This window comes from Rhineura floridana, chromosome 6 (assembly GCF_030035675.1).
Source record: "Rhineura floridana isolate rRhiFlo1 chromosome 6, rRhiFlo1.hap2, whole genome shotgun sequence".
Classification (NCBI taxonomy): domain Eukaryota; kingdom Metazoa; phylum Chordata; class Lepidosauria; order Squamata; family Rhineuridae; genus Rhineura; species Rhineura floridana.
The window spans coordinates 132864441-132936529 of NC_084485.1; the positions used below are offsets into that span (position 1 = coordinate 132864441).

Below are 72089 nucleotides of genomic sequence, written 5' to 3' on the forward strand. Positions count from 1 at the left end.
TAAATGAGATGGGTAAATCTGCGCCCCAGCGATCAAAAGGCTGTGAAATTATTTGTTGGGCACTAACTAGCATGCTGCTGCTTAACTTCTCTGATAACATTTGTAGTTTCATTTGTAAAACAGGCACAGGTGTTTAAATGTCTCCAGTTGTTGGATGGGGCAATGGGGTGGAACAAACAAAAAGGAACTTGGCAAAGACTCTCAAGCAAATAGGTCAGGTTAAGTAAGTATGGCACATAGCCTAAAGGTGGTGTTACAAATAGGCGGAAGAGTGGTAGCAGCAATGTATATGCTTCCATGGCAGACACAGAGGCTAAACCATTTGTTGCATGTACCCTTCTCAGAAATGTTTTCATACAGGAATGAGCCATAAGAACACAGGAAGCAGCCTTATACCATCCATCTAGCTCAATAGTGCCTGTACTGAGTGGCAGCGGCTCGCCAGGGTTTCAGGCTGCTGTCTCTCCCAGCCTTATCTGCAGATGCCAAGGATTGAACCTGACATCTTCACACAAAACAGATGCACTACCACTGAGCTGTGGCTCTTTTACAAAGAAAGCACTACTGCAGCTTCAAAACAAAAGCAAATCACACAAAGGGATTCACAGGAAAAGAACAGTCAAGTGCTACTTTTGGACTCCTAATGCCTCTTACATAACCTAATCACTTCAAGGAAAAGCAGCCCTAAAACTATACCTTGTTCTTAAATGGATCCAATTTGTCACACGTTGGGACTTGCATTGTTACAAAAAAAATCTAAAAACCAAACTGCCAACCAATGTGGGCTAGAAATTGTAGTGTTACTTTAACAGGCTAAGACAAAAGAGCTAGTTTGCGCATGCATGTTCATCCAATTATTATTTATTTATTGCATTTATATCCCACCTTTCCTCCAAGCCAGGAGCTCAAGGTGGCGCATATGGTTCTCTTCCATTTTATCCTCACAACAACCCTGTGAGGTAGTCTAGGTTGAGAGGCTGTGACTGGCCCAAGGTATTTTCCCTTCCCTGCCTTAAGTAACTAGAGCCAAACTCTACTAGGCTCATCTCTAGATCCACTGAAACTTGGTTTCCATGAAAAATGCTGGACTCTGGCTCTGAGTAGCCAAATATTCGATTATTATTTTTAAAGAGGCAGTCTAACCTACACCTCCCCTTCCCTTTTTCTGGGTGGGGAATGTGTTAGTCTGTGGCAGCAAATTCAAGGAATTTTTTAAATAAAGCATTGAAACAAAAACCCCTAGTTTAAATAGTTTCATCACTTCTGTGTGTGTCTAACGTGCCTAAAATGTTATATTGGCCTAATACACCTGCATATTTGAAAACAGGGAGGTTGTTCCTTGAGCCAAAATCCTCTTTTTAAAGATGTCCAATCTAGAAGAAGGAAGCGTGGGGGGGGGGAGCTAAAACCTGAAAAATGTGATGACAATTAAAAGCAAGAACGCTAGAGGGCAGCAGCCAAATATTTATGTTCTCAGGGCTGAGATGGATTGAAGACAGACGATGGATATCTGAGCCATCGAGCTGAATTGCAGAAGGGGGACGTCATTTGCTCTCTTTTCACTGATTGGTTACTGTCCGTTCTACTTAAAGCGGTATGTTGGCGAAGGTGAGGCTCGTTAGGGAAACTACAGATAAGGCCATGCAGCGTATTAAGCAACCAAATACGTATGTATACGATTCGCAATGCGTTCTGTGTGATTATTCCTGGCTGTCTTCCCCCTTAGAGAGGTTTAGTTTGTTGAGGAAGGAAGGGTGCATTTAGAAAAATACCAAATAAAAGAAAACTCTTTCTCTCTCTACTGCAAATCCTTTGCAAAGTTCCCTTGACTTCAGTGTGTGAATAGGATTACAGCCTAAACCAGAGAGGATCCCAAACTGTGGTCTGTGGACCACCAGTGCTCCACGAACTTCAGGTGGTCTGTGACATGTGTGCATTAAATATAGATGTCGATTTTTAATTTTACTGCCTTTTTTTTTTACTGTGCTACCATTTGAATTCTATGCACTGCAAATGGTATTACAATAAAATGCAATAAAAGAAATAAATGAAGCAATAAAAATAGTTTGTTTATTAAATTTATATCCCACCCGCCCTCCTAGAAGGAGCCCAGTTAATCATGCAGCATCTAGCACAGCACATTTGCTACAGCAGGCAGAAAAATCATTAAGTGGTGCCCAAAGACCATCAACAGTTTTCAAGTGCTGTGTGAGGAAAAAAAGTTGGGGAAACCACTGGCCTAAATTCTTTAAAATCCAAATTTGTTCTAATAATGGTTTCAAACCATGTTTTAGTAGCACCTACTTTCAAGTACTCATGCCTTAGGATTGCATGTGGATTAGGAGGGTGAGTCCAGAATGTTTTAATTGAGCTCCAGAGCAGCAAGGCTTGATGGTGATGGCTCAGGCAGCTCCACCCACACTTCTCCACCTGCTGCAGGAAAATAAAACTATTTGCAGCTTCTCCCATATTTCCCAGTCAACAGAAACATAAGAGCCAAACTATGTGTGATGTTGATGTGTGCATGACTTTCCCAGCATTTGGAGCAGTGGTGAGGAACCTGTAGCCCTCCAGATGTTGCTGGACTACAGCTCCCATCATTCCTGACCATTGGCCATGCTGCCTGGGACTGATGGGAGTAGGAGTCCAACAGCATTTGGCAGTCCACAGCTTCCCCATCCCTAATCTGGAGGACAGACCTAGATGTTTCCTTTCTGTGTCTTAAGAGGAGCTCCAGGAGGTAGGAAATTGGCACTCCTCCCCCGCCCCATCTAAATCTCTCCTCCAGCAAGGCTGCATTTAGCATAGAGAGAGAGAAGCATTCAAGTATGTCCAATGGAACATTTTTTTAAAATAAGAGTTAGAAATGTTGGCATTCCATTGCAAATTCTGGTCAAGTACTAGAGTGTCTGGGAGCTAAGTGATGTGTGCATGTAATTTCTATATATTTGGACCCTAAGGCAGTCCTAACTTTGTATAATGAGTTTATAGTGGCCATTGCAGCAAGGTGGTATTAGGGAGATAGTAGTCTTTTCCATGGCCGTTTGGGGATGCAGGCTGCCGCTTTGGAGATAAGTCTTGCCTAACACAGTTTTAATCACAATTGACAGTCTTAATAACTACTGTGTCCTTTTTCGCCCCTGTTCATTTCAGTGAGACTAAGGGGGCAATCCAAACCCCTGTCCAGCACTGGAAAGACTTAATGGACAACTCCAAATTTGCACATACCTGTAGTTAAAAACAACAACACACCCCATCCCTTATGTTCTGCTCTGGCTGGCCCAAGCTGGCAGATCTTTGGATTCAGTGGTGGATTCTCCTCCTCCCCGGCACTGGATTTGTTTTGCTTTGCCCAGCAGACTTATAAATAGCCATTTGTCTGGTTGCCTCTGATGAGACAAAATTGCCTTCCGATGAGTGACCAGGAAAGGATTAGCAAATTAGGAAAATTAGGAAAGAGTTGGTTCTTATTTTCTTTCAGGTCTTTGATGTGCTACAAATGATTCATCTGTGTGGATAGACAAGCTTATAGCATTTTTTGTGGGCCAGTAACTTTCCTGGGCTTATTTGCAAGGCTAAAGTTGCATATGACACAAAAAGCCTGCAATGTATTCTCTTCCCCAAAACTGTTCCCACTCTGCATAATTCAGCAAACAGGTCCCACTTTTTCCACGAGAAAGCATTAAAGGCATCCTAATCTTGCAGAAAATTAATTCTTTAACCATGTTGGCTCCCATGTAGAGAGGGCAGAGCAGAGCTCATCAAACAAATAGCGGGTGGTTGTTTTGTCCATATCCAGCCAGGTCTACCACAGTTCCAAGCCTTGATTTCCTTATTGAAATGGGGCTGTGTCAGTTTTGCTCATTCCAGATAGTTGGGTTTCTAGTTATCACTGTGAAATACAGTGACAGCTGGTAGCAACTGTGTCTGGCAAACATGCACATTGTAAACAGGCCCACTCTACAGTGAAAGAGAGTCCAAAAGCAGTTTCTTCTTTCTATCTGCAGAAACAACAGGGAGATTGGTTTGAAATAATAAAGTACAACATGAGATTGATCATCACCCTCATCCAACTAAGGGGCATACATGCACAGGAAGAGGTTCTGTGTGAGCATCTATGGCTGAATGAGAAAAACCACATGCAAAAACAAGTCCTGTGCATATGCTCCCTTTTCCTGATCCGACAGTCAAAACAGTGCATGGAGCCGCCACCCCCCTTTTAAAAGATGACTAGTTGTTTGGAATGGGGAGCTAGTTTCTGTTCTCTCTTTCTTGCCAAACAGCTGATTGTGTTCAGGTTTTGTTTTTTATTTGTCTTTTAAAAGACTACCCTTGCATTCTGTTGGAATGAAGCCTTGGCATTCAGAACTTCAGGTTCCTCCTTTCAATCCCTCTGATTGGCTAAGACATGGATTCAGAGTCAGCGAAGGTCCACCCACCCATTTCAGGGGTTTTCAGAGATCCACCCATCAATCACAAAGGTTCAGTTGAAGATCAAAGCCTTCTCTAGGTCAGGTAGCCCATTTTCCAAGCACTAGCCTAATCAGAAATTGCCTAGCTTCTTCCTGCCTGCCTACTTTTTATCAATTTGAGGATGTGTGAGCACCCTCAGTTTCCTTGCAGTTTTTGCAAGTAGATGTAATAGTTTCATAGCATGGAACATTTCAGAGTGACAATAAAATCTTTGCTCCCGTCTTACCTGATTCCATTCTAAAAGTCACTGTTCCTCGCAGTGTACTATGACTGTTGGCATACAAGTGACTTCTGGTGCATTACATGGAGTGACTCGGCTGCGTTTGGTGAAAAGAACACGCACTTTTTTTTCTGAGGTATTTAAAACAAGTTGCTTTCAAATCTTCAGAGGTGGTATAGGAAAGGGAAAAAATCAGTTACAAGGTTTGTTGGGGAATCTGGAATATTGGATTCTAAGTAGCATGACAGGGGTTGACCTCTTGCTACCACAGAAATTAGAGAACAGTGTTTTTAGAACCGCTTTATAGAAGGTGTATATCATACTAAAATATACAGGGAAGGGCAGGATCACGGGTAGAGTCACTGAAATGAATGAACCTAAGTTAGTCATGGCTATTAACTTTGGTGGGTCTACTCTGAGTAGGATTAGCATTGTATACCACCTACTAGTCCATACTTGTTGGTACGGAGCTGAGATTAGTGAACCTGTGGCCCTGCAGATGCTTCTGGACTCCAACTCCCCTCTGTCTCAACCAGCATGACCTCTGGTCAGGGATGATGGGAGCTGAGATCTAGGAACATTTGGAGGCCCACAGGCTCCTCATACCTGGGCTCCAGATATGATCCTTGCTTCAGGGGAGAGATGTCACAGGTTCAAATCCCAAGGCAACGCTGTTCAGGGTGATAGTATAGCTTTAAACCTTTATAGTTGTGAGGATCAGCTGAAATGGTAGAAGGCTTGCTTAGTATGTGGAGGATAGTAGAGCTTCTGTTGCAAACAGAATGCTAGCGAACTGGACCTTACTCTGACCAAACAAGGCAATGAATATGACTTGGATGTTGCAAAAAAAAAAAAGTACTGACAGATTGGCCTGCCTATCAGTCTTCTACAGATTCGTGCCACAAGTAGAGCGCAGGTGTGCTTGCAGGAGATGTGTGCACAGAGCTTAGAGCTCTTGAATCACCCATGAATCCATAGCTTGGTGTCTCCCCACCCTTATGATTATCTGGCATGAATAACTAGCACATGGTGGAGATGCTGCCATTTTAACATTGCTATTGTGAAGTTATACACCTGCAAACTTTGAAAACCCAGAAGAGGAAGATTTAGGCCCCATGTTATGACTCTACAGTTTGACTCGTGGTGGAAACATAAGATAAAAAGCAGAGTATGTTGTAAAGAATATTTCTGCGAAATAGATTCAGGATCCTAAATGAACACTAAAAGAAAAAAAATCAAGATGTTAAGCAGCATCACAATTTGTCATCTGACTCTTCAGTAGTCACATCTGCCAACTCTCCCAATTTGTTTTGTTGCCAAAGTAGCTAACATATCCTAATGCCAGCTTGTACAGAATTACATCTGGGCTTTCTAACAGCTCCAGTGTTTTAAAAAAATCATAAATTTTAAATCCAGTTTAAATTGGTGCTAACTTGCTGAGGTTTTGCAAAGAGCTCTCATTGGATCTGGCAGCTGAAGTTATGCAAGGCTTTAATTAGTTTGCAGAAGAGTTACTTTGCCAAGTGCATTGTTTTGATGAAGCAAGCTCAGTTTTTGGAAACAAAATTATGCTAATCAGCATTTTTTAGGAAACTTCAGCAAAAGTGAATGCTTAAAACATAAGTTAAATCATTGGATTAGGAACTGGGGGTGGTGGTGAATTGGGGCGGGTGGTGAAATAAGCATTAACATCAACTGCTTGTCAGCAAGAATGCAGGTACGCACATGTGCGTCCCCTCAAGACAGCACAGCTCCTCTCTCTTTCAAGCCTCTAACAATGCCTGAGCTGTATGATGGTTTTATATTTATCATACTTTAATTTGTTAAAATGAGTCACGTTCCTGTGCTGGAAAAACGGTGCCTGAAGCAACATGCAAATCCATTCTCTCTCTGAGGGATCAGAGTAAGGTAATAACATATTTAAAGCTAAAAGCTAAAGTACAAAATCTAAAATAATGATACCTACAGCAGCAAATTCAAGCCAGGTGAAAATCCCATCTCGTGCTTGTCCCCCTTCCTCAGCCAAATTAAGGAGTTTCTTGTTCTGAAGAAACATGAGCAAGTGCATGTTGGTTTTAGAACTGAAATATTGTTTTGCCCTTGTCTGGTCAACAGACCTTCTGTAGTCCTAGCCACTGAGCTCAAGGATGCTGAACGGAGAGCACACTGACCATGCTTAGGTTTGGTATGGCTGTGTGTGACACCGCCTCCCCAAGCCTGATGAAATGTGTCTTTATCACCATGTGTAATTGGAACTGAACACAGAGACTTGCTCTAGACCTTTGAACTTATCCAATATATTGACCGCATTAAAAGCTTGTTAACATTTGCAGTATTGTGGGAAGCCTGCGTTGCATCTTCCCCTTGTTGTCATTGCTTTAAAACAACACACTACAAATAGGGTGGAATGGAAGGTGTGCCATCAGTAAAATGCAATTTGCTGTCCACCAGGAATGCCGAAGGCTATTGAGAAGAACATCGCAGAGTGCCAAAGACAACATGAAGAGCCTGTTGCTGCTTCTTGTAGCAGCCTTTGGTCTTTGCTGGAGCCAATACAAGTCCAGTCCGACACCTGTCAGGACATCTATTGTTCACCTCTTTGAATGGCGCTGGGTTGACGTTGCTCTTGAATGTGAACGTTATTTAGCCCCAAATGGATTTGCAGGTGTTCAGGTTAGTACTCTCTCCAGTTCACTGATGGCAGAGTCTGGTAGATTCTGGGTCAGTTTCCACACTCACCCCACTGGTTCATATGCTTTTCTCTTCACCTTGCTTAAAAGGCAGTGTATGAGCTGGATGGATGGTCCACTGAGAAGTCCATGTTCATCTAGGACCTCAAAAAGGATACAGTAGGGCTGGGAAAAGGCAACCAGAATGATCAAGGTGTTGGAGCAACTGCCTGATGAGGAAAGGTTGCAAAATTTGGGGCTCTATAGTTGAGGGGGAAAAGGCAACTAAAGAGGGACATGATAGAGGTGTATAAAATTATGCATGGTGTGAAGAGAGTGGATAGGCCTCTTTTATAAAACTAGAACTTGGGGCCATCCAAAGAAAACTACAGCTTGCTTCATGACCTGAAGACAGAAGATTCAGGTCAGGCAAAAGAAAGTACTTCTTCATACAACATGTTGTTACAACATGCCTTATCCTCCTTGAATTTGTCTATTGATGGCTACTAGCCACAGTGTCTATATTTCTACCTCCGCTATTAGAAGCAGTCTGCCTCTGAATACCAGTTGTTGGGAATCACAAGTGGAAACAGTGCTGTTGCGCTCAGGTCCTTCTGGTGGACTTCCCATAGGCATTTGGTTGGCCTCTGTGGGAAGAGGATGCTGGGCTAGTTGGGCCACTGGCCTTCCGGCAGGCTCTTCTTAAGCTTATTCTTAGACTTGATTTAATGTAACTCTTCCTCCTTAATGAAGGGGAAAATGGAAATGGACTGCCTTCAAGTCGATTCCGACTTATGGGCGACCATATGAATAAGGTTTTCATGTTAAGCAGCATGCAGAGGTGGTTTACCATTGCCTTCCTCTGAGGCTAAGAGGCAGTGACTGGCCCAAGGTCACCCAGTGAGCTTCATGGCTGTGGGGATTCGAACCCTGGTCTCCCAGGTCTTAGTCCAACATCTTAACCACTATACCACACTGGGAAAGATCATGCAAATCAGGCTTCTCCACACATGTAGATCTAGTCAAGGGCCTGGCTCACATGTGCTTTAATAAGCATTATGGGGAAGTGTGTCCGCTTGCTCCATCCACTGTAGAACAATCATTCCAGGCAAGTGAGAGTGTGAACTGGCCCTCTGTTTACCAGAACAGAATTGACTGAGGATTTGTACTAGGTTAAATATTAATAGAATTTAGAAATAGAACTCTTAGCCATTCTTTAGAGTCAATGAACCTTAGTAGCAGGGCTGTGTATACAGTCTACTAAGATAATAATAAAAAGCTTCCCACTAAAAGTTGGACCTGAATATATTATATAGATGAAAACACTTGATATATATTTAAGAGTCAGTATGTGGGTACCAGTGACGTCCCACTTATCCATAAAGTTCACTGAGGCTGATCTGGGGCCAGTCTGCACTCTTCACCTAACATACCTCATAGGCTTGTTTGAAAGATAATATTGGGGGTGGAGAACCTGAGATGCCAACCTGAGCTCCTTGGAAAAGTGCTAGTATAAAATGGAATGGACATTTTTTAAAAATCATTTTATTATTTACTCTGGTTCCACAGAATAAATGATAAAACAGCCAGACAGGTTACTGAAGCTCCACACCCTAAGAACTGGAAATTCTGCTCAGCAATTCCTTTCCCACCACGACTTCTAAGATATCGCAAGCATCAGCCCCATTTCTTTAAGCCTGTCTTTGCAATCGTAAGAGAGAGACATTCTCTTTTAAAATAAAGTAGTAAAGCTGAGCCTCTTGAGGCCAAAACTGAGCAAACCTTAAGATCCTGGGCCCAGCATCCAGTACTAATTTCTATGCATGTGCAATTGGATTATGGGATGCACCCAGGTCTGCTTACTACCTGACAAGAACCCATTCCCCTACGATATCATGTGAAACATTTTTGTTTCTTTTGTAAGGCCCTTGTTTCACACACACCCCAACTCTCTGAAATGTGACAGGCAGGCACTAGGAAGATGCTAGATGCTGGAAGGTGTGGCCTGGCCCTGTCACTGCCCGCCTTCAGATGTGAAGAAAAGACTGCATTATTATTCCAGCAGATCTTTCAGAATTTGGTGCCTCTATGAATTGCTAACGCTATTTTAATTCTGGTTGTTGTTTGATACTGTTTTTTCTCCCAAATTACTTGAAAGCTGCCTTGAGTGTTTTCGTTTTTGGGGGTGTGGGGGAATGTGTAAAATTTCTTCTTTCCACAAGCCTTTTAAATTGAGACCTATCCCAGTCTACGTCTGGGTTGAAATGGCTTTTTAATATGTTCTTAAACCTTCTTTTTTAAAATGTTTTTAATCTTAGGAGATGTTTTGAAAGCTTTTTTTAAGAAATGTTTTTAAAGATGTTTTGTTTTAATGTGTTTTAAAGTTTGTTTTTATGATGTTTTAAAGTTTTTAGTGGGTTTGTTTGCTGCCCTGACCTCCTGCTGGGAGGAAGGGCGGGATATAAATCAAATAATAAATAAATAAAATGTATTACTAAAATTGATATTTACAATTTCAATTTTTTAATTGATACTTATGCAGAGAAAATCTGTATATCTAGTGCAGCCTTTCCCAACCTTTAGGTCCCCAGATGTTACTGGACTGTTGTTCCCATCATTCCTGATTACTGGCCATGCTGGTTGGGGCTGATGGGAGTTGTTGTTCAGCAACATCTGGGGACCCAAAAGTTGGGAAAGGCTGACCTAGTATAATACTTTCTGTATCTATTTTCCGTTCTCCTACTCTTTCTCTGTGTGCAATATTTATACTTTGTCCAGCAGTAGAGAAACATGTTGATAATGCTGCCTCCTTTGCTAAACTTTCTTCTAACAAGTCTATATAGTATGTTCTGTGGACCTTGTGTATAGATACAGAAAGGCTGGCTATGAATTGCAGCAGGTGTGGGAAGCCTTCAACCCCTCAGAGGTTGCTAAACTACAACTCCCATCAGCCCCAGCAAGCATGGCCAAAGTAGCCAGGGATGATGGGTGTTATAGTTCAGCAACATTTGGAAGGCCGAAGGTTTCCCACACCAGAATTGCAGAACAACAGCGATAATAACGATGGCAATGTTTATGATTATGACAACAGCAGCAGCATCAACCATAACAAGCACAGGAGCCCTGCCCTCCTCTTTGTCTGGGCATCCCAAGCTAAGGCATACTGACTTCAAGGGCAGTTCCACATAACTGCATATAAATGGAGAAGGTTGTACTCAGTAGCAGCTGGCAGGGCAGCGCTGCTCTGCTTACCTGGCATCCCAACCTCGTGTGTTGCTGCCAGTTACGGAGAGGGGGAGGGGCAAGGGGATGTTGGTGCGGCCGCAGCAGCAGGAGTGTTGGATTAGCTCTGCCACTGCATGTGCACCACCCTCCCCGCTGCCTTTCCCCTTTCCCTTTTGGTAACCGGCAGTGACACGTGGCGTTGGAAAGCCATGTGACCAACACTGCCCCACCGGCCACTACTGGCTATGCTATGAATGACTTGAGACCAATTGTGTTAAAAGGAAGAGTTTCATAGGAAGATAGGAAGCTGCCTTATGAGTCAGACAGTTGGTCCATCTAGCTTAGTATTGCCTACGCTGGCAGCAGATCACCAGGGTTTCAGGCAGGGGACCTTCTCGGTCCTACCTGGAGATGCTGGGAACTGAATCTGGGACCTTCTGCATGCAAAGCAGATGCTCTGTCACTGAACCACAGCCCTTCCCCAAAGTTTTGCTTATTCTCCCTTCCCTCCCCAGACATCTGGATGTGTCTCCTCATCACCTGCACAAGAAAGAAAGAAAGAAAAATAATTTGTTCCAGATGGTTGGGGGACAGTTTAGAACAGTGTGGGAGGTGGCATGGAGGACTGCAGAAGCAAGGGAAGTTTTACGGAAATTCCCCCTCCACCGTTCCACTCTAGAAGCCTTGCTCCGACAGCCTTCTGTCAGTATAAGGACCCAAGTGGATACAACCTGTGATACTGTCCTCCTTGATCTATTCTACTTTAATAAAATCTCCTACAGTAAAGGGCTTTATTTCTGTATAGTGTTTCAACTGCCTCCCTTTCCATGTGGCATGGCCCCCACAGGTTCCAGGTTGGAGACCCCTGTCCTACTTGTTCACTTTGTTTTTCACTTATATGGGTTTCTCCTCCAAATGAAAACCTTGTAATTTTGAGTCCCTGGAGGCCATGGTGGGAAAGGTATCAGCCAGTCAGTTACAAGTTATGTTCACGTTCTGGAAATGAAAATGAATTTAGAGACATGGTGACCAGATGCAACAATGTTAGAGTAAGTGGCTTTCCCAATGCCTGACAATAGCCTTGGGTGGAGCAACTGATTTCAGGTCAAAGGTAACCCCTTGATGTACAAGTGCATGCACACATATTTCTTTGACTGCCTCTGATGAGATACTTCGTTTACCCAGTTTTCTGTAGCAAATTATTATTCATCTGCATACTAGTATCATGTCAGCTAGAATTTGTTACTTGTAACATAAGGTTCTAGCTTTTCAGATTTCCTTTCAAAAGCTAAATGAATAGAATGTTTGCTGTGAAAGGAAGGTTGCAGTCAGAGCTTGGAAAAGTTACTTTTTTGAACTACAACTCCCATCAGCCCAATCCAGTGGCCATAGCTGGGGCTGATGGGAGTTGTAGTTCAAAAAAATAACTTTTCCAAGCTCTGATTGCAATTACAGTTCATTCTCAAAACCATGAAATTGGTCCTGTGGAAGTCTTAAGTTGTCTAGGGTTTGGGCTGTCTTAACTCTATCGTTTGCCAATAGAAAAAAAACCCCATGTTTTTCTGCAGATGCTCCACTGAAAGAAACTGAAGTCTGGCTCATATATCTGCACAGTGGCATGGGAGCTACTTTCCAGTGGTTCTTTCCCATGCTGACCCAGTAACCCCATGAACAAGGGAAAATGATATGGTGCTTTTCCATGTAAACAGTCTAGCCACCAAAGGAGGGCAAGGTGCACATGGAAAGAATTCTGTCATTTGGCACCAATGCAGCAGTGTATGAACTGTACCAGTTTTAGTATTTTTGTTTTGTTTCCTGAATATTCTATGGCATTTTGGATTCTTTTGGATTGTCTGATAAATTGTCCTACATTTTTACATATTCTGTAAGTCGCTTTGAGACATTGCGTAAAAAGTGCTGAACAATGCCACTGCCACCACCACCACTAATGATGATAGCCTTTTGCTGTTCTCTCTCTATAACCTCCCTCTTGGTTTTTTGATTTTGTATCTGGGATTTCAGTACCACATTTATGCAGGTGACACTCAGATTTTCTGAAATTTCAAATTTATTCATGCCGATGTGTGGAAAACTGTGATGGACTGCCTCTTAGATGTTTCTTCATGGATGACTGCACATCGTCTGAAATTGAACATGGAAAAAACCCGAGATTCTTGTGTTTCAACTTGATTGTCCTTCTGTTCCTCCTTCCTGTCCTTTGCTGTGTATCCAGGGCTGTATGGTGCCCCCTGTCCCAGCTGATAGGAACCTTGGAGTTGTGCTGGATGGTTGTTTGGCTCTATGCCTCTTTATTGGGGTGACAGTGAAGGCATGCAGTTTTCAACTCTTGAATATCCATAGGATCCGCAGGTTCCCAGAGCCCGTCTGTGCATTTGCTTGTTCGGGCTCTGTTTACCTCACGTCTGGATTATTGTAATAGTTTTTTGGTGGGCTTGCCCTCTTCCTCTCTCTATCCTTTGGTTTTGATCCAGAACAGCTCCATTCAGGTTGTCCTGGACCTTCCCCGCTATGCCCATACCACCTTTTCTTGCAGGGCCCTTCATTGGCTGCCCATTCGGGCTAGGGCCAGGTACAAACTTCTGGTCCTTGCCTTTAGGGCCCTGTGTTCCAGTCTTCCCCAATATCTGGCATCCCAGCTGGCATGGTACATTCCAGCCAGGGATACAAGATCTGTGGACCAGGCATTACTGGTTGTTCTGCCGACGCAAACCGCCCTGTTAAGGTTGCAGACCTTTCAGGATTTGGTTCCTTGTCTGTGGAATGGACTTCCTGTGGCGCTTCGGCTGGAGGATTTTACCTATTTTCGGAAGAGCTGGAGTGGGCAGGGGAGGAGGAAGAAGGAAGAGGGGAGGGGAGGGGAGGAGGAAGGGAGAGGAGAGGGGAAGGAGGGGAAAGGCAGGTCTGATCATTTGCATGCTTATTGAGTTCAGTGGGATTTACTCTAGTGCAATGATGCTTAGGGGAGGTAAAACTGACCTGAGGGAGAGGCAGGGAGGGGAGGGAGGAGGGCAGGAAGTGGAGGGAGTGGGAGGAAGAAGGAGGAGAGGACATTGGATGGGTAGGCACTGGGCAGAGAGAAAGCCCCTTTCATTTCCAATAGGAAAACATTGTGAACAGTATCATTCTTTTTCAGGGTTTCCCTCACCTTTTTATTCTATAGCAGACACATCTAGCCTCCCACCCAAATTTAAACCAGCACTGTTCCTGGCCACATCCACACCAGACCTTTAGTTCCCTTCAGATAGTCATGGCTTCTCCCAAAGAATCCTGGGTAGTGTAGGTAGTGAAGTGCACTGAGAGTCTCTAGGAGAGGCCCAGTTCCCCTCACAGAGCTTCAATCAGAGTGGCTGACTGTTAAACCACTCTGGCCACTGGAGCTCTGTCAGGAGAATAGGAGTCTCCTCTCAGCTCTCTTCACAAACTACAGTTCCCAGCATTCTTTGGGGAAAGCCATGACTGCCTAAAGTGAAATAAAGGTCTGTGGGTGTTGCTCCCTGATTAGGCAAACCAATCAGCTGTGAGTCTGTCTTTTAGAACAGTGACAGTTGGTTCTTATTGTTCTTACTGAGCATGCCCAACATTATCGTTGAGTTCAATGCAAAATTTAAATTGATCTAAAATTGTGTATCAATTTTTATTTTACTTTTTTTAAAAAAATAAATAAATTGGGGACCAGTAGAACCCAAGTGATTTTGTTGTGGTGGGCATGGGGCAGCTACCACAAATGCTTTGAGGATATTTATATTTTGGCAGCTGACTCAGTGACAGTTCTCTCTGTATGTACAGGTTCGCAACTGTCGCCTGTCTGGTCTTGTTGATCTTGCTCAAAGGAGAGATGATGTGCGTTCAAGAATAGCTGAATACATGAACCACCTGGTTGATATTGGTGTTGCAGGGTGCCGGATTGATGCTTCCAAACACATATGGCCTGAGGACATAAATGCTATTTTAAGCAAAGTACATAATTTAAACATGAAATGGTTTGCCAAAGGTTCACGACCTTTCATCTATCAGGAGGTAAATAATAATGATTGTAAACATTTTGCATAGCACCTCCAAGTGTTCACACTGTTTCATGTGTCTTATCTAGGTGTAATTCTTACAACAGCCTTATATAAAAGGTAAGTCAGTATTAATATTCCCCACATTGATGGCAGGTGGGGCAACTGAAGGTGAGATCTCTCTCTGGCTTGCCTAAGGCCGTTGAGTGAGTTTATAGAGATGGGATTCTCAAACTAGGGACTTCCTGATGCACCGCTCATTTTCTTAGCCACCATGCACAACACCAGCCCTTTGGATGTCTTGTCATTCATTAAAGAGGTACAAACCTTCTTGCTGTTGGCCTGGACAGAAGTCTTGCAGTCATCAGTTCAACAAGCCTGTTAAGTAGAGATCTTATCTCAGTCTGCATCTGTGATGGAATTGTTTTTAAGATGTTTTTTAAAGATGTTTCACAGATGTTTTTAGTGTTTTATCATCTGTTGCCACTCTGGGCTCCTTTTGGGAGGGAGGGCAGGATACACATTTAATAAACAAACAAACAAATCAAATCGTATTCCCAGTCATTGTCTTATGCCCCTATCTGTTCACATCAAAGCATTTTTCCTCTTCTTTTCAGAGTAAAATCCTGCTATTTTACTAATGCAGTGTAAGATCATTTCTTCTACTGATTTCTTTCAGTAGAAGTCATTTCAGGAGCTTCATCTGGGGAAACCGGGTACAAATCCTATAAATAAATAAATTCCACAGAAGCTAAATCTTCCAATAGTTTGTGATCCAGAAAACCGGTTTATTCATATCTTCTTTTTTCTCCTGACACTCTGCTTTTTCAAGGACATTTTTCTGGACATTGCAACTAATTTAGTGGAATACAAGTTGGCATACAGATGCAAATGGTACAAATCCATGTTTTTTAAAGAAAAGAATTAAGCAAACAATCCCTGAAATTCATGGTGGAGGACATAACCACCCAAGACCCGTGCTAAATATGCAACAAAATGTATTCAAAATCCCAAACTTTGACATGCTAAAACTCAAAAGTCCAGTAGCATTTGAGTGGAATTAAAAGTCTGAACTTTGGAAATTTTCCAATTTTTGTATTATGAATTCCAAGCTATAAATTCTTAATCAGTGCTTGCTGAAAACCCATGTATTTTCCCAAGTCTGGGCTGGCAGTTAACGGCAAAATGAAGAGGAGTTTAGATGGCAGATGGAATCTCCATGTAAAGAGACAGTTTCATGATTCCCTCTATTTCCAGTGTTCAAGTTGTGAGGGCTGTGGCTTATCTAGGCAAACGGTACCATTCACACACAATGGGGAGGTACCAGCAGGTTTGAGGGAACCCCAAGTTTTGCAAAAGTACTTGAAAAAACTTCAGAAAAAAAATCCTCAATGGAGAGGGGGACACAAGACATATCAGTGAGGACTTGAGTGTGTCAGTGGTCATAGCATGCTGTCTGCTGGTGCAGGAAAATGGAAAGCTGGGATGGGATGGAATGGAGTGTCTGAAATACTGGGCAGGAAGCACCCCAAGCTACAACATTTTGCTGCAAGTTTCACTCGTAGCTCTGAATGGTAGGCACTGGGCATCTGCTAACAGCCGTTGGAAACAGCATGCTAGACTAGATAGACCTTTGGTCTGATTCAGCAAGGCAATTATTTTTCCCAGTCAACCCTAAGGGATTGCTTAAAAGACTGGAAGGAGGAGTGCATTTGTATACAACTGCTGTTTGTGTAAACATCGGGATCAGAAGGGGGGGGCGTACCATTCCAAGCTGAGCCTTTATAGGCTCCATTCATTTTAGTGGTAAAGTGCACTGAGATAAGCGAGACTTAACAGTGCTTCAGGTTAGCTATTTCAGATCCTGAAAAATTTCCATTCTTTGCACCGGTGCGTCACTTCAAAAATGTTAAGACACTAGAGCCCAGAGGAAACCAGTTCCGTAAGATAATGGCCACAAAAGCTGAAGCCGTTTCTCTAGCCATATTGGAGATAAGTCGAAACTGATAAAACTGGATGCAGTACAGGAAGTACTGCAAGATATGTCTTAATTCAGTGCACTGACTATTCCTAGAGTACTCTGCTATCAGCGATGCTGGTTTCTGCAGCAAATGGAAATCAATATTATTACCCTTTCTCTGTTTTCCCCTGGCTTTTTCCAGGTTATTGACTTGGGCGGTGAAGCAGTCCAAAGCTCGGAATACTTTAGAAATGGTCAGGTGATCGAATTTAAATATGGTGCAGAACTTGGGATTGTCCTCCGCAAATGGGATGGAGAGAAGATGGCGAACTTGAAGTAATTGGCTTTGGATCCAGTCCGTTCTTAAGGACCTACATGCCTCTCCTGCATGCAAATGGAACCCAAATACTGCAGATGCCCACTGCTCCTCCCCAACATGAGAAGACCCTTGTGGCCTGCAGCAGGAGTGGGATTTGTATAGAAAACTGCACGACTGTGTTTTTCAGCCCATAATCAGAAAGGTTGGGTTGTTTCCCTCCCTGCTTTGGTTTAAATGGATAAAATCTGCATGATGGTGTCCTGACTGTGGAATGCCTTCCCCCTGGAAACCCAGTGGGCTCCAGCACTTTTGGCTTTTTGGTGCCAGGCAAAGACCTGGCCATTAGGTGACCTCCACTGCGTTTTTTGGTGTTTTGTGACTGAACTTGTAAAGCTGTGTGTTTGCCTGCTCTTGAACTCTGGGTGGTATTCAGCTACATTTCTACACTAGCACAAGGGGATTTCCCCATCTCTTCTTCCCCACACCATTCCCAGATCTGCTCTGGAGGGTTGGTGGGGGGAACCCAGAACAGATTTAGGGGGTGCGTGGGAAGAGGAGAAGGGAAGATTGTTCTGTTGTGCAAGAAAAAATCATTGCACTGACAGAATGATCTGCTTAGGTCTATGTTGAATACTATCTTGTTTTTAGTTTGCTGTTACCTAGTAAATAAATAATAGCGTGCATTGAAGTGCATTGTACAAAGTTTTGATTATTTCTTCACAATTTAGGAGTTGGGGAGAAAATTGGAGTTTGATGCCTTCTGAAAAAGCTATTGCCTTTGTAGATAACCATGACAACCAGAGAGGACATGGTGCAGGTGGGGCCTCCATTCTTACTTTCTGGAACCCCAGGTAAGGAAGCTTTTTTTCTTTCATTAAGCAAAGATGTTATATTTCCTTTGGTCTGAATTTCCAGACATGATGAAATGGACCCTCCCCTGCCCCACCCTAGTCAAGAAAAAAGTGTTCAAAATCTCACCAAGAATAAAGGGGGGAATGTTCATAATTATAAATGGTTTATGTAGCAATCCTCACTCCTCCTCCAAATTGGGACCAACAAAGAAAAAGGGGCCACATTGGTCTTCTGTGTCCATTGTATGCAACTCTAGGAAAGTTGAGATCCAGCATGAAAAGTAGAAGTGCCTGTGATGCCCTTCCCTGGCTCTCCCTGTCAGGTTCCTACCTGCTCGTGGTTACTGCCTGTCACTAGGCACCACCAGGGACTCCACCAGTCCAGACTGTCCTTTTTTATGGTTTCTCTCCCCGCTCTAGCACAGATCTCAACAGATCCCCCTGCTAGGCAGCACCACCAGTCACGTCCTAATACCAGTATTCCCAGAGACTCTGAATACTTGTGGTGTTATTCTCTTCACCGCTGCCACCATTTGTTACAGTTTCCCTTCAGCCTTGGTCATTACCTTACCCTCCCTTCTGGTCTGTGAAACCCCAGCCAAGGATCAGGCCTTCGGTAAACCAAATACAGTTTTTATTAAATATAACAAAGATAACAAAATTTCTTCATAAGGCACATAAGCATATGGTTTTATCTAATACTAATCCGAACTCCACCCCCCTCCTTCTCCACGCTCTCCTGACAAACAACTCTCTCAAACCCACCAAAACAACCCACTCACTTTCATCACACAGATTCCACTGTCATCCTTCCATTTATACCCTCAGCCATTTTAAACACTCAGCCAATCATCCAGCATTCTACTGCCCATTCACTCCCCCTCCTCTTTCACTCCACTTACCATGTATCTTCTATTCAAACAGCACTTACCATATATACACTAATACAGGAACATCACAGTGCCCCCCCCCATTTTTCCCCTACAGATCTGTCAAGGAACAGAGCTTGGGGAGGAATGGAGATAAATGGTAGCGCTTGCATATATGCCTGTACTGCATTTATGATGCAAACACAATAACTGGGTAGGGGAAAGGGCCATAGCTCGGTGTTATTGTCTCTGCTTTCCATGTAGAAGGTCCCAGATTCAATCCCCAGTATCTCCAGGTTGGGCTGGGAGAGACTCATCTGAAACCATGGAGAGCTGTTGCCAGTTGGTGTAGACAGTACTGAACTAGAACCAATGGCTTGATTCAGTGTCAAGCAACTTCTGATGTTTCTAAAGAGGTAGATGGACTTTGGGGACAAGGCAGCATTTTCCTTAGCATCTGCTTTTGCATCCTTGCATATTGAGAACTGTGAGCAGATTGGTTGTTTTCCCACGTGCAAGTGGCATTTGTGCAGATCCCATTGCTGAATTAGAAATTCCAACCTAAGGTTAAATGTGAATGACCATCCAAACACATCCCCATGAGCAGCCAGCATGGCCCTATCTAAAATGCACAGTTTTGATGGGGATGTTCTTTCCCATCTCTTGCGCATCCCATTTGCTGTCGTGGGCCAGTAGTTTGCTGCACTATCTTGTATTGCATAACTACATTTGAAGCAGGACCATGATGCATCTATACTCTGCTTTAATGTCCTTCCTACTGAAGAGCAATTTCTAACTTTGATATCAATAAAAACTTATCTACAAGATTCCTCTAATTTTTGGTGGCATTTTTTTTTTAAATTAGAACATAAAAAATCTACAGAAAATAAGTGACTGGAACACAACGACAAGCAAGCCAAATCAACATTATATTACTAATCCACAAAAGCACTATCACTGATATTTACAGTCATAAAGTCATACATCCATAATTTGTATTCAGTACATATTTTCTGTAAGTATCCATGTACTCCTAAGAATAGTGTCAGTTGTCCTTTATTGCTTCTAAGATAGTAAGGTTTTTTTGCCATTATAGCAAATTCCCAAACCTTCTTTACTATAATAGAAGTCTACCCACTTGCCTCCAGTAGTTCACATAAATTATTCTGGCTGCTGTTACCTTGTAAGATACTAACTCTCTGTACTCTCTTCTTACCAACTCTTTCACATAGTTCAGTAAATTAAAAACTGGATGCAATTTTTGCTGGTATTTACAAGCAAAACCATGTGCAGAAATATTCATAGTTGGGGAAAGTGCCAGACATTTACATTATGGCAGTGCTTGTGTAATAGCAAAGGAATAGTCAACATTATGATCTCCTGATGTTGTTGGATTGCAACTCTCATCATTGCTAACCATTAGCCATGCTGGCTGCAGCTGATGGGAGCTGGACTCCAACAACGCCTGGAGGGCACCATGTTGGCTGCTTCTGCGATAGTATATGAATTATCTACAGTGAATTATTAGAATAGTTTATGCTAGTGCAGAATTCAGGTTTCCTTAAAAATAGACATAGTATGATTCTAACTTCTTAAGAGACACCTAGGAACTGAACTCTTAGGGCAGGAGAGGGGTGGGGAGTTGCTTTAGAAGAGAATTTTCAGAGTACAGTTCCTGTGTCTGTTTTAGCGCAATCTTATACACGTCTATTCAAAAGTATGTCCCTCTAAGTTAAATGGAGCTTCCTTCCAAGTAGGTAGGCATAGGATTACAGCTCTGTACTTGTATAAAACTAATACATGTTTGTACTATAGATGCACTCCATGTTGTCAAAGGAACATTAGGAAACTGTCTTATACTAAATCAGACCATTGGTTCATCTAGCTCTTTATTATCTACAATGACTGATACCAGTTCTCCAGGGTTTCAGACAAGTTTCTCCCAGCCTTACCTAGAGATGTGAGGGGTTGGTAAATAGACCATTGGCACTGAAAGTGGATGATCTGTCACTGAGCTATGGCCCTCATCTCAGCCAGAATATGGCATTAAGTAATATATAATTCTTGTGCCTGCTTGTTTTCTGTACTCTACACATTTGGTAGCCAGATGTCTCTCACGTATTTTGCAGACTCTATAAAATGGCAGTTGGCTTTATGCTTGCTCATCCCTATGGATTTACACGAATAATGTCAAGCTACAGGTGGCAAAGAGTTATCCGGAATGGAAAGGTAACTTTCGTCTTGCTCACAATAGCTATTTGTTGATTCTGTTTATAAGCTATCCTATCTTAAGAGACAGTATCAACACTTGGAAAACAGACTGACTCCAGTGTTGAAATCTATGGTTCAAGTTATTTGTAACTAATTTAACAGTGTAATCACACACATATCTATACCCTGAATTAAGGTTTATGGCTTCAATGGGACTGATTTCCAGGTAAGCATGCATAGGGTTGCAGCCTTTCTCTTGATAAATTTCAGTGACACTTGCAAAGACTCCTTCCCAAACCACAAAGCACTCGTCTACAAAGTCTCATGTTGCTTCCACAAGAAATTCAGGCTGGATCTTTGACCAATTCCAGGAAGGGAAAGAGAGTTCCCTAGGTGTGATCACTTAATAGGGCTGACTCACAGATATAAGACCATCAAAATGTGTGTGCAAGGATGAAGCAGCATGTCTGTGTAGTCCAGTCTCAGAACTTGTGCTTGTTATGAGCCTCATCAATGTAATCAAGTAAATATTTAAACTTTATAGATGTGCCTTAAACCAGACCAGGTATCTCATGGCAGCATGGTAGACTAGATTCTTCTTCAAATGAATAGTCCATTGCCTCCCTTTAGAACAGGGGCAGCTAACCTGTGGCCCAACCACAACTCCCATCATCCCTGACCATTGGCCATACTGGTTGGGGCTGATGAGTGTTGTGTGTGCGTTGTTGCGTGAAACAGCATACGTTACATTGGAGTTAAGTTGAGCAAGAAACATCACAGAGGCATTAGATCAGGTTAAGAGTCTTTACTACAAGACATTATGGCTTAAGGCTTTAAGATTACATGTAGAGTTGCTCCCCCCCCAGGAGAGAAGTTCTCAGTTCAAAGACATGACACAGAAGACTCAGCTCAACACAGATAGCTGCTAGAACTCTCCCAGCCTATCTTGATGCTACCATGGCAACGGCCTTGGCTGTCCGTTCCCAGACATAACTCCTTCTAGCTACAGATTTCCAGACTTGCAGACTTGATGGAAAAATAAACTCAGTGACAGTACAGTTCAATGGTCAACAATTCCCCCTTTTTCCCATCATGTCTGTAATTCATGACAACAATAACAATAATACATTTCTACAATACATCTTGCAATACGGTTTACATTTCAGTACAGTTCAGAACATCTCTGTACATTTAGCTAACACTTTATTCAATCAAACTTTGGCTCATTCCAAGCCTTTTTACCAGTTTTCCAAACTTCTCCTCACACAACGGCTTGGTCATTATGTCAGCCACCATGTTGTTAGTGTCACAGAATGTCAGGTTAAAGAACCCCTGCTGCACATAATCCCTTACATGAAAGTATCTGACACTAATATGTTTTGTTCTTTTGGTATGAGCTTCTGATGTGGCTATCTTGATGCAGGTCTGATTGTCTTCATGTACAGTGATTGGTAGTTGTATCTCCATGCCTAAATCCTGCATGAGCATTGTGAACCATTGCAACTCATTACAGGCCTGGGATAAGGCCACATACTCTGCTTCTGCACTTGATGTTGCAACCATAGTCTGTTTCTTGCTACTCCAATCAATGCAAGATCCGTGCCACATCATAACTATGCCAGAGGTTGACTTACGACTGCTCAGCTCCCCTGCATGATCTGCATCCACAAAACATTCAAGACCTCCTGTCTTTGCTCCTGTCAAAACCAGACTTTTTGTCTTCGTGCCTTTCAGATAATGCACTACCCTTTTAATTCCCTGCCAGTCAGCCTCTGAAGGATGCTCTACCTTCCGGCTTAAAATGCTGACTGCATTACATATGTCTGGGCGAGACACCTTCACAAAATATTGCAATTTCCCTATTATGTGCCTGTACTTCTCAGGTTCTGTACAGGGCGTCTTCTGCACATTCTGTTGGAAAGCCACAACCATTGGAGTCTTCACAACATTGCATTCTGTCATGTTGCATTCTTCTATGATCTGATTTATTTTACTTTCCTGACTCAATGTTGTGCTTCCGTCTTCTGCACGCAGAATATCCGTGCCTAAATAGTGTGTGATGGCCCAAATTCTTTGTGTCCACCTGCCTGCCCAGTTGCTCCCTGAATTCCCTTTCCTCTTGCTGATCATGATACATGTACATGATGTCATCCACATAAACAGCACAGATATTGGTTTGTGTTCCTTTTCTCTGGACATATACACAGGGATCTGCCTTGCACCTTTGAAATCCCATCCCTTGTAACACACTGTCCAATTTCTCATTCCAGCAGCGTGCACTCTGCCGCAATCCATAGATAGACTTATGTAACTTGCACACAAACCCTTCCTGTGACACAGAACCCGGAGGCAGCTCCATGTATATCTCCTCCTTTAAATCACCATGGAGGAATGCTGTTCCTATATCATAATGATTAATGTGCATTTTCTGCATCGCTGCTAGTTTCAGCAGAACACGAATAGACTCAGGTTTCACAACCGGGGCGAAAACAGCATCAAAATCTGTTCCATGTTGCTGGGTGAATCCCTTGGCTACCAAACGTGCCCTGTACCTCTGTACTTCCCCGGAACTTGCTTTCTTCTTCTTAAACACCCATCTGCAACCTATGGCCTTTTTACCCATGGGTAACTTTACTAATGTCCACGTGCCATTCTTTTGCATGGCTTGTAATTCTTCCTGCATGGCCTGCTGCCATTTGTGCTGCTCTGCCTCAGGCATCAGCCTGATTGCTTGAAATGATGATGGCTCTTCTAGTTCTCTGTGAACCTCCTCCATCTGGGCAGTGAATACTGACGGCATGCCTTTTACGGCTGTCTGTTTACAGCCCTGACCGTCATTCCCTTTCCGCCCCATTAAACTCAAGGCATCAGCGCACTTCACACCCATGGACATTTTAAACTGTGAATCATTAAGGCTTCCCTGCAAACACACTTGATCTCCCCTCATTACAAAACATTGGTCTTTGTGAAACAAGACTGAAAAATCACAACTCACCAGTTTTCTTACTGACAATACGTTATGAGCCAATTCTGGTACAAACAAACAATCTGACAGTATTCCAAGTTTATCAAATCTCACCAGTCCTCGGGCTTCCACATTCTTGCGTGATCCATCCGCCAGTAAAACAAAGTCCTGCTCATCTGTAGACGTGTAAAACAAACTCCTGTCTTTAATTAATATATGGCTTGCACCGCTGTCAAGAAGCCAGTCAATAGGTGCTAAAGTTTGTGGCTTCTGTTTACAAACAAAGTTCACACTTCCCTGCTTCAAGCCTCCTTCCCTGGAGTTACGCTTGACTGCACAGTCTCTTTGAAGATGCCCACGAGCCCCACAGGCATAACAAGATTTCAGCCGCTGCTGCTCCAGCTTGTTTTCCTGTCTGCAGCTGCTTTCTTCTTTCAGCTTGGCTCTTTGCTTTTCCTCAGCACTTTTCGCCTCTTGTCTCCGCTGCCATTCCTGGGACAGTTTTTCCTCAATAAACGCAACGTGCAGACCTCCGTCAGGCATGGCTTTGAAAGCCATGACCATATTATTCCAAGTCCCATCGAGTGAAGCCAGGATCAGATAGGTCTTCTGAAGGTCAGAGTGTTCCATGCCTCAATCCTGCAACTCAGCAAATAGGCGCCTGAATTCCGTGAGATGCTCTCATTTCGCACTCACCCGTGAAGCGCATCTGGTACAGCTTCCTTGCCAAACACAATTTAGATCCCGCAGTCTGTTGCACATGTAGGGCCTCCAACACGTCCCACATCTGTTTGGCGTTTGTAACATCTCTCACGTGTAACAGTTGAGAGTCTGATAGAGCCAGAAGTATAAAAGCTTGCGCCTTCTGATCTCTACGCGTCCAGGCCGCGGTCAGTACCACCGGAGGGGGTCCATCTATAATGTCCCATAAATCCTCTGTTATCAGCAAAGCCCGCATCCTCGGCTTCCAGCTGGCATAATTTTTTTCCGTCAATCTTTCCATTGGCAAGCCTCCCCCAGACAGGTTTACTGCAGCCATCCTGCTCACCTCTGTCTGGCACAATCGATCAAGCTGCCCTCTGGAACTCCATCTGCCATTCAGACCAGCAACTTACTCTTGTGTAACGCGCTGTGGATCTGGGCCCATAACCCTGTTGATGTGTGTGCATTGTTGCGTGAAACAGCATACATTACATTGGAGTTAAGTTGAGCAAGAAACATCACAGAGGCATTAGATCAGGTTAAGAGTCTTTACTACAAGACATTATGGCTTAAGGCTTTAAGATTACATGTAGAGTTGCTCCCCCCCCTAGGAGAGAAGTTCTCAGTTCAAAGACATGACACAGAAGACTCAGCTCAACACAGATAGCTGCTAGAACTCTCCCAGCCTATCTTGATGCTACCATGGCAACGGCCTTGGCTGTCCATTCCCAGACATAACTCCTTCTAGCTACAGATTTCCAGACTTGCAGACTTGATGGAAAAATAAACTCAGTGACAGTACAGTTCAATGGTCAACATGTTGTAGTCCAACTTCATCTGGAAGGCCACAGGTCAACCATCTCTGTTGTAAATGGAGGCCATTGGCTATTCACCTGGAGAAGAGTCTAGTCTATTGTGCTGCCATGACTTACGACAGAACTGGTCTGGTTTAAAGCACATCAACAAGGCTTCAACACTTGTGATGCTCATAGCAAGCAAAAACAAGCACATTTTATTCAGCACGTTATAATGTCTTTCTTGTCTAATCACTTAAATGTCATCTTTCTTAACAAGGACTTGAATGACTGGGCAGGACCACCAAGCAACAGTGATGGATCAATTAAACCAGTTACAATTAGCACAAATGGCACTTGTGGCAATGACTGGGTCTGTGAACATCGTTGGGATCAAATAAGGTAACTAATGGAAATTGCCAAAGGCACCGTCTGACATGGGTTGAGCCTTCTTGAAACACACACACAGAGAGAGAGAGAGAGAGAGAGAGCCTGCTCCTCTAGATGTTTAGGATTCAAATAACTGATTCCGTTTCACCTGAAGGTGATCCAATTTTTATTCCTAGGAAGATGGTGACATTCCAAAATGTTGTGTACGGCCAACCTCTTACAAGGTGGTGGGACAACAACAACAATCAGGTGGCATTTGGACGCGATGGCAAAAGGTTTATTGTGTTTAATAATGACAACAGGTATGTTTTTATGTAGGGATGAGGGAGTTCATAAATTAGACGTAGCAAATCATTTGCTAATTTTATATAGCAAATTAATTTTGCTATATATAATTAATTTTGCTGCTTGACTACTGTATGCTTACTAATGCATCCAGGGCAGTAAATGGTCAAGAAGTGCAGAATAGTAACCCAAGAATAAGAATATCATCTCAATACATCAGGTGGCATAAATATGAGAACTATTCATATTGTTTTGTTTTGTACAGGGTCTTGTCAGTAATGCTACCAACTGGTCTTCCCCCTGGCATTTATTGTGATGTCATTTCAGGACAAAAGGAAGGCAACCTCTGCACTGGAATTCAAATCCATGTTGCTGCTAATGGTACTGCTGATTTTCAGATTAATAGCGAGACTGAAGATCCAGTCATTGCAATTCATGTTGAAGCCAAATTATAATCCACATTAAACCTCTTTGTTTTTCACTTAAATTCTCTGTTTACTATAAAGCTAACTTTTAAAAAATGTAAACCCGCGTAATTATCTTCTCAAGAATAAGCACTGCTCAAGTCACTTGTGTCTCAGTCTGTATGTTTCTTTTATTAATAATTTTAAATTTCTTTGTTGTTCATCCTAATAAGAAAAGCCCTGCTGGATCAGGTCAGTATGCCATCGTGATCCAGGATCTTGTTCCCAGCACTTGCCAGTCACGTGCCCATGGGAGGCTCACAAGCAGGATCTGATGACGGCAGCTTTCCCCCACTGTTTGTCCCCAAACATCTGATAGTTACCAATGTGGAGAGAGGATTTGCTTCAGAGGGCCAAACTACATATTACAATAGATACACAGAGTGCAGCTACAACTTCAGATTTTTATTTATTTACAGGCATGGGCTGGGGAGGTCCAGATTCCCCTGGACTGCGGTGTTCTGCATCCCAGATGTGCACGGCACAGCTATGAAGCTTAGAAAGATGTTGCATTTGACACCAATGGGAATCTTTTTTTCCTAAGTCTTGTAGCCATGGGGGCAATTGTTGGCCAGATCCCAGCTGAGGAGGGAAAAGATTAACCTCCCCTCCATGCCTGTGGTAGTCCAAGGAAAATTAGGATGCCCCCCACACCACAATGCCTGTAAATATATATTTTTTAAAAAATAAAGATGTAGCTGTACTTCTGGGAAATAGGCCAGTTTCCTCTAGATGGGGTTGCATTCCCTCTCAAAGAGCAGGTCCCCAGTCAGGGGCTGCTCCTTGACCCATCTTTATTGCTTGAAGCTCAGGTGGCCACGATGTTGAGGAGCACCATTTACCCCACTTCACCGGTTTCTGGACTGAAGTTGTTTAGCCATGGTGGTCCAGGCATTAGTAATCTCATGACTTGATTACTGCCATGTGCTCTGTGTGGGGCTACTCTTAAGTCTGGTCCAGAAGCTGCCACAGAATGCAGCACCCTGGTTGTTGACCAGAGCTGGCTGTCAACAGCATATGACACATTGCTGAAGAATCTGTACTGGCTGCCAATATACTAGCAGGCCAAAGTTAAGGGTATAAAGCCCTGAACAACTTGAATCCAGTCTACCTGGAGGACCACCTTTCCCAAAATCCCTGCTTGTTTCTGCCAGAGAAGCATTGCTAACTGTGTCCCTTATGACATCCATCTGGGGACCCACAAGGAATGGGGCATTTTAGCTCTTGAGAGCCAGTATGGCGTAGTGGTTATGTTGGACTAGGACCTGGGAGACCAGGGTTCAAATCCCTATTTGCCTACAAAGCTCACTTGGGTGACCGTGGGCCAGTCACTGCCTCAGCCTAACCTACTCAGGAGGTGTTGTGGGGATTAATTGGGGAGGGGGAGAACCATGTACACCACCTTGAGCTCCTTAGAGAAAAAGGTGGGATACAAATGCAATAAATAAATAAGCTTAGCAGCACCTCTTTTGTGGAATCCATTGCCTTTGTATATTAAGCAGGTGGCTTCTGTGTTTAGTTGTAGACACCATCAACATTTTTATTTACACAAGCTTACCATGGATGTGACCCAGTTTTATGTACTTCCGATCTTTGCTTTTTTATGGTTTTACTTTTGATTTTGTGTTAATGTGTACACCACTTGGAGAATTTTTTTCCTTGATTTAGCAGTACAGGAATTTATGTATAAATAAATAAAAACCCCAGGATTTGCAGATGTACAAAAAATATTTTAGAAAAAAAGCAGCCCACTAAGCACTGACTATGCTCAGTGGTCAGTCAGAGAATGCTGATGAACTTTGAGGTGGGTAGTAGTGGGATGGAATTGCTATAGCCCTGGACAGCAGCATTCCACGCTGCAACATTTTGTTGCAGGTCCCACTGGTCATATAATAATGCAGTCCATTCCTGGGTGCAACCGTCCATTGGAGGAGTGCCTACAAGAACAAAGGATTGGATCCTGAGTCCTTTGTGCGGAATAACTAGTTTAAGGGTTTGGGTCATCAGACATCATTTGAACTCTTTGTTGTTTTTCACAAAACAAATCTGCTTGTTTGCATTGGTAATTGTGCCTCTGGCTGTTGCCGGGAAATGTTCATAACTACTTAAACATAGACTACCTCTCCCCACCCACCCCAATGATAGGTGAACCATCATGATTAAAGTTGGATGATAGGGTCACACTGAATTCCTGTTGTATTTTGAGGTTTATTTGTGGAACAGTTACAGGTTAAAAATATGATATATAAACAGTTTTATGAAGTTCCAGCTCTGAATGACTCCTGGCGACCACAAGCAGCCTAGGAAGCAGTTGTTATGCTTCACATATTCTGTGAACTTTCATTTTGATTTTTCACCCAAAACTTTGCACCTGTGCAAATATGGGTGCTTGTTTTTCTTTTGTGTATTTCAATAGCCAACCTTGCTTGAGATCATAGTTTGATCAATTAACTTTTCAAAAGCAGCTGTTCCAAGGTCATCTTAATTTTCGACACAGTTATGTTTCAGGGATCTGCAAAACTGATTATATTAAAGGAATCATCCTTTGAGTGTGGATTTCCTTGCTTGGCAATAGTTCTAATCATTTTTGCTGCACCTTGCATGATTTTATGGTGTTGCCTAAACAATAGGTAATGGCGGCACAACTGGTTCTTTACTGAAGAGTTCTCAGACTATTTTAAAAGCTTCAACAATACTGGAACTGTTGTGAAATATTTGTTCCTGATCCATGATACTAATAAAGCTGCCTTTCCCTTCCATTTTCTCATGTTTACACTCTATAGCTGTCAATTATCACTCGTATCCTTCCTTTCCTTAAGGGACCTCAAAGCAGCATTTATGCTAACAAGAACCCTGTGAGATAGGTTAGGTTGAGCTATGATGACTGGCCTAAGGTCACCCAGTGAACTTTGTGGCTGGAGCGAGGATTTGAACCATAGCCTCCCAGGCCCTAGTCTGACACTCTAACCGCTACACCATCATGAGCCAAACCATGAGCAGTAATCTGGACATTTGACACAGAGGGACAGAGGTAGGTAAGTCAGACAGGGTGGTGGCAAACGCTGTGGAGGCACTAGACCTGAGCCCTGGGACACAGCCATGGACTCTCTCCAGGCCGTACACCCTCCCCAGGCTACACCTTTCACTGTGTCATGGCCCCGTCAGAGGACTCATCAGATGAGGACGACTCGGGAGTAACAGCAGCAGACCCAGGAGCAGCAGGAGACACGGAGGAGCCTCCTGAGAATCCAGCTCCTTCTGCCCCTCAGCTGCAGAGCACCCCAGGGACAGCAGAGGCCCTGCAGCCAGACACAGACAGTGAACAGGATACTCCCCCCTCACCTGCAGAACGTAGACAGCAGAAGGTCAGGCAGAAGAGAGGCAGGCCTGTCTCCTTAAGGCCCAAATGCTGAGGGCTCACACCTGCTGTCCATCCTGCTCTTTATAAGGCACACCTTGGCTGCAGCTTGTTGCTGACTGCAACGTCAGGCGTGGCTTTGTGTAGACCTAGTTTCCCTGCAGCATCTCTTTGACTGACCTCCTTGGCAATTGATCCCGGACCTCCATTGACCTCGTTTCTGGACTCCTGACTCGGCAAGTACGCTTCAGACAAGCCTGGCCCTTATCAGCTCCCCTCCTCCTAGACCTGGCAGATTTATGGCCAGACTGCCGGCTAAAGACTTTGCTTCCCTGCCAACCACCCAGGAATTTCAGCCCCCACCGGCACTGCTGACGCAGTGTAGAGCTGACACACTGCACTTGTTTGCTTTATGCCCTCGAGTGTTTTTGCTTGGTTAGAATGCATCCTTATCCTCTGATAATGCCTTTTACTTGTCTGGATGAAGGATAACGAGGGATGTGTGAGTGTGTGTAGAAACTAGCCTACTGCACAAAAGTGAAAATTATATCAAGCAAGGGCCTCCTGCTCCCTTGTGCTCATTCACTAGTGCAAACAATACACTCAACTGGAACTAGCGGAGACAAACAAGTGCTTGGTTCTGGGCCAGAGGACTGCCCCGTAAGCCTTTCTACTCCTTGGAAAGAGTGTAAGTTGGGATGTAAGGTCTCCATTGGAGTTAAAAACCTGTTGGAACAAATCATCTGCTTCATGGCATCTAGCTGGTATACCAACAGACCTGTGTCTCACCATCCTTGTTCTCCATTCCATGGTTCCTGAATTTTCCCCAGCCTGCTTCTTGACTATTCTCACCCTCAAGACACCTTGCAGAATCTGTTTCCTCCCACCCCACCTGTGTGCTTGGTCAAGCCAGGACTGAGTACAAGCCTTTTCCAAGTCAGGTGCGAAAGGTGTATCAAGTGAAATTGCCGTCCTTCAGGGGTTCCTGGGTGACAGGATCTGGAAGATATAGTTCTTCTTTCAAACACAAAGTAATAATTTCCCATAATTCTGTTGATGAAGGTGTCAGAGAAATGAAGAAAAATGGGAGTTGAAATCATTTGGATTCTAGTTGTGTCATTCACTCTGCTTGACACATGCTGTAAGTATAACCTCACACCTAGAGACTCACTGCTGCCCCTTAGCCTACCTTTATTACATTAAATATTTAGCATAATATTTAGGACTTGTCCATCGCATTTTCTGGCATTTCTATTTGAAAGAATTAAGAGAGTAGAACAAAGATTAAAAAGTCCATGCACTAGTGATTAAAGCATCATTTCACTCAGTTTTAAAATTAACTTTGTGATTTGTTGTTTTCTGGACAGTTTGTCAGTAATATTTTATTTCATGATTGGATTGTTGCGTATTATCTCTTAGAAATATTAAGAGTAAAGAAAGGAAGGAACTTGGTTAGGCTAGTATTGTTAATATATTAACAGGACAAGATAATTATGTAGTGAAAATATCTTAGGAGATTCAGAACATTTATATTGAGAGGCACTGGTAGGGAATTCAAACATGATCTAAAGTCAAACATTTTGTTTAGTGGAAACCCATTCTTTAAGAAAAGCTGATAAGTCGATGATAAAGTAGACTTCTGTTCCTTGTTTAAGGGTAATTTCAAAAGATAAGAAATAAGTATATTCTAAATGTTCAAACAGGTTTAATATAATCAGGGAAAGACACATGAAACTCAACAATAGTTGAAAGATTATTTCCAAGTTAGACATTACCTTCAAACCTATCCTGAAAAACATATAGAGGAAATTCAGATACTGTGCCGGATTTCTTATCAGAACATCCTGGCTCTTCAACAGAAGGAAAGCATCAAAATATACCCTGATTGTGTTTTCAAGCTCTCTAAGGTCACTTTGTCTTCTCTCTATTTTCCTCTGGCTCTTTGGGAAATTGTGGGGTGGAGGTTGCCTGAGGGGAGGGGGACTGCTTTTTAGGAAAGTATTAGATTTCTCGACACTCCTAATTTAATTAGTTAATGCTAGTACAGTCCCTGGAACCCATAGTAGACTGGGGTAGTTCTCTTATGGGAAATGCTCACACGTCCTGGCTAACAATTAATTTACAGTTTGCTTAGCTACCAAAGTCTGACTACTTGTGTATAGGGAGCAACTGTGGCAAACAGTGTGAAAAACTTGGCCTACTTCTTGTGTGGAAGTGAGGTGCGGTTACCTGTTCTCGTTGCTGTACCACTGACCATATGGTATTATGAAGTTTTAGGAATGAACTGCTATAGTCTGCCTTAAAAGTTCTGTTAAAGTTGTCAGGCACCTGTTTTGTCAGGGAAGCTGCAAATAAATAGTCCAGGATATTCAGGTGATATCTCTCCATGGGATCTGATTGATAGATGATTGTTCTTGAGAACTGAATCTTCCTAAAGCCTTTTGAATGGTGTAGAAGCTGACTTTCTCCCACTCTCTAGCTACAATTAATGTAATTGAAGTGTCTGTGAAAGGGAACAAAGAACAGACTGCAGATTTCAAGAGGCATAGAGCAAGAGGCCCCAAAAGGATGACTTCTTGCAATCTGTTAGCTGTTTGAACCCTGATTGCTTCTATTGAAAGTTGTGGTGGTGCAGTGGATTTGGCTGCCAGTTAGAGTGTTTCAGCTGTACCTTCACCTATGATCAACCTGTATAAGTGTCATAGGCCTCCAGTGATCTGAAGGAAACCAAGCCTGGGTAACCATTGTGACCATGGAACTTATTACGTGGAGCAATAGGTCGAGTGCAACAGTACTGCAAAAAATCCACCATGATGGGACAAGTAAAGATCTCCATGGTGTAAACGGGGCTGGCTGAACCTACAAAAAGGGAGGGAGAATTGGCATTGTGTTGAATCTTGTGTGTGTGTGTGTGTGTGTGTGAAGCATTATGGGAACACCACATTAAAGTTGGAAAGATTCACTTGCACCACCTACTACAAATCATATTTGCATTGACATTGATTCCATTGAATAGGTTCCCATTAATATGCACTTATACTAACATGGTTAGAGTGTTGGACTACGACCTGGGAGACCAGGGTTCAAATCCCCACACAGCCTTGAAGCTCACTGGGTGACCTTGGGCCAGTCACTGCCTCTCAGCCTCAGAGGGAGGCAATGGTAAACCACCTCTGAATACCGCTTACCATGAAAACCCTATTCATAGGGTTCCCATAAGTCAGGATAGATTGAAGGCAGTCCATAAAATACACATGATAATTTGCACCTTGTAAGTATGGAGCTGCTCCTACTGAAGTGAATAGGGTGGCATGTCTATGCAACATCTCCACAGTGCACTTGGGTTCACAGATTCAGCCTCTGAATATCTATGCACAGACCAATGGAACTCAAGAAAGACCTCTAAACTATCTAATCTATTTAGCTGAGAACACTGAGCCTTATCCTGTTCTATGCATTTACAATTATTAGCCAGAGAATTTGGTCTGTTATCTTCACCTGTTACTTTTCATTTAAACCATCCAATGGACTGACCTTTGATTAAAGGAAATTGGCTAAATATAGCCAATTGTTCTGAATGTGTCATGACTAATGTGTACTTTGATCTGGAGCACAAATATAAATAGCCAGAACAGCAAAGCAGTGCACTTAACGGCAATTGACCAAGACAACATGAGGATTTTTCTTCTCTTGGTAGTCTTTGAGCTTTCTTGGGCTCAGTATAACCCAAATACAAAGCCTGGAAGGACATCAATTGTCCACCTATTTGAATGGCGTTGGGATGACATTGCTCTTGAATGTGAGCGTTATCTAGCACCTAATGGATTTGGCGGAGTTCAGGTAGGTAACCTCTACTGGAAATGTGCTACCTGCTTGTCACAGTTTATTTAGTCCAAAGAGAAACAAGCATTAGCTTCAATATAAATAACAATGGGAAATAATGGATGTTTACAGGAGTGCCCTTGGACCAGTCATTGGAAACAGAGTGAGGCGAGGGGCTGGGAAATAGTTCATATTTCAAGGTCTAATTCAGGAGTATCCAATGTGATGCCCTCTAGATGTTGCTGGACTCCATCTCCCATCATCCCCAGCCAGCATAGCCAATGGTCGACAGTATATGGAGATTTAATTAATATGTTTGAACAAATAAAGCTATTGAGATTTGATGCCAAAGTGACAACTGAAGCTTTTTGACTTGTTCTGAACACGGGGCCAGTTCACATAATCAGCTTGGCATGGTGCAAGTGTGTGTTGTTGGATCTGTGCAAACTGGCAAATGTTAGGCAACATGCTTGCGTTAGCAAGCATGCCACTTGCAATTTAAACAAAGCACGCCACTTGCAATTTACCAAACACCTGGTTAGCTTCTGAAATTCTCTTGTATGGTGGCCCAATAAATGTGTGCAGAGTTGCAAAGGTGTGGAACAGCTGCTTTCCAATTGGCTCACATTGCACTGATTTCCGCAGAAGAGTTTGAATGTGGCAGTTTGACTCTCTGCAGCAAGAGCAGTGTGTGGGATGGGGGTGGGGAGCAGCAGCTGTGCTCTCCTAGCAGTAGTGCTGTATTCACTGGGACAGAAATGGAGCAGGACAAGGCAGCAACGAGGTTGGGGAACCCCTAGGTTGGCAGTGTTGGCGTTTGATAGGTGTATCCACACCTGCAGGATGCCAGCGCTGCCAACTCAAAGCTCCCCTTAACTTGACACTGCCATGTGCCATCTCTCTCCTAGAGAAGACAGCACCATTACCAGGAGGGCACCCTTGCCAATGCTGATCATGTGAACTGGCCCTTAAGCATTAACTCAGACCTCTGGAGGTAAAATGACAGCCCAGTGCATGTTCCATTGCAGAATTTACCCAGAAGACCAACACAGTAATATACAATGTCCTCAAATATCAGCAACTTACCATTTACAGTTTGCTTTCTGTAAACAGAAAGTTCCTGGGCTAAAAAAAGAAGATAAAATCAGCTGAATTGTACATGTGCTAATTTGTCCAAGAGAATAAAACGTGCTAGGGTAATTTTTTTTCCTGATTCAGTAATGTAGGTTTAGGTGTCCAGACAGTTTATTTTTAAAAAACAAAACAAAGGAGCCTAGGATTAAAACAAATCCCAAGAAAACTGTTGACTGTTTGTCACTGGGGTGCTTTTCTTTTTGTCCCAGCCAAAGATAATGTATTTGGGATTTAAAAAATGTCCCACGGTTTCTTCAAACAAAATTGGTCCAGGGACATGGACTTCCTCTGACACCACATCCTTGGTTTGGTTTTGAGACAAAAGTAGCTTGAAGTAGAATAAAACACCCCAAATAACATTGAAGAAAAAGGCCGGGGTTCAAGCTAAGCAAACCACTCCTTCAGTAATGGCATACCAGAACGAAAGTGAAGTCATTTTGCTATGGACTTCATGGTCTTTAATGGCATCACAAATCCTGTGAACTCCAGCAGGAAATGAAACTCCTCCTGACTATGTTGTGCGATTGTCATTTCAACCCAAGCAGAATCCTGCAAGGCCTCTGCTGGCTTCAGGGAGCCCTCCCTGTGGCTGGCTTGCCAACCCCTTTGGATGAAATGGGTGCTGTCAGGAGGTCTGGGACATACATACATTTGTTGTTTCTACATTTTTCCTTTTCAAAAACTCTTTGAGAAAGATTGGGAATGCAAATGCTTTCTGAATTGATCTGAGGAGGAGAGATTACTCAGCACTAATTTTGTATTACCCATACAGACTCTGTCTTATTTATTTTTTATTTTATTTATTTATTTTATTCAGCTTATATCCCGCCCGACTAGCAAACAGCTCTCTGGGCGGCAGCTACAGCTGGTACATGTCAAGAAGGACCATCACCTCTCTACTAAACTGTTGAAATGGTATTCACCATTGTCCTTGCTTTATATCACTCAATTCACAGATCTCTCCTCCAAATGAAAATGTTGTTCTTACCAATCCATGGAGGCCGTGGTGGGAAAGATACCAGCCCATCAGTTATAAGCTGTGTTCACGATCTGGGAATGAGAATGAATTCAAAGACATGGTGACCAGATGCAACAACGTTGGAGTAAGTGATTGGGGAATCCTCTCTTGATCAGTAGCAGGGAATTTCAGACCGAAACAGCTATGGTTCTAGGTCTCCTTTCATCTTCCCTATCCCAAACTAACCAAACCAATGGTGTTGGGGAGAAACTCTGGAGATTTTCGCTATATATAGGGTATCGCAATTTAGCCCTAGATGCTTTTGCAAACATGGGCAAAAGAATTCAGGCCCACCAAAAGCTGTGTGTGTGATCTCCATTCTGAGAAGCCATGGGGAGCCCTAAAGCTACTGAGCATGTTTTCCCATGAATGTTGGGGGCCACGGGAATTGCATTTCTTGCAATTACTTGTCACCTTGCTAACAAGCATGTACAAGCATCTATGGTCAATACTACCGCCTGACTACTGGCAACAGACTCTAGAACCCTGTGTTATATATACAACCTGACCTCAGCTTTTCTGTTCAGGTATTTATTTATGTGGATGCTGTAGTCAACCACATGTGTGGAGCTGCTGCTGGATCTGGCACCCACTCTACTTGTGGAAGCTATTTTGATACAGGGACGCGAGATTTTCCTGCTGTCCCATACTCTGCCTGGGATTTCAATGATGGGAAATGCAAAACAGCAAGTGGAGACATTGAAAATTACAATGATCCTTACCAGGTAAACCTTTTGAATTCATTTTTCTTCCCTTGTGTATTTCTTCTTTATTATACAGCCACTAGAGTGGCTGTATACTATAGTCAGCATATATTTTTCACATTTCGCAATGTTAAATTGAAAATACCCCCCATGCCATTCTGATGCTTCCCATAAGCTCATTTCAAAACAAAACCCCACAAAACTTATAGTCCTGAACTCAGAAACGCTGGCTTAAGAACCCTCTCAATTTCCATCACCGTATGCTCAGAGGAACATGTTACCAAATTCTTGCAAGCTACACAGGAAGTGCATTGGACTGTGAAAGACCAACCCAAATTGTATTTGCATTTCGACAGATTTATACTGCAGTCCAATATCTTCCAATACGGAATGCATTCTACCAGCTCCGGCTGGTAGCCCAACTACGACCCTATCTGAGCAAGGAGCATCTTGCCTCAGTTATCCATGCTATGGTAACCTCTAGATTGGACTACTGTAATGCACTCTACGTGGGGCTACCTATGAAGACGGTTCGGAAACTTCAGCTAGTGCAAAATGCTGCGGTCAGAGTTCTCACTGGGACAAAGAAATTTGACCATATAACACCTGTCCTGGCGCAGCTGCACTGGCTACCGATATGTTTCCGGGCCAGATTCAAAGTGTTGGTTCTTACCTATAAAGCCCTAAACGGCATTGGACCGCAATACCTGATGGAGCGCCTCTCTCGCTATGTACCTACCCGTTCACTACGCTCGACGTCGAAGGCCCTTCTCCGGGTCCCAACCCATAAAGAGGCCCGGAGATCAACAACTAGATCTAGGGCCTTCTCGGTGGTGGCCCCCGAACTATGGTATGCCCTCCCAGACGAGATACGCCTGGCGCCTTCTCTGTTATCTTTTCGGCGCCAGGTAAAAACTTACCTTTTCGCCCAGGCTTTTTAAATTTTGTAAATTTTTAAATATTTTAATTTAACATTCTAAACTTAATATGATCTTAATTTATAAATCTCAATGGCAATTTTATTAATGTTTTATAATTGTACTATATATATATATTTTTCCACACTTGCTCATATTTTAATTGTGATTTTATTTGTTGTACACCGCCCTGAGAGCTTTCTGCTATAGGGCGGTCTAGAAATGTAATTAAATAAATAAATAATAAATAAATCTCAGAGAGGAGGTCAGGTCTCCTGCTCCCCTGGTGCATTCACTATAGCTGCCCAATTTCCCTGCTTTTTAAAGTTTGATAGAAATATCTGTTGACTATAGGTACATTCTTAAACTGTATGTTTTTTTGCCTATTAGTGAAACATTTATTGTTTTAGGTTGGTTTAAATGGCAAAAATAAACTTGTTCCAGGTAGCCTAACAAGGGCATTGGGGGGGGGGGAGAGACAGCTGTCACCGTGGGTACAACCATCTTATCTTTGTACAATTATGTAATGTTAGGACATAGAGTCACTCCAGGAGCCACTGCACTCCTACTAATTGTAAAATGTTAAAGGAAGAAAGAGGCAGCCCTTGTACATACTTCCAAAAAAACAAAACCTGGGCAGGGGTGGTAGGATTTCCCTGAAAAATTCCCCCAGAAATGGAACAAAATGGAGTCAATTTTGAAAAAAAGAAATACTGACATGGGACAGGAACTTGTATTTATTTCAGTGGAGTCCTGTCATGAAAATTGACATTCCCAGCTGCCCTTATTTCCAGTGGGTCTTCAGATAAGTTTCCATTGTTTTCTGTGGGCATTCTTGTCATTTGTTTTATTATGTCTTCAATCTGTGCGGTGCTCTGTACAATACATTTTGGAGGGGGCAATGTGAAAAGGGCACATGAAGGAGGGGGAAAGTTGAATTTACTGAGAAGACACAGTATGGGTGGGCTAGGTTGGCATAGGAGTAAAGGGACCCATATCCTCATGTTGAAGAAAGAAGCCAAGTGAACCAGAAAAGGGCACTTTACTAGTGGATTTCCCTGGTGGGGAATTCATGAGAGCTGGTGGGGAACCTCTTCACTACTTTATATGCTCTAAATGCCCTGCAATGGGGGTTGGTAATTCAACAATATCACTGCATCAGATATATGATGCTGAGCTACAGTGGAATTATCTGCCCTCAGAGAAAGCACTCTCCTAAAAGTCAGTCACAGAGAACACAGGTGGTGGCATTCACATGCAGATAAATTGTTAGGCCTGTTTTATATTCTAAAGCACGAGTAGCTAACCTGTGACCCTGCCAGTGTTGCTGGACTATAGCTCCCATAATCCCCGACTATGGGCCATTGCTAACTGGGATAATGTGAGTTGGAGTTCAGCAACATCTTGTGGGCAACCCATTAGTCATCCCAACTCTAAAAGTAAACCTTGTGAGGTGTTTACTGTGCCTTCTGTTTTAATTCAGGAAACAGTGTGCCTCAGCTATCAGGACTTTAGGAGATACTAGTCTACTCCATAGTGGCTCCTCATGGTCTTGGTAGGGGTATTTCCCAGTGTTACTCCATGAGGTCCTTAAGTGTGGTTGCTGGGGACTAGACCTGGGACTTACTTCATGCACAGCATGTGCTGTGTCATTGAGCTATGATGTCTTTGGGGTATGAAAAAGGGGATTTGATTTCTCAAAATAAACTTTTCAAACAGGTTCGTGACTGTCGCCTCGTTAGTCTTCTTGATCTTGCTCTAGAAAAGGACTATGTGCGCTCCAAAGTTGCAGAATATATGAACCATCTGATTGACATTGGAGTAGCAGGATTTCGAATTGATGCTTCCAAGCATATGTGGCCTGGGGACATGAAAGCATTTTTAGATAAGCTAAAAAATCTGAGCACTGAATGGTTTCCTAAAGGGACAAGACCTTTCATTTTCCAAGAGGTACTCTGTCTGTTTGTCTGTCTGTTTGTTTGTCTGTTATGCTGACGATAAGCATTAAGCGCATGTAAGGCTAGTTTGTGAGGATGATAAGGGCAGACATTTGTTGTGGCTCCAAGGCCAGCTAAAAACCCACCACCCCAAATGGGCTGCCACCATTTTGCATTGAGCAAGAAAGTAGAGGCAACAGGTGACAACTCATTTGGCCCTATGATTAGACTTTAAAGTACAGTGTTTCCAGACTATCACTATTTTCAGATGGAATTCAATCACATACCAGCAAATCCAGGTTGCACAATTATAGTCGATTGGGAGGTCTTGTGCAACACACCCACTTCCTTAAAAGATTGGAATTTATAAGGAAAGTGATAGGAAAATGCACTGAAAAGTGAGAGATAATGCTTGCTTGGTTGCAACACCATCTAACTTCTCTGCAAACACATGAGAATGAATACTCATCAAATAGCCAACATTATCTAATCTCCCGGCAAACAAATCAGGACAAATGCTCAATCTGCTGTTGCTTAATCATTTTACTGAGTTGCTACTTTTTCAGCTGTTTCCTTTTTGTTGCTTTCAAAAAAAATGTAAATGTCCTTGAGTGCTCTTGTAAGCAGAAAGACAGGTAAAAGTCTAACAAGTAAGTAGATTAGATAGGTGTACTTGCCCTTGTGTCAAAATAATGGGACCTGAGATGTCTACTGATGAGTCAGAGGGTTCATCCAGACCATCATCCAAATCATACTAAAAATCCATTTTTTCCTTATTGGAATTGTCAGTTGGTAGTCCAAACCTGATTGCTTTGCACTTTCTTTGTACTCAGATCAAACCTTTTTCCTCATCCACACTTGTAGGCATGCCCTTTTATGTTTACAAATTCCCCCTCACTCCTCCTCATTTTGTTGTATTGCCGATTGGCTTGGATCAGAAGGGAGAGGGGTGTGGAAGCCAATAGGAACCTTACAGAAGCAGGAGGTGTGGAAGAGGGTGGAGTTAGAACCACTCACATAGGAAATGCAAGTCAAAGCAACCAGCCTCCCTCCTCAGCAACTATTTGTAATTGCTGTTTCTCTCCTTTTTGGTGTATACTTGATAATAGAGACTCAAGATCAAGGGAGGAGAAAGTGTGGGAAGGCAGTGATTGAACAATCACGTCATATGGCCAAGTGTGACTTAATGGAGGCAAAAGGGGTTTATATTACAGATTATACAAATGTATGGATGAGCCCACAGGGTGTGAGGAGCCTCCAACAAAGGCATTTTTCTTGCTTGATAGTAACATTGCAATGTTATCGCTTTATACCCTTTCATCATTTACATTGTTGTTAGGGATGCTTGTGGAATTCGATTTCTGTAAATTCTAAAGTGAACTGACCTGATCTGCATCTCGTGTACTAATGGACAGATTATAACATAATGATCCTTTTGGATTTTGAACTTCTCCAAATTTTATGATACAGTTCTGTGCTCAAAAAGCATAGCAAAATGCATTAAAAAGTACATTTTGAAAACAAAATATGTTTAGATATGCATACCTTGAGATGATATATGTCTATAAATATTGTTTTGTGATAAAATACATATTAAATATGAATGGGGGGGTTAAAAAAAACTTCCCAAATTAATGTGAAATTGGGACTTAAATGGGACTTCTGAATGGACATGTAAAATTGACTTGAAATAGACTGGTCTGTCCATCCCCTGTTTGGTTTGCTTCTTGCCTGCAAGATCTCCTGGCAAAGGGGCACCCGCTTCCTTTGCTCCCACTGTTTGCCTGTAGCACAGAGCCACTTCCTATGCACATACATACGACTTCATTAGTCAACACTTGCTGGCTCCCAGCTGGATGTATGAACTGATTCCACTGAAAAGAATTTTCTTAAAGATCATATACAGTGATTCAATGATGTCTCAGTCACCCTATTATTATTATTGCCCACCCTTCATCCTGAGGCCTCAGAATGGGTTACAATAGTCATTAAAAACAATGAAAAACAACTTAAAATCACAACATCATAAAAAATATACATCTCAGGTGTCAAAGAGGTATGTCACATGCAAGTCATCACTTGAGCCTTCTTTATGCGTTCAAAATAACACATGTAGGCATCAAATATGTAGGGGAAGTAGCTCCACCCCAGTGTCTCCCTCCCACCCCCATGTGCTTGGCATGCCTACTCCACCCCAGCCTTCCTGCATTTAGTGGGGCTTCTAAGCACATTCAGCCAATCACACTTAGAAGCCCTTTTGGACCATCCCCTCTCTCATGGAAAGGTTGAGGATAGATCAGGCAGGGATGACGACGGTGGAAGCAGTAGTAACAAATGTGTATCTACTCTCTCTACATACTGATGTTCAAATAAGACATGACTAGGCCTTTGAATGGAATATCAGCCTTTCCCAACCTTTTGGGTCCCCAGATGTTGGGACCCAGAATGGCCAATAGTCAGGAACTATAGTCCAGCAACATCTGGGGACTCAAAAGGTTGGGAAAGGTTGTGGTATATTATATATGACCCAGGCAATGTTAAAGCTGGATGTGTAGTTTAGCCTTTAGCCAAAGAGCTGCCACATTTACAGCAATATGTGGAGAATCCCGCTCCACACACTGAAATAAAGTATCGTTGAGTCCTTTCACTGTTTCTATATCCACAGACAACTTTTCCCATGCAGAGAGGATTTCAAAAGGTTTTTTTTAACTCTTTTGTTTTTCACTGAGAGGTTATTATATCATAATAGCTTTTCTTTTTCTCACCAGGTGATTGATTTGGGTGGAGAAGGGATTACAGCCAGTGACTACTTTGGAAATGGCCGAGTAACGGAATTCAAATATAGTGCAAAACTAGGGACAGTCATTCGCAAGTGGAATGGAGAAAAGATGGCTTATTTAAAGTAATTTTATTTTTTAAAAATAAACATCTCAAGTTTAAATTCTTGCATATTCTGAAATATAATGTTTGGCTAATTTGACCCTTTCTCTGTTTTGTTCAGGAACTGGGGAGAAGGCTGGAGTTTTATGCCTTCTGACAAAGCCCTTGTCTTTGTAGACAACCATGATAACCAGAGGGGGCATGGTGCTGGTGGATCTTCCATTTTGACTTTCTGGGATCCCAGGTGAGGAACATTTTAGAACTAGAAGCCTGACTTCTCCTCCCCTCCCCGCAAACTGAAAGAAATACAAAATCTTGAGTTCTGGTTCACCCTTTCTTTTTTCTTTTTTAAAACAGGCTCTATAAAATGGGAGTTGGCTTCATGCTTGCTCATCCATATGGTTTTACACGTGTGATGTCAAGTTTCCGCTGGCCGAGGTATTTTGAGAATGGAAAGGTCAGTTTCCTTGTCTGACAGGAAAAAGCCTGAGTAAATTGGTTATAGGAATTATTCATTTAGTTGAAGAAGATTTGTAACCCACCTTTCCACACCTTCAAGGAGGCCCACAATCTTTATACAGGCATTCATTTCAGTTTTCCATAAATGACTGGGGGGGGAGAGAGAGAGGTTTTTTTAGGGGGAGGGATAAAGTCACAAAAGAAAAGCTCTGCTGCCAAAGGCCCATCAAGTCAGCACCCTGTTCTCACAGTGGTCACCCAGATGCCTTTTGGAAGCCTGCAAGCAGGACCTCAGTGCAACAACACTCTCCCCACTTGTGTTCCCCAGGAGCTGGTATTCAAAGGCATACTGGCCTCTGACATTGGAGGCAGAACATAGTCACTGTGGCTAGTGATAGTGTTAGCATTGATAGTCCAGGAAGGTTCATATGTTTTAAGGCGACTTACCTGGGAATAAGCCCCACTGAATTCATTAGGACTTAGTTTTGCGTAGACATGGTTAGGATTGTGCTGTTAAAATACAGCAGTTGCTTTTCGAGTGTAACTTCACTTTTGTTGTGGTTGTTTCATAATATGTGGGGCCCTGAAGAGCAATTGTATGTGGTCTGAAGAACAGTTGTGGGTGTGGGTGTGCTCTGTTTGTCCTAAATGTATCTCTGAGTTTACAGTCTCAGACCTAATGTTGTTTATTTAACTTGAATGACATGAAAAATCTAGGTGCTGATTCTGCTCTTGAGGCTCATAGGATCATTAACTTTTGGTTTGCTCCATAGTTCCGACAATCCTTCACATCTTGGAGCCACCAGTCTCTACTGTCTCTGATGTCAGTGGGGCAGTGAATCCGCTCTGGAGTTTAGTCCAAACTTTCAAGGAGCTGTCCAAGCTGCCATACCTTTATAAGGAATAGATTTCAGCACTATGGACAGCTCCATGTGTGTGGTCTGCACACAGCAGAAGAACAAGGAAGGTGTTAGAGGAGACTGTACTGTTTAAGGCCATAAGTGAGAAGGATGCAGTTTTGAATGCTCCCCTACATAAAATAACCTACCTGAAATTAAAACAAAAAATGAATCAAACCAATCCAAAACCGTAGCACATTATTGATAGGAGTTATGGCTAAGACTACTCCTTGCAGTGCTAGCTTTCTACTTGAGAAATATAAAGCAGTATTCAGTCTGCAGTGGGATCATCCATTCCACCATCTCACAACTCTAGTATCTCTTCTCATCTTGCATGTATAGATTTTATTTATTTATTTATTAAATTTATATACCGCCCGACTAGCAATAGCTCTCTGGGCGGTGAACATAGAGCAGGACTTAGCCTTCCAGTATACTCATGAAATGTTCTCAAGAAGATTGATTAGTTTATATGTTCCAAGAAATATATTCTGTTGTTATTTTTCACCTCTGGTCTAATATTTATGTTTTATCAATTTGTTAACAACCAGGACATTAATGACTGGGTTGGACCTCCAAGCAATAGCAATGGGTCAATTAAATCTGTTACAATTAATCCAGACACTACCTGTGGCAATGACTGGGTCTGTGAACATCGATGGCGTCAAATAAGGTTGGAAAGTGCAATTTTTTAATGGCTACAATCCAGCACAGAGATTAGCCCATTTTCAGTCACCTTAATCATGCCTAATACTTTACTGGATTCTAGTCAATTATACTCTTATTCTACAGTGTGTTAGTTACCATTCCACCCAATTTTTCCCTCCAAAGGAACATGGTTATTTTTCGCAATGTTGTGGATGGACAGCCATTTACCAATTGGTGGGACAATTACAGCAATCAAGTGGCATTTGGCCGTGGCAACAAAGGATTCATTGTCTTTAATAATGATGACTGGTAAGTAGGAAGAGATTTTTTCATATATTTCAACCACAGCAGTCTACCTGGGACTTGGAGTTATGCAGCATCTAGCATAATAGTTACCAGCCCTGCACAGCAATGACAGAACTTTCCATAGAAGAATAGAAGCAGTAGGTATCTGAGCATCGTCAGTTCCATACTTAGGGTATGGGCACACTAATTGCTTCAAAGCCAGTGAGAATGGTTTTTCTGACTACATTTTGAAGTGATTCTGCCCTCGGCTGGACACACCTCCCTTCCCCACTGCTGACTTTAGACCTTTCAGGAATGCCTACAGCAAAGCAAAATGTTGGGCCAATCACTGTCTCTGCCTGAGCCTACAGCAAAACATTTCCATTGGCCATACCTGGAAGACAGTCGGGTTGACCTACCAATCAGTTGCAAAATCTGCCTGAAGCTAGATTTTTGAAAAATACACTCAGGCTGATCTGACCAGGTTTTAGAGTAAAACGTTTGACTAGCACTGTGTGCCCCCATTTCAGAAAAGAGAAGTGGAGATGCACTGGAACTGACACAACAGTAAGTCTGTCTCTATCTAGAAAGGACAGGATATGGTCAAATGCTTTCATAAACTGAAACCTCTCCTTGATATTGGGCATTGCATAGACGAATGGTCACCTTGGGCCCATTAAGATAGCTTAGCATGTTAAGACTGATGATAAAGGATAACTATTTACATTATCATTATATTAAACTCTCTTTTAAAAATAGGAACTTATCTGAAACTTTGCAAACCGGCCTTCCAGCAGGCACTTACTGTGATGTCATTTCTGGGCAGAAGGAAGGCAATGTCTGCAGTGGAATTAAAATCCAAGTCAATGGTGATGGCACTGCTTATTTTCAGATCAGCAACTATGCTGAAGACCCCTTTGTTGCAATTCATGTCGGTGCTAAATTATAGCTCACGGAAGAGGAACCTTCAGTTTTGCTCTCCTAAACCATTTCTGAGTGAGACAGAATCGTTTTGGAATCTGTCCAAAGAATAAATGGTTGCAATGCTCGAATGTATTTGCTGTTTTTTTTGCTGATGAAATAGTATTTGTCACAAACATATTTTTTAGTCCCCATTTCTCTGAAAACAGCCTCCACGTGGCCATTCTTTAAAACAGAGCCAAAATGTATAGAGTGGTTGCCATGTGGATTATGCCAATACCACATATTATAGTCATCAAATGGTGACGGCGCTAAGCAGAGGCTGTTTCAAGAAGCCTCCACAGTGGAACCAGAATGTGTAGACTGGCCTTGTGTCTACTTCTCCTTTCAGGCCACACAGGTCACACCCGACCCCATACATTTAAAGCATGTGGCTTCCTCTAAAGAATCTTGAGTACAGTACTGTAGTTTACCTCTCACAGAACTATAATTCCCAGCACTCCTAACAAGCTACAGTTCCCAGGAATCTTTGGGGGAAGCCACATGCTTTAAATGTATGGTGACCTCAGTCTCATCTTCCATCTTCCCACTTGCCCTATCCAGGCATCTCCCTCATGCCATTAACAATTCGGTGGAGGATGAAAGTGGGACCGCATCTGCATCTCCACCGGCCACCTGCCCTTGTGCATCGGCTCTTCCTGTGAGGTACAACCCAGTGCAACGGATGGGAGAGCCAGATTGGGGAGCCCTGTTCTCGCCTTCCACCATGCGATTGATTAATCATGCCCAAATAATGTCTTATGTTTCATTTCTTTCCATCTCTGCACTTTATACCATCTTGCTACTTGTTCCAGAAAGAGCCCCCCTCTTCCATACACCATCTTGCTTTTCTCCTTCAAAACCCTCTTCAATACCCACTAACTTTACAAAGGTTTTGCTACACCATTCTAGCTTTACTGTACTCGTCACAGGCAAAACCAGCTTTAACCAGCGCTATCATGCATGGGTAGAGAATAGACGATGATGATGATTAGATTTGTATCCTGCCCTTTCTCCTAGTAGGAGCCCATGAAGAATGAAGGCAGGATTGATGTCTTGTGGCAACAGTATATTTTAAAGTGTTGGCCATGGGGTGGTAGGAGGCGGGGGAAAGGCAGTCTTTTGGGCCACCACCTCAGTCAGCAAAATGTGCTGATTGCACCACCAATGATTGTCTTTTCATTCTCACCTGCCATCTGCATTTCTCACCCCAGTCTTGTTGAAGTGATGAAAACTCTGTAAGCTCTATAACCCTATATAACCTTTAACATTTCATAGATGAAAACAGTGATGCTCTTGTACCATGCCTATCCTTGAGCCAACACTCCCCATTGCACATTCCATCTTGAATGCATTTGCTCTTCAATGCACTGCTTGAAAAGCCACAGTAGTGTTGTTCTGCTGGTTCAATAATATGGCAGGAAAGTGTAGTTGCTGTGCAACTGGTTATCAACAGTTCAAAATGAGGCTCACCAGTGTGTGAGATGGCCGATGCCGTGGCACTTTAACGTTTACATGCACGCAGTTACACGAGTCCTGATGTCAGGGGATTAACTTGTTGGGCAGGTGCTGGGGGCTCAGAAGAGCCCACTGCCAACTTGACCCTGCTGATCCATTTGGACCACCATCCAGTGCTGGGTGTCCCTGTCACCCTCATTACTGATTCTCAGAACAGTTTCCAGAGATTAGTATGGTGATGCAAACACCTGAACACTACTTGAGTGTAGAACCTTTCCAGATATATGTGTGCTTTGGGCAGTGGCTGGGGGGAAGGCGGGGGATTGTATAATCTGACATGTAGAGTATATGCTCCAACTGTCCATATCTATCCTACTGATTTATTGGTTTTTGCCTTCAGGGATACCTTCTTAAAATTTCGCTAGTGTCAGTAGCTAGCATTGGCATTCTTCAAAGTTCAGCTTCTTCCTCTGAATCTCTAGAAATTAAATCAGGAGGGGGCGATGCATGTTGTACAATGCATGCATATGTAAATCAGGGCCAGCCCCAGACATTAATAGGTTCTCAGCATAGTACCGTTGCTGGGCTCCCATTAGACACCAGCTTAGGCTCCCACCCAGTGCTGCTTTGTCTCCGGGTACCACCACCACAGTGAGTCACTCTCACCCCAGACCTGTTTCCTGGGTGGGCAGTGGCTGCTGCTTGGCATTGCTGCTGCTGGTGCTTTTGAATGGGAGCCTAGATAGCAACCAGCTAGGATCCATAGCAACCGTCCACCATGTTAATTAACCAAATTGCAATGCCCAGGCCAATGTCAACTGAGCACTGGCTCAGCTCCCATTCAAAAGTGTTCCGCTCACCAGGGAAAGGCATCTGGGGTTGGTGAGGTGAGATGAAGTGAATGACAGGTGCCATTAATTACAAGGGGCAACAGCCCCTTTCCTTACCTACCACAATATTATTTTTATTGTCACTTGTGTTGGAGATTCCCAGGAATTAATATACTTGCTTGCCAGAAAAACTTCAGCTGTAGAAGTTATGTTATAATTTATTTCCACGCCTTTCAGACAAAAAAGCTCCAAGTCAGCTTCGAAAGAATAAAATACCAATACAACACTCAAGTGAAAAACAATCTATTTCTCATTCCTCCTCCCCTCCCTGTCATATAGCTGTTGAAAGGCAAGCCAGTGTTTTCCAACAGTTTAAAAAAAGAAAAGAAAAAAGGCAACCCTAATGGGATCTCTCTCTCTCTCTCTCTCTCTCTCTCTCTCTCTCTCTCTCTCTCTCTCTCTCACTCACTCACTCACTCTCACACATATATGCACATTCTTTCAAAGGGAAAAATAAAAAAAGACCTTAGGAAATGGACAGATGGGGAAACCATGCAGTTCTGTTTGTTCTTTCTGTCCTTGCATATAAATTCTGGGGAAAAGGGAAAGTGTGTGCATGTGACATAGAGGCAGTGAGCTTGTTTTGGAATAAGGTACCTAGCATCTCAAGCAAGCAGAGGTACAAAGTACTCAGTGTATAGATTGGAGCTACAATGATGAGGTGCTTTTATTTTATTTTTTCTTTTATTTTTTCTTATGCCTTCGCTACGCGAGTGACATTTTTCTGACTCTTTTCAGAAATCAAAGGCTACCCAGCAATGTTGAAGGTTAATAATTAAAATGCTGGCTTTGGACTTTTTCTCTTTTTTAAAAAAAAAAATAGGCGCCTTTGCAACCAGAATATTTCCTGGAACAAAACAGGATGTGTAGAGTACATTTTCCTCACTATGCCAAGTGCCCAGGACTGATTCATCACCACCACAGATGTGCATTATTCTTTTTATATTTCAAATTTTGTGGATGTACACCATACAAGTCAACTCCTCATAACAGGCTAAATCCTGATAGTATCTCTCTGCCAGTTTTGCCTCAGCATCATAAAGCTACTTTCCAAATGTCCAAGTTTAACTCTGCCTAGAGCTTAATATTCACAAGTATTTTAAATTCACTCAAATTTCCTGTTTTGCCACTCTTTGGTTAGAAGTCATTGGACATGTACATTTCTGAAGTACTCATTGTGGGGAACTCTTCCAACAATCTTATTTTGGGGGCTAATAAATAAATAAATTCTCTCTCATTATATACTAATACTAAACTCATTATCCGAGTACGAATCCTTAGGCTGCCAAAGACAACACCATCCACCTACAAGAGCGAGATTTAGCTGACAAGGTTTGCAGAAACGCACACAAAATCATTGGAAAATAAAAACCCTCTGGTGGGGGTGGGGCCAAAATAGCTCAATATGGGCTGAGCATGCCTAGTGGTCACAGGGTGCTGACAATTGCAGGGGGAAAGGTGGAGAACAGAAAATGAGGGATGATTAGAATGGAGTAATCTGGAAGATGACTTGTTCTAAAAGTGGCAGAGCAGCCTTTAAACTGATGGGGGGGGAGGTGGGAAGCAGACAAGATCTGGGCAGGGTCTGGTTTGAGGGTTAATATGATTGTCTAAATAGTGTAGGGGGAAAAACTATGCACTGAAACATGCTAGCAATTCAAAGAGGCTTGAGTAGGGTGAAACACCCATGCCACAAACTGTGTACAGGTGTCTATATGCTAATGCTAGTAGCTCGATGGGTGCTTTGCCATGGAGGAGAGCATAGGTAGAGTTGACATAATGGAAGCCTGGTGGAATGGAGAGAGCCAGTGGGACATGGTTATCTCTGGAAACAAACTCTATAGGAAGGACAGGGAAAAGGGTGATGCCACGCTGTACTTCAAGAAGGGCATGAAGTCGAATAAGCTAGAAATCTCAAAAGGGGCAGACTCTTCCAAAAGTAATTTAGCACTGGGGAAGTGTTATTGTTCCCCTGACTAAAAGGCCCAGGAATCTTTTGAGATGGTGAATGGCAGCTGGGAGACATCCAAAAGAGGTAGTACTATAGTAATAATGGGTGAGTTCCAGGGCCGGATTAAGCTGAGGAGGGCCCCTAGGCTGATTGGTGTTTGGGCCCCCCTATCCCCACACTTCACATACCTTTCCATTGTTTTTTGTGGCGCATGCAGGTTTGCCATCAATCAAGATGGCGGCCGAGGTTTCCCTAAGGAGCTGAAGCCTCTGACGCCATCTTTGTTGATGGCAGCAACGTGCACGTGTAGCACGCATGCGTGCCATCAGCCAAGATGGCGGCAGAGGCTTCAGCCCCTTAAGGAAACCTCAGCTGCCATTTTTATTGATGGCAAATCTGCGCACTGCAAAAAGCAACGGAATGGTAGGTAAAGCGGGGAAATAGCGGGGGAATGGCGGTCTGCGGATGCTTCCACAGATCGCAGAAGGAGAGCTGAGGGCCCCCTGTAGCTCCAGGGGCCCTCAGGCCAGTGCCCCATGGGCCCCCAAGAGCTCTGGGCCCCTAGGCTTCAGCCTACTAAGCCTAATGGATAATCTGGCCCTGGTGAGTTCAGTCACTCTCACATAAACTGGGTAATTTGTGTTCCAGTCATGACAAACAGATAACATTTCTAGATACCTTAAATGCCTGTGTCCTAGAACAATTGCTCATGAAACCGACCGGAGAGAAGGCAACGCTTGACTTGAGTGGTGCTCAGGATCTGAAGTGTGATCGAAATGTTGTTGAACTGACTGGGAACAGTGATTGAGTGCCATCAAATTGTGGACAGTTGGCAAATGAGAGGACTGATAAAAAGGAAATTGAAAGGGAAAAGGGTCACAGTCCGGATTGCTTGGGGATTGCTCAGAACCACAATAATAGAAGCTTAAGTCTTGTCCAAATGATGAGAACAAAAGGGTACACAAACTTTGGCAGAAGAAAGGCAAACAGACAATAAAGAATGCAAACAGGAAAAAAAAGTATTTGAGGAGCACAGTGCTAAACAAAGACAACAACAATAAAATTATTTTATTTATTTATTATTATTATTATTATTATTATTATTATTATTATTATTATAAGCAGGAGACTGGTTAGAAAGGCAGTTAACCACTCTTGACATAACACTCACCACTAGGGATGGGGGAGAAATTTGGCTGGATTTGCATTTTAATGTGAACTCCTAATCTGCACTTCTTGAAATGGTATCTGAACTGAAACTCGGCTGTCCTTTGAAATGTGCAGTGCTCCAAATGTCTTGATACAGTGCTGTAACAAAAAAGGTGTACCAAAAAGTGTATAATATATAGCATACACTGGTAAAAAATACATACAAATAGATGTGTATTAAGAGAAATGAGCACTGAAATGCTGACAAATTTTCATGAGAACTTTAAAAAAAACAAATTGATGCAGAAATGTGGGGAAATGAGCTTAATGAACTTGGGAAACTGAGAACCTGAGCAAAACCTATTCACTTATTCACTACAGGGAAGTCCTTTGGGGGTGTTATTCCTGTGACAAATGCTGCATTCATTTTGGCCCTGAGACTGCCGTGAAATGTGCTAGTAGGTTTTGGCTGTTCCTACTCATGCTCCAGGGTTTAGTTTTGCTCACACTCCATCCATTTCCATTTCTATCTCCCCTATTTCTTAGCATGTGTAGGCAGGAGATGTTGGACATCACTGTTTCTTTTATTGCTGGGCTTGCACTGTAGCTGTTTTACATATGGTCAAGAAGGAAGTAGTAATCTATGATCCATCCCAGCCAAGACAACTTCAGCAGGCTTAAACCTGGATGGTTAATATACAAAATATATAGAAAAATATAGAAAATATATTGCAGTGGCTGAAAAATTGACCCACCAACTGCCGGTACAAGGACAAACAACTCTAGGAGCTTTTCATACACCAGCACACGTGATCATGCTAGACTTCTTCTTGATAAATATAGTTAAATCCGGAACAATAGCTAGAAAGGCCATCTTTGTTGGCTTCTGATTTCCTGGGGAAAATTATCAATGCTTTTGGAGAAAGGCAATCTGTGGGTACCATGTTGTCTTGAAAGAGCTTCATTTTGGTATCCTGCAATAAGAATCAGACCAGCTTTGTTATTTTGGGTTCATTTGCTTTGCTTGTGTTATTTTTCCATCTTAGTGTTATGCATATGAATTAATAGAATAAATATCTAAATTAAAAAAGACAAGAGAAGGTAAGAAGCAGATGGAACTGGAAAGGGCCTTAGGATGGTGAAAGCAGGAGAATGTAGTAGTTCTTAAATAAATAACTTCATATGAAAGATTGGTGCAATTGTAGTGGTTGTAGAGGGGGGCAGAGAGACAGAGCAAATTTCATAGACATCATAACTCAGATTAATCAGTATCCTGGCGATATTAAGAAGTTGTTCAAGCTTGGTTTGTTCTGTGCCATATAACATATGGAGGCATTTGGGAGAACTGGTCCGGAACAGAAGGAAGATCAATGAAATGATAATTAATTTAGAGTGTAGGTGTGAGAGAATGCCTTGATTTATATCACCCAGATGGTGTGTACTGTATACATCCATTACTGGCAATGATAACTATAAGCTGGGTTTGCAGAATGTTTTAGAGCCTTTAGAGGTTTAAGGGCTCCATGAAGGAAATCTTAAGTGTCTGTAAAGGGAATGGTGATACAATGGTAGAGTCTTACCAAAATGTGCCACTTTCAAGTTAGCTCATTCGTATTCAGAGCTACCATCTAATTGTGCCTAAAGCAGAAATCAAAGCAAAAAAGTGGGGAATCTTACTCAGATGAAGAGCATGATGATGTGATGGGAGTGTCTTCCCAAAATTTCTGCGCTTTTCACATTAGCTCATTTTGATGCACAGCCTTGCCACCTATTTATACCTACAGCAAAAGTCAAAGCAAAATGTGGAGGATCCTGCTCAGATGAAACATTTCTAAGGAGTTTTGAGGGAATTTAATTTAGTTAGTTTTAGTAGAATGGTTTGTAGCCAACCAAGTTGTCCCATTTGCTCAAGGACTTCTGCTTGCACAACAGAACTTTCCCTTCCTCTCTCCCCCCTGCATGTGCCCTCAAATATGTTCTGGGTTTCCCCCCAATCCCCTGGAGCAGATGTGTGAGTATAGGAAGGGGAAGTTCTGTTGCACAAACAGAAGTCCTTGCACAAAGGGGACGTCTTTGTTGGGGACAACAACCGATTTTTAAATTTATATCCCACTTTTCCTCCAAGGAGCTCAAGGTGGCATTAGCTGCCAAACATGCACTGGCCCATGTGCCCACTGGTCTAATTTCCTTTGCTGGTGAGCACCACCTTAACAAGGTTTCAGAAGTTGATTTCAGGTATGGGCAGGATGGTACAGATGCATGCGCCCCTTAAGTAACCTGGTCCCAAACTGTTCAGGGCTTTAAGCCCATACTTTAAATTGGGTATGGAAACACACTGGCAAACAGTGCAGCTGGTACAATATTGGTGTAATATACTCTGATTGCCTGGCTTACAGGTTTTGTATCAGCTGAAGTTTCGGAACTGTCTGTAAAGGCAGTCCTACACAGAGCCCACTGCAGTAGTCTAATCTGGATGTCACTAGTGCATGGATAACTGTGACAAGATCTGCTCTCTTCAGATAGGGTTGCAGCCTGTGTATCAGCCTATGCTGGAAAAAAGCATCCTGGTCTTAGCTACCATCTGAGTCTGTCGAGTTAGTGCCAAGTTGAAGAACACTCCCAAGCTATGAACCTGGCCTCTCCGAGGGAGTGCAACCCAGAACTAGGTCTAAACCTTCATGCAAATCAGTGTGTGTCCCTCCCTGCCCCCATAGCACCTCCATTTTATCTGGATTACATTTCAAGTTGTTCACCTTCATCCAGCCCAACACATACTGGATTTCAACAGCCTCCTGGGATGAGTGGATGGAAAAGAGAGGTAGAACAGTGCATCATCTGCAAATTGATGACACTTTAATCCAGTCACCTGCATGACTTCTTTCAGCAGGTTCATGTAGATATTGAACCGCATGCAAGACAGAACAGAAGTTTGGGGCATCCCATAGGCCAAAGGTCAAAAGGTGGAACAGAAGCCTTCAACAGCACCACCTTCTGAGCCTGGTTGTCCTAGAAGGACAGATCCGGCCATATAATGGTGCCTAGGAGGTGGCTTACCACCCAGAAAATCTCTCCTTGGCTGTTTCCAGTCTGTCAGTATTTGGTGGGTAGGATTCAATCACCTACAGGCAAATTCAGGTTGTGCAATTAAAGTGGATTTGGCAGTCTAGTACAACAATCCAGTTCTAAAAAAGACTGGACTTTTGGAGGTAAGCAAAGTGATAGGAAATGCTCTGGAAAGTGTGGGATAACAATTGCTTGACACAATGCCATATAACCTCATTGCAACGACATCAGGATAAAAGGAAGTCATCCTGAAGTGACCCTGGATGACACTTTGCAGATTGTCAATGGAGGCAGAAAACTACATTTTCTTCACCACCATCATCACCAGAGAATATGACTGTAGATAGGTTTCTGATCTGTGTTCCATAGTAGCTGCTATGAGCCTTTTGCTGTTTTCACTCTAGTTGATTAGGTGTGTGGGAGGGGCTATCCCTCATTATCTTTCAACTTCATCCACCTTATAAGGTTATATGAAAGCAAGTGGGACAGCTCCATGTACACTGCCTTGAGCTCTTTGGGCGAAGGGTAGGATGTAAATGTGATTAATAATAAAATAAATAAGAAACAGAAGACACATTTGCCATCATCCTACATCAGTTTCTCATGGTACTCCTCCAGTAACAGAGGAAAGGTGGGTTGACATAAGAGACAAAAGGTCACATGAATCTCTTCCAGAGACTGGATTAAGAGAGAGAAAGAGTGAAAAAGTACCGTGTGGATTCTCCATTCCTATATGGCTGCAGTGCATGCCACTTGTGTAACTTAAATGCCAGATCTAGGCTGCATTCAGACCACATTCACACCAGAGTTCTCTGGGAAGAGGGTCTGACTGTTAAACCACTCTGCAATTGTAGCTTTATGAGGGAAATAGTGTGTCTCCTAACAACTCTCAGCATCCTTCACAAACTACCCTTCCCAGGATACTTTGGGGAAAGTCATGACTGTATAAAGTGGAATAAATGTGTGGTATGAATGTGGCCTCAGATGGCAATTTCTTTCATTTCCCTGACATTTCCTTACCTGATAATTTCCACATTTTATTTGATCTTTCACATGACATAAAAGCCATTTCTGGAAATCTGGTAGAATATAGTGAAATTTTATTGCTTATTTCCATGTTAATTGCTCCCAGAAAAAAATCATTTGCAACCTCATTAAGCCAGAAAATCACAGAAATGATGAAATTTTGGGCTGTATATTGGTGTATAGTTCTTTCCTGTAGTTTTCATAGGGGAATAGTGACTGAACAGAAATGTGCATGGAATGGGTGGGGGAATAGTGACATGGCCAATGGCATTCACTGTTGCGTCACAACATGCCCACTGGTGTGAATGAAAGTTAGCACCACATGGTGGCACATTGGTCAAAAAATGACAGTTCCATAATGCAGCAGGTAGTGCGAAAGAAAGGTTAGACACTGCGGCAGAAGTGCTACCATTATAATCAGTAAAACTAAAACAATAAACCCCATGTCTGAATGTAGCCATAATGAAAAGGGAGAACAAAGGAGGTCAAAACTTAAAAGTGGAAAAAAAGAGTAGGATGACTAGTTGGCAGTAAAGCATGCAGAGTACGGCATCTCAGGGAGTAGGTGTAGTTCTGCTCAAATTGGAAATATTTGGGGGTGTCATTCATTTGAACTCCCCCCAGGTTGTGTAATTGGTACAATCTAGGCATTAATGATGGCCATCTGCATATCATGGCAATTGGAATGAAGTGTTATATCCACTTAACAACAATTTACTGACTAACAAAGTCTATTAGGAATAATTTAGTATCAATGATAAGGTTTCTTCCCCCCCACTTTGGTAATTGCACCAGTGTTTAATTGTGCTGTAAATAAAGCTGCATGCTTTATGTCCCAAATAAATGCTGCAATAAGGTCCTTTAATTGAGCCAAGGTAGAAAACAGAGTAGCCTTTTGCTGAACGAATCAGAATCTAGCATGGAAGATTCACTTTAACCACAGAAAATAGGGCTGCAAATAAAAAGGGAAAAAAAGAGGCCATGGTTGTGAAGCAAATATCATTGCCTTTGCAGTTGTTGATTGTCATCGAATGTTGCTTATAATGAAACCTGGCAACATTGCAGGTTTTGCTGCTAACGATTCATGTTGGATGTTACTCTTTTGACTAAAGAAAGAATCTGGGTTCAACAGTTTACAGTGGTTACTAATGAAGAGAAAATGAACACCTGCTCCAGCTTTGAATTCAAGCTCTAGCCTGCTATCTGCAGGTGATCAGGAATTCCATGCAGGTGAGCAAGTAGGCATAGAAACCAAGTGGGCTTCTAAAGGATGGAAGTCCCCTCCTTCTTTATCTTGCCCAGCATAGAAATGTGGCTTCTGTCCTTCCTCTGCCAAAAGTTCTATGCTAGTCACTTATGTGGGCTTATTTACAAGATCGACGCACTACCATACCAGTGTGCCCGGGTACTGAGGTAATATCTGGACGTTTTCCTCCGAGTGCCCTTGTCATCTGAGGTGTGGATGGGTGACCACCAGAGAGAGAGACTTCTCAGTGCTGCACCTCCATTTGTGGGATACCTTCCCCAGTGAAGGCTTGCTGGATGCCAATATTGCTACCTTTTTGGCACTAGGCAAGGATGTTTGACTCTTCTGTTTTAAAACTGAGGTGTTTTTCTTGTTGCTGTATTTTGTGCATTTTTGTTTGGACTTGGTCTCCTGTCTCCCAGTAATTGAGTTTTTTTTTTTTTAAATTGGAATTTATGCAAACTGCCCAAGATGTGTCTAAAGGGCATGGTGTGGCACACACACTACATTCAAAATTAAGTGTAATAAAGGGTTTTCTCTTAGAACTTTTAATATATTTATTTAAAATCCATTTAAGCCACCTTTCTACTAAAACTGTCCAAAATGGTTTATAATAAAAAATCAATTCAATAACAATAATATTAAAAATATACAAATATAAACAGCATAGGGAGTAGCTTGGTATTGTCAGCAGAACTCCAATTAAAATCAGGTGGCAAGTAGATAAAAAGCATAGCTCATTCACTAAAACCCTTGATGTTCTTTTAAAAAAATGAACTTAATAATCTAAAAATTAGCAACATCAACAGCTCATGAATTTAGGGAGGAAAATGGGTGACCTCTGGCTTGACAGCTGTACATGTGAACAGGATCAAGGGGTTTTAGCCTGATACAGCCAGTTCTTCTTATGTTCTTATGTAGTAAACCACAAGTGAAACAGCAAGCGCTTCCAGGCTGTTGCTATTTTCCACAGCGGTTCAATGACATACCAGAAAATTCAAATTGCACAATCATAGTTGATTGGGACCTCTTGCATAACAAACTTCCTTTCCTCAAAGATCAGACTTTCTGTGATAAGGAAAGTGATGGGGAAATGCACTCAATAGGGTAGGATAACCTATTTAAATTCCCCACAAACAAATCAGAGGAGGGTGCTGGCTGGAGGGAAAAGGAGGAAGTCAACTGCAGGAATGGCATGCTTTCCCTTCTGTCCCAGGGACGTGTTGGGAACAAGAATGCTTTGGAGTGAGTGGATCCAAAGCCTTCCATTTAACTGTCCCAGCTCCAAATACCCTGTGTTGCTCCCTTGCTGTTGGAGCGCAGATGTCCGAGGAGCAACGATAATGCCCATTGACAGGTGCCAAACCCTGAAGTTAACCATGGTGGTAGCCGACACCCTGCTCTACAACTATGTCCACTTTGAGATGTGGGAAGAGTGAAGGCCAAAGCCTCGTTTCGTGCATTTGGAGGAAGCGGATTATCTGGATCCATTTCAATCAGGCTTCAGGCCTGGACATGGGACTGAAACGGCCTTGGTCGCCTTGGTGGAAGATATGAGGAGGGTGTTGGATAGGGGCGAATGCACCTTCCTTGTCCTCCTGGATCTCTCAGCGGCTTTTGATACTGTTGACCACAGTATCCTTCTGGACCACCTGAAGAGGTTAGGCATAGGGGGCACTATATTGCAGTGGTTCCATTCCTTCCTCTCTGGTAGGTACCAGAGAGTGGCATTGGGGGATGAGGTTTCGGATCCTTGGCCTCTCACTTGTGGGTGAGTTGTGGGTTGCCACAGGGCTCCATCCTCTCCCCGATGCTGTTCAACATCTATATAAAGCTGCTGGGGGCTATCATCAGAAGATTTGGGCCGCAGTGTCACCAGTATGCGGATGACACACAGCTCTATCTCTCATTCAAATCTTCACCGAGGTTGGCTGTAGAAACCCTATCCAAGTGCCTGGAATCAGTGAGTGGCTGGATGGGAAGGAATAAGCTGGAACTGAACCCTGACAAAACTGAGGTACTGTTTGTGGGAGACAAGAGAAGGTTGGGGGATGTTGACCTGGTGCTCAATGGAGTGCAATTGCCCCTGAAAGACCAGATCCTCAGCCTAGGGGTCGTTCTTGACTCCCAGCTGTCCATGGAGGCTCAGGTCTCGGTTGTGAGCCAGACAGCGCTGTATCAACTCCATCTGATATGGAGGCTGCGCCCCTACCTTCCCAACCATCTGCTCCCATCTGTGGTACATGCCCTGGTCTCCTCTCACCTAGACTACTGTAATGTGCTTTATGTGGGGTTACCCTTGAAAACAGTCCGGAAGCTGCAACTGGTACAGAATGAGTCGACTCGCCTGATTAAAGGCAGCTGCCGGCAAAATCACATCACTCCAGTGTTGAAGGAGTTGCACTGGTTACCGGTTGTTTTCCGGGCCCAATTCAAGGAGTTGGTTCTGACCTTTAAAGCCCTATATGGTTTCGGCCCAGTCTATCTGAAGGAGCGCCTCCAACATCATCAGGGATGCCGCTCAACAAGATCAGCGTCAAAAGGCCTTCTCTCTATTCCACCAGTTAAAACGGCTAGACTGGTGAGGACTAGGGAGAGGGCTTTTTCAATTATGGCCCCCACTTTGTGGAATTCCCTCCCAAATGATCTCTGCCATGCCCCCTCTATGATGAGCTTCCACCGGGCCTTGAAGACCTGGCTCTTCAGGCAGGCTTTTGGGGTGGGTTAGGTTTTATTATTACTATTGAGATTTTTAATGTTTTAATGTATTTGTATGTTTTTATTTTGTACGTCGCCCAGAGCGGCTGGACAGCCAGCCAGATGGGCGACTAATAAATTTAATAAATAAATAAAATTGCCCAATTCCATTGCTGCAGCTACTGTTCATCCACACCACTCTTCCCTTTGAAATGAATAAAACCCAATTCAAGTTCTTCCAAAGGAATGTTCACATATTGTAATTCAACAAATGTGCAATCTGTGTACACAAATAGTTCCTGGACACTCATACAGTTATTCCTTCATCATGAGCAGCTGAACACAGGTACAGAACATCTTTGCCATGTTCAGTGAGTGTACATACAATCTGTGTACCTGTGTACAGGATAGTTGAGCTGAACAAACCAACAAGGATACAGTCTTTCACACAGACACTTGTACTTCTTGACAGCTTGTACTTCTCTTCAGTGTAACATATGAATGTGTGAACAAACCTCAGTTGTTTACCCTTAAAGGCTCTTCTTGTTGTTTTGTTTTTAAAAACTGTCCAGATCCTTGGGAAAATATTGCCAGACTACATTCATTTCTGTTTAGAACATTGATCTTTGCAGGGCTTTTTTAAAAAAACAAACACAACTTTTTGTGTGTGTAAAATGATTCCTTGGAAAAGCTTTGAATGGTTTGGGGCAAGGAACTCCAATTGTAAACAAGCATGAGATTCAGACACTAGCAAGGGAAACCCACGATTAAGAGATCCTTGACATTTAGATAATTATTGCTGGAGTTAAGGAAATATACTGTCAGCTGCCTACAGTGAATCCGTCGATTGGGTTTCAGCTGCTTAGATCCTACTCTAATTTACACATTGAATTTCAAGAGCTATACTGCTTTACAACCAATGCCAGACAGAAGAATCATTAAACTTACCAGATTAATAACCCTGTGTAACAAAGGAAGGTAATTGTGTGGTTCTGCAACCAAAGGTGCATCATAGAAATGGCTTACTTTTCTTCATTCATTACAAACAGTGAAATAAACAAACCTGGTTATTTATTAAATAGTTCAAGATTCATAGCCTAGTCTATCAGTCCAACACATTGCTCTTAGGTACCTATGCACCTTTCCCACACACAAAAACACTGCTTTGCGTTCCCAGTTCCCCAGGCAATGGGAAATTCACAGTAACTTTTATTCCTTTTGAGAGAGCAAACCCTCCTGAGAAATTTCACTGGTCTTATTGAAATTCAGAGATCTCTGCTTGGAAATGTTCAGGTGTTTTGCCTAGTCAACTGTTATCATGTGTCCTTGTCTACCTATGTATACTGATAGACATGTACACTCAAAGAATACACCTTAGGGCCCAACAAGAGTCATGAAGTGCCATCATGACAATAGCTGGGCTTTCTAAGAGGAAGACTTTGCAATAAGACAAGAAGCTAGATTTTAGGATAATTGAGTAGGTAGTTTATTACAGTGACTTCCAAGCTTTTTCCACCAACAACTACTTGAAAATAGCTGAAGTGGTCTTGGCAGACCATATTATGATTTTTCTGCCTGTCGTAGCAACTGTAATTCCCTAGAATTCAAAATGTAACACAATAAAATACAATAAACGATATGAAGGAAGCAATTAAAACACAGTTAAAAGATCAATATGAATATTCAGTGTGATGAGTATGCCATTTCCCATCTTTAACCACAAACCCACAGATAAACCAAGGACCAGCAGAACAAAGCTCATGGACCACACTTTGGGAACTCATGGTTTATTAGAAAAGTAGTCAGAATAAATATACAAGCAGTATGCAGACCGGGCCTGAAATGAGTGGGTTAAATCTATAAAGGAAGCAAAGGATCAGATAGAAAAGGGTAGGTGTGTGTGTGTGTGTGTGTGTGTATGTGTGTGTGTTGTGCACACACATGCAATATGGGAAGGCTGAAGAAGAGGAGACTGATATTAAATAAGGCAGGGATGATGAAACTCAACTGAGGGACCAAATCCAGTCCATTCCGGTCTCTCTATCTGGCCCTTTGGTGGCCTCCCCCTCCCCAGGCCATGTCCCTACCTGGCCCTGCCTGGCCCCCTCCTTGACTGTTTATGCTGGGTTAGAATGTGGCCTTGAACTTTGATTATACAGCCACAAGATTGGCTGTATTACCTGTATACTATAGCCAGTACTGATTTTTCACATTCCACCATGTTAAATGAAAATAACCCCATGACATTCTCCTGCTTCCCATAAGCTTATTTCAAAACTAAACCTTACAAAATTTATAATCCTGAAATCAGAAATGCTTGCTTAACAATCCTCTAAGTTTTCATGGTGATATACAAAACAGTCACAGAGAATTGAGAGTTCAAAGTATAAAACAAGAGAAAAAAATCCAGACCCCTGTTGGATTTTTTTCTCAGTGGTCTCATAATCTTTTGAAATTAATTAAAAATCAGCCATGTTCACAGAGTACCTATAATCCTATTACTGACCTTGTCCCATACTCTGACCATCTTCTGCACTGTAAAAGTTAAAAAAAAATGCCTGGCTGATTTTTAGTTAAAGAACATTAACACTGAAGTCTATTATTACTTTGGACATGCTCATTAAGAACCAACTGTCAGTGTTCTAAAAGCTGGATTAACAGCTGCTGGACTTGCCTAATCAGAGGGCCACACCCACACCAATACTATATTTCACTTTAGACAGCCATGGCTTCCCCCAAAGAATCCTGGAAAGTGTATTTGTGAAAGGTGCTGAGAGTTGTGAGGAGACTCCTATTCCCCTGACAGAGCTCCAGTGGCCAGAGTGTTTTAACAGTCAGCTCCTTTGCTGGGGATTGTAGCTCTGTGATGGAAATACGGCATCTCCTAATAACTCTCAGAACCTTTCACAAACTACACTTCCCAGGATTCTTTGGAGGAAGCCACAATTGTCTGGTGTGAATGTGGCCAGGGACAGCTGTGGTTTAAATTTGGGTGGAAGACTACATGTGTCTGCTGTAGAATAAAATGTTGGGGTAAACCCCCAAAATAATGACACTGTTATCAATGTTTTCCTTTTGGAAAGGAAAGGGGCTTTACCTCTGCCTAGTGTCCACCCACACAATCTTCTCATTTCCCTCCCTTCTCCTTCCCCTTCCCCTTCCCCTCTCCCTCTTCTCCTCCTTGCCCCCCAGGTCAGTTTCACCTATCCTAAGCATGATCGCACAGGAGTAAGTCCCACTGAATTCAATTAGCATGCAAATGATCAATCCATTCTCAGCAAGCTAGCACAAGATCCCATTTCTTACCTACCAGATTAAAAAGCAAGAAATTCACCAATAGGGGAAAAAAAACCCTAGCACCACTCACCATATGGTCAGAGGCACATGTTACCCAATTCTTCTAAGCTACACAGGAAGTGGATTGGACTGTGAAAGAAGAACCCAAATTGTGTTTGCATTTTGACAAATTTGTAGGGCAGTACAATATCTCAGAAAGGACGTTAGGTCTTCTGCTCCCCTGGTGCATTCACTATAGCTACCCAATTTCCCCACTTTTTAAGTTTGATAGAAATATCTGTTGGCTATAGGTATGTTCTTAAACCGCAAGGATTTTTTTGCCTATTAGTGAAACATTGTTGTTATTTACCTGGGTGGAGGATAGAGTGATGTGTGTGACTGTGTGTGTAGAAACTAGCTTACCATACAAAGGAAAAATTCACATTCGTTGCCCACTTTGCCCTCTGGCCACCACTGGCATGTGGCCCCATGAAGATTGGCAAGAAGGAAATGGGCCCTTAAGTTCCCCCCAAAAAATAAGGAGAGAGGGGGCAATAAGAGAGCAGATGGAGACAAGCAGAGCCAAACTGGGGTTAAAGAAGGCAATGTAAATAACACTGCTCTTGAAGTGACTAGTTTTCTATATTGGAAGCAGCAGGACACCCCAGACATCTTCAAACACAACAATTCTTTATTAAACAGAATTGTTTACAGAACAAAGAGCTTATAAAAGGCTTATAAAAGGCTTATAAACACCTTATCTGAATCACATTCTGAGTACCGATCATCTTGGCCAGAGTTGCCATGGCCTTTTCTTTAGGTTAGCAGACCTAGGACTCATCCACACTTCTGGGTAATCTGTAATGTGAGCCCCTGGTGTATTCATCCTCATGCATATGACATTCCTTGCCAACCAGTGCCTGCCCCAATTTTCTCCTAACTAAATCCAGTTTCCTTACCCAGATCTATTTAGTGTATTGCTGGGTAGGAAATTTTTGCATTTAGTTAGGAGAAAATAGGGGAGGGCAGCTGTTAGCAGGGAATGTCATATGAATGAGGGTTAATTAATGGAGACATGAGGAGCTTACATTACAGATTAAATGGAAGTATGGCCCCTAACCTCTCTCTCAGGTTTTGCATCCAAAAGTAAAAGCATTATTTTGTATTCATCTCAGAGGGTCTGCTGGCCTAAGGCCTTCTGGGCCTACCTGTTCAACAGGCAGCGCAGAGAAGTGAGGGTAATGTGCTTTGAAAGTGAGAGGAAGAGGAAAACAGAGGGCACTTCCAGACTGTCACTACTTTTGAGTGGGATAAAATAATTTTTAAAAATGCCCACTGAAATAAAAATGTCTCCACCAAGCACGAGCAGTTCAACAGTGAGGAAGCCTGTCTGATCTCAGCTGGGAGGGAGTTCCACAGAATTAGAACCACAATACTGAATGCAACACAGTGCTCCTGGTGGATATGAGCCATGCATCTGAACCTTCATTTTTAGCTAGGTGGGGATTCCTATTATTATACAGCCACAAGAGTGGCTGTATACTAAAGCCAGTGTGGATTTTTCACATTCTGCAATGTTAAATTGAAAATACCCCCATGCCATTCTGATGCTTCCCATAAGCTCTTTTCAAAACTAAACCTTACAAAACTTATAGTCCTGAACTCAGAAACTCTGGCTTAACAACCCTCTCAATTTTCATGGCAATACACAAAACAGTCAGAGAGAATAGAGAGTTCAAAGTGTAAAGAGAGAGAGAAAAAACCCAGTCGCCTTTTGGACTTTCTTCTCTCAGCATTTTCATAATCTGTTGAAATTCATTAAAAATCAGCCATGTTCTCAGGGTACCTGTAATCCTGTTACTGACCTTGCCCCATACTCTGACATTCATCTTCTGCAGTTTAAAAGTTAAAAAAATGCCTGGCTGATTTTTAATTAATTTAAGAAATTTTGCATTGAACTGAATGATAATGTCAGGTATGCTCAGTAAGAACCAACTGTCAGAGTTCTAAAAGCCAGACTCACAGCTGCTTGGCTTGCCTAATCAGGGATCCACACCCACACCAGACTTTGATTCCACATGAGACAGTCATGGCTTACCTCAGAGAATCCTGGGAAGTGTACTTTGTGAAGGATGCTGAGAGGAGACTGCTATTCCACTGAGAGCTCCAGTGGCCAGAGTGGTTTAACAGTCAGCCACTTTGACTGAAGCTCTGTGAGGTAAACAGGGCATATCATAGCAACTCTCAGCACGCTTCACTAACTACACTTCCCAGGATTGTTTGAGAGAAGCCATGACTGTCCAAAGTGAAATAAAGGCCTGGTGTGTATATGGCCAGGTACAGCTTTGGTTTAAATTTGGGTGGGAGGTTGGTTTAAATTTGGGTCGGAGGCTACATGTGCCTGCTGTAGAATAAAAAGTTGGGAAACACTGAAAAGCAATGCTACTATTCACAATGTTTTCCTTTTGGAAAGGAAAGGGGCTTCCCCTCTGCCTAGTGCCCACCCACCCAATCTCCTCCCCTCCCCTTCCTGCCCCTCCCCCAGGTCAGTGTTGGACTGTGACCTGGGAGACCAGGGTTTGAATCCCCACACAGCCATGAAGCTCACTGGGTGACCATGGGCCAGTCACTGTCTCTCAGCCTCAGAGGAAGGCAATGGTAAAACCACCTCTGAATACCGTTCACCATGAAAACCCTATTCATAGGGTCGCCATAAGTCTGGATAGACTTGAAGGCAGTGCATTTCCATTTTCAAACATGATTGTACAGAAATAAATCCCATTGAACTCAAAAAGTATGCAACTGATCAAACCCACCCTCCCTTTACCTCCCTCCTATCCCCTCCCTCTTGCCCCCTCCAATCCCCTCGCTCTTGCCCCCTCCAATCCCCTCCCAAATTCTTCTAAGCTGCACAGGAAGAGGATTGGACTGTGAAAGACCAACCCAAATTGTGTTTGCATTTTGACAAATTTGTAGGGGAGTCCAATATCTCAGAGGGGAGGTCAGGTCTCGTGCTCCCCTGGTGCATTCACTATAGCTGCCCAATTTCCCTACTTTTAAAAGTTTGATATAAATATCTCTTGGTTCTTGGTATGTTCTTAAACCTCAAGGTTTTTTGCCTATTAGTGAATTATCTGAGGAAGCTCCCCCCCACTTCTAATACAAAGACGGGGAGGATATTGACAGTGGTAGTAGGGTTTTGCTTTTCTCATCATGGGTGATGTGTGCAGCATTGTGTGTGCAAGAGTATTCATGTACATTGTTTGGGTAGTGATCTCTAATTTTTCAGTGCATGGAGCTTTGCCTAGCCAGGGCTCTGGATCACTAGTGTGTGTTGTGAACCTTAATTGTATTTGGGACTGAGGGGAGAGTAGGATGTGTGCATATTCTGGACAGCAAGAGAAGGAAGACAACTTGATGACAAATGTGTTGAAAAAAGTGGAGCCTTTTATTATATACTGGAATGATAAAATGTCAGATAATGAAAAAAGTGGAGCCTTTTTATTATGTACTGGAATGATAAAATGCCAGATAATGTTGAACCATGTATCTTATTAGGAATTTTGTGATGAGAAGGAAATAAGGCATTAAGTCTTATTTATTTACATATACATACATATTTTAAAAATTGCCAACTTTGGGACTTAATTAAAAATGGATTTGTTGCACTAGGGTGACAGAACTCTTTAGTTCACTTTAACTACAGAAATCTAAAGTTCTGGTATGCACTTGAATGCCTCCCAGGAAATAGTGACAGTCTGGAGGCACCTTATGATTCTATGCTCCATTCTTCCTTATAGCGCTTAGAGCAGTTTACATGTGTTTTAGATGGTCTCCCCTCTAGGCCATTTACAGGGCCAAACTTGCTTACCTTCAGATTAAAGACATATTCTACAGGGTTACAGTTCCCAGGGCTATGTACTCTGACTGCTAGATGGCCAGCCAAGGGGTTCAGAGTGATGATGGATGTTGGGATTTTGCTTCCCATCGTGCCCCAAGAGATGTTGCCTTCAGCCCCGGCTGTTACACTCTTTTTCCCATCTGTGAGGGGATTAGTTGTTCACACCTCCTTCTTTCATGCTTTTACTTCTCTTGACCAACACATGTCAGAGAACTTAGTCCTGTAAAACAGGTGATTAGGTATGTGCTGACCCTGGGGTGTTCTTCCAGACAGAGGTCACACTCAGGGCTGGCCCCAGGCATGCCAGGGCCCTTGGGCACCAGGCCCCTGAAGCTACAGGTCCGTGACCCAAGGAACGATCCACAGATCGCAGGACAGGAGCTTCCAAGCCCCCCATCAGCTCCCCGCTTCACCTACCTTTCTCTCAGCTGTTTTTTGCGGCTGCATGCACTGCACGCACAGGGTTGCCATCAATCAAGATGGTGGCCAAGGTTACCCTAAGGGGCTGAAGCCTCTGCTGCCATCTTGGTTGATGGCAGCAATACGCACACATGCATGCCATCAACCAAGATGGTGGCAGAGGCTTAAGCCCCTTAGGGAAACCTCGGTCACCATCTTGATTTATGGCAACCCTGCATGCGCAGTGCGTGCAGCCGCAAAAAACAGTGGAGAGAAAGGTAGGTGAAGCGTAGGATGGCAGGCGGCTTGGAAGCTTCTGACCTGTGATCCGCGGATTGTTCCGCGGATCACCGAAGGGGAGCAGAGGGGCCCCTGTAGCTCCAGGGGCCCTCTGGCCAGTGCCCCACCTGGCCGCCCTTTAGAACCGGCCCTGGTCACACTTACATGGGAGGGGCTGAGGGCTGTTCCTTATAGTTCCAAGGAGAAGAGTTGTCTGAGGCTTGGATAGGCATCCAGTTTTGTCTTGCAGTGTTGGAATACCAAACCTAGTGACAAATGGAACATGGCCTTTTGCTTCTTTCTTTGGTCAGAGTGTTCTTTTCTAAGCTAAACATTCATTCTTCACTTGCGCCATTCACAATTGATTCATGTTATATTGAGGGCACTGAAAGTTGATAAGACAATATTGTAGAAATGTGAAAGCCGCTTGTAAAGGCCTCTTATAGAGGAAGAACATACACAAGTACTTGACATGGAAAAATATACATGAGTACATACCTCATTAAAACATACTTAACTTACTAAAATGCATAACATATCTGTTGCAGATTTTAATTGGAGATTTTATTGTATATGTTGATGCTGGGATTTTGTTCATTTTCTTGATGACTATTGCATTTTATTGTACTGGGCTTATTTAAACTACCTTTTAATTGTAATTTGAATGTTTTAATATTTGTTACTGATAATACCGTATATTTGTTATTAATGTAAGCCATGTTAGGAAAGCTATTATAGATTGAAAGGCAGTGCAGAAATATTTGAAATAAAATAATAAATGTTATAAGCCATCCCACAGAGCAACAGGCCTGCCTGATGTTATAGCTGAGCTTCAAATGTGTGCTTTCTTGGGTCCTTTTCAGCACAAGGTAAGACCAAAAAGTAATGTTTCTGTGATGATCACTGATCTGGAAAGGATGGTTCGTAATCTGGCTTCAGAATTACCTTATTCGGAAGTTCAAAGTGCTGCCACAAAGTGCTGCCAAAGTGCTCTTCTCTTGAGACACAGAGAAGTGGCAAACAGTACAGAGGAGTTTAAGAAACTCCAAGCCAATGGAAGACTTTCATCAGGGCTGACCTGCAGAGGAGAAAAGGGTTAAACTCTGTTTGCCCACCTGCTATGGTCTCTAGTGGCTGCTTGTTGACAAGCTGGTTTCATTCGAAAAGAAAAGCTCATTGCAGATTGATTCTGCATTACCCCTCAGCGTCCATCAGAAAAAAAAAGATGTAGGCAGTCCCAGCAATTTTGAGTGTATCCACACCTGCCCAATAATGTTGTGGGTGGATGTATAGCAAGATCACAAAGAGACGGTTTTCAAACACATAATCTAATCAAGGGGAGGGCTTTCAAGCACATATCAAGTAACCACACCCACCCATCTGGATGGCAGGATCTACAATCAATCTAGATTGAAAGCAGCATGTGGGGGACGAGCAGGACTGATTCCATTTAGAAAAAAAACTACATTTTCTGTGCTAGAAATGGGTAAGTGTGTATGCAGCCTAAGTGCCAGAGTAGCCTTGACAGAGGAGATCCATTTTTAGGATTGCTTGCCATCTTTTTATTTTGCTAAAAGCAGCCCCATAAAGCCCTGATTTGGATTAGGTCCAGGGGATGGGGGAAGGGAGAGGAGGAGGATGGTCTAATCTTTCCCCCTGTGTGCTACAGCCCTGATCATCCCAGCTCCTATTAGCCATGGAGATGAAAACATGCAGATACTCCTGTTGTGCTGGTATGTTTACCAGGTGTGTTTAAGAGCTGTGTGTGTGTGTGTGTGTGTGTGTGTGTGTGTGTGTGTGTGTGTGTGTGTGTGATAGAGAGAGAGAGGGAGAGAGAAATAGATCAGGATCACAGCATGGGGGGCAGGGAAGAAGAATTAGGAGTTATTTTTAGCAAAAGGAGATGATGTCAAGTGATCCAGTCATAGCTCTCCTATGTCAAGCTATGATTGGATCAACTGACATCATCTCCTTTTATAGGATTGGATCAACTGACATCATCTCCTTTATCTCCAATCATAGCTCTCCCGTGTCAAGTTTAGGTTGGCTCCAAACATGGTTCAGTTTTACAGGATTGCCCAGCAAAGCTGCTACCATGCTCTGGAACTACCTGCACTTTACATCCATTCATCCATTCATGCCTGCAAAGGTATGATTAAAAAGTGGTGCATTTTAGTAAGGAATTCTGACACAAGTAGAACATTCACACAGTCTGATCCTATACTGCAGATATTTCACTACTACTATGTCTTTTTTATATATAGGACAACTTTTCAACTCAAAGAATTTATCACATTCTTTGTAATTGCTTAGCTTTAGCAAGAATAGAATTGTATTTCTATGCTCTAGCAATAATATTACTTGCAGGAGGATTAAGCCATATGTCTTTGTAAAAAACAATTATTAGAATTTTCAAAAAGCACTCTAACTACTAAAGAAACTTCTGAAGTAAATGGAGGTACTAGATCTGTGCTGTTTAAAATTACCCTGTTGGGCATAAGCCAACATTCAGGTAGTATGAGGACAATGGCACCACATAGGGATGAATGTTCTGCTTCCCTGGCTGGTGTTCAAACATCCCAAAGAAACAGAGCCATTAATCTTCTTATTTAATTTTACAGGTGTCACCTATATCCAAGTTTCTAAGAATTATTTTCATTTGTATTCCTTCAAGGAACAGGATATTTGGATGCAGAATATGAGATTGCCAAAGCAATTTTTGTTTGAGGTATTGCTTTTCAAATCACTTTACCAAGGATGGAAGGATTTTTTTCTTCACAAACGGCGATCATATGATTATATGTAATTTGTATATAAAAGATATCTGCAATATGGAGTTGTAGAAAAAGACTCCCCACCCCCTGCATTACTTTTTTTATGAACTATGAACAATAGATGTAAACTTTGCATCATCATCAATATTATAGCAGCAACAGCAACAACTACTGCTACTATAACACTAGAGAAGTGACACTGAAAGATAAATAGGTACATAGAGAGCTGCACCAAGTCCACAGTATTATTGACATTGCCTGGCAGTGGCCCTCCAAGGTTTCAGAAAGGGTTCTTGCTGAGCTCTACCTGGAGACACCAGGGGTTGAACCTAGGATCTTTTGCATGTAAAGCTGGTGCTCTGCCACTGAGTTAACGGAAATAGTATGGCCAACAGCAAGATGATCCATGATTGTGTCTCCTGTTGATTTGTGTCAGAAGGGAGTTTTATCCTTGAGTCTTATTAGGGACCTTCATAACATGGGGGGAAAAAAAGATATCCCCAGAACTGATATCAGAATGTTGTTATAGCAGCAGTAGTACTCTGCTTCTTCAAGGTATTTGTCAGGGATGGGAAGAGCCCCTTCAATTTAGTTCCCTTTCTACTTCAATGCCAGCTTCAGGTATTTGGAGACCCTCAGAAAAGACATCCCCAGCAGCCTCAAAATGGAAGGAGAGGGTTCTCCCCCCCCCAAAAAATCCCCCATTCTATGGGCCCAGCACTGTCAGGGCAGGCAAGCAAGCATGCCACAGCACCTGCTGCTACCTGTCCTCACCTGCCACCCCATGCTGAGTGGGCAAGCAGGTGACTCAGTATGTGGCGGCTTGCCCCCACCTCACCCACTTTGCCATGGGAGGGAGGCAGACAGCGAGTCACCAGCAGCAGCCACCACATGCTGGCTGGCTGGCTTACTCTCTAACCCAGTGAGGGAGAGTACAAGACAGTGAATGTGAGGAGCTCTTCACTACTGCTACCACCCCTATTCATTCACTCACCTGCTCTGTACCACTGTAACAGCACCAAGGGGCAGGGTGCAGGGTGGCTGAAAGGAGCAGCAGCAGACATCTCAAGTCAGTGGTGGATCTGATGGCAGGAATAAAGTGTAGGTACCTGACAGTACCGATGATGGATGCCGATTCTGATTTGTCCAAGCACATTATACAAACCATGAACGATAGCCAGTCCTTCCAGTGAGGGTGCAATCCCAAGATTGGCTGCTGCCTAGCGGGGCGACTTCTGCATCCATCCACACTGAGCATGGTGGCCAGGGTGGAAGGGGAGGCAGGCAGATCACTGCGTCAACCTGGAACTGGTGCGGCGATCAGGCCTGAATCAGGCCCAGTGCCATCACATTACAGCAGTAAGCCTGCCTTGGAATCCAGTGGAGCCCAGGCTGGGTCATCTGCTCCCCACCTCAACCCTGGAATATTGTTTCAGGGCTTTCCACTGGCTGCTGGCCAGAGGAAGGACTCAGCGCCAGCAGAGTGATGCTGGCATTACTCTGCAGGTGGAGCCAACAAGGCTGAACAGAAGTACACCTCTACCCACTTCAACTCCTCGTCTCCAGCCTGGCACAAAAGGAGTTTGGTTTGAATTGCTCTACCAAACTTCAACTACACAATCAGAAACACAGATATTGCATATCTCCCTTGTGACTGTAGCCCTTTTAAAGGAATATAGGAAATTGCATGTGTGAATGCTCCCTCTTGCATAAAAATGACAGTTCAGTAGTATGTTGTTGGAGCTCCAGGTAACTTAAGAACAATAAAATTAAAAGCAATTATATTTAGCAATAAAAATGATTGTTGTGTATGAAAATTCCAGCATGCAGTCCTGAAATGATATACTCCCAGAGAAGGCTCTACCGTATCTTTAAAGGTAGAGGAACTCTAAGATGGATGTTGACCATCACATAATCCTTTGTTTCTCTTTTCCCGACAGGGCAACAGTATTAAATAAGGTGCCCTATGATTGTTGCTTGACTAACTGTATCTCCAGTTTTCAAGAACATCTCTTTATTATGCTTCCTTTTATTTCCTTGTGCATCATCTGCTTCAGCAAAACTGTCCTAACTTTAAAATAAGCCTTGATATTTAATAAATACTTGTTGCAATTTTCACTTTATATGTGGAATGACTTGTTTGAATATTTCCAATGCAGAGATGTATAATATTAGCATACTGCATCTGAATGAGCCACTCTTCTCTGCACCTACAATTGTCCAGAGTAATGGTAAAAAGTAATTTTGAAGGTTATATTAAGTATAATGGAATACAATCAGAGGACAACCACAAATCTTTTGAAGTTGGTATAAACCATGATGTAAACCACTTCCTTGCTGACAGTTTGTCGAGCATTTCAATGAGATTGAAGAACCCAAGCTATCTATTTCAATTCCATTATGTACACGGCAAATCATATCATGCTGCAATGTACACTGCCAAAATTCAGATCTACAAAAAATAAAGAATCCAGCACTTAAAAATCTAGGTACTCCCCCGATACATGCACAATAAATACCCAGCTGTTCCTATTTATCTG

General features: G+C 42.8%; 2 protein-coding genes across 7 annotated transcripts; both read left to right on the plus strand.

Moving 5' to 3' along the window:
• The first annotated feature begins 1525 nt into the window (after nt 1–1525).
• LOC133387945 (alpha-amylase 1-like) lies at nt 1526–29161 on the plus strand. 6 transcript variants are annotated; one of them, XM_061633857.1, is made up of 10 exons: nt 1582–1608; nt 4734–4829; nt 7145–7366; nt 14395–14625; nt 16772–16905; nt 17617–17739; nt 20738–20837; nt 25561–25682; nt 25847–25972; nt 26221–29161. In XM_061633857.1, the coding sequence occupies exons 1-10, from the start codon at nt 1597–1599 to the stop codon at nt 26408–26410; spliced, it is 1356 nt and encodes a 451-aa protein (XP_061489841.1). In that variant the 5' UTR covers nt 1582–1596; the 3' UTR covers nt 26411–29161. The 6 variants fall into 6 exon arrangements, with proteins under 6 accessions (XP_061489843.1, XP_061489841.1, XP_061489844.1 ...); XM_061633860.1 differs by having other exon boundaries at nt 26283–29161; XM_061633858.1 differs by having other exon boundaries at nt 1598–1667.
• A 4249-nt stretch (nt 29162–33410) lies between these two features.
• LOC133387946 (pancreatic alpha-amylase) lies at nt 33411–45532 on the plus strand. The gene is made up of 10 exons (XM_061633864.1): nt 33411–33617; nt 35690–35836; nt 36279–36476; nt 39092–39322; nt 42078–42211; nt 42311–42433; nt 42547–42646; nt 44099–44220; nt 44379–44504; nt 45240–45532. The coding sequence occupies exons 1-10, from the start codon at nt 33450–33452 to the stop codon at nt 45427–45429; spliced, it is 1539 nt and encodes a 512-aa protein (XP_061489848.1). The 5' UTR covers nt 33411–33449; the 3' UTR covers nt 45430–45532.
• The last annotated feature ends 26557 nt before the right edge of the window (nt 45533–72089 follow it).

What these genes read in the sequence shown, in the direction of transcription:
- LOC133387945 (XM_061633857.1), top strand. An exon ending in GAGAAGATGGCGAACTTGAA is followed by an intron (nt 16,906 to 17,616) that starts GTAATTGGCTTT and finishes TTCACAATTTAG; the next exon opens with GAGTTGGGGAGAAAATTGGA. An exon ending in GAGTTATCCGGAATGGAAAG is followed by an intron (nt 20,838 to 25,560) that starts GTAACTTTCGTC and finishes TTTCTTAACAAG; the next exon opens with GACTTGAATGACTGGGCAGG.
- LOC133387946 (XM_061633864.1), top strand. Translation starts at nt 33,450, where the DNA reads ATGAGGATTTTTCTTCTCTTGGTAGTCTTTGAGCTTTCTTGGGCTCAG. An exon ending in GACCTTTCATTTTCCAAGAG is followed by an intron (nt 39,323 to 42,077) that starts GTACTCTGTCTG and finishes TTTTCTCACCAG; the next exon opens with GTGATTGATTTGGGTGGAGA. An exon ending in GTCTTTAATAATGATGACTG is followed by an intron (nt 44,505 to 45,239) that starts GTAAGTAGGAAG and finishes TTTTAAAAATAG; the next exon opens with GAACTTATCTGAAACTTTGC.